This window comes from Desmodus rotundus, chromosome 1, assembly GCF_022682495.2.
Source record: "Desmodus rotundus isolate HL8 chromosome 1, HLdesRot8A.1, whole genome shotgun sequence".
NCBI lineage: Eukaryota > Metazoa > Chordata > Mammalia > Chiroptera > Phyllostomidae > Desmodus > Desmodus rotundus.
In genome coordinates, this window is record NC_071387.1 from 30,988,757 (window position 1) to 31,049,704 (window position 60,948).

Here is a 60,948-nt window from a genome sequence, read left to right on the forward strand (position 1 = left end):
TGTCCCTGGCTAGGCACCCACCACCTGCTCAGACCTCACTGTCCCCTCAGTGCTCCCTGTCTGAGCTCAGCTTCCAGGCCCCCACCTGCCTGCCTCCTTGTACGCAAGCTACCTGTGCCTTCTCCCTAATCCCCAGTCCACTGATCTTCTGCAGTTGGTTCACTTTCCAGTGGGGAAACTGAGGCACACTAGGACAAGGGAGTTACCCAAGGTCAAGCCAGGGGTTGGAGGCAGGGCCAGGTTTTCTAGTAGCTCAGTTTTTCCCGTGAGTGGTTCAGGCTTTCTCTTCCTCCACCCTCCCCCAGCCAGCAATGTACCCATTGGCACTTCAGCAAGTAAATGAGGGGCAGGGTTGTTTTGTTTGCTTTGGGTTTTGGGTTGTTTGTTTTTCTAACAGCCCTGGATTCCTAGGAAAAATGAGGCGAGTACTCTTTCCTTGCCCTGGCCCTTTGTCAACCTCAGCTTCACCAGGTGAGAAACTGGAGGCTCTGTTACACGGCAGTGATCGTCCCACGCGGCCCACATTAGGTGGGGCGACCAGGAGACCATGCCCGGTGAGGTAAATCTGGTGAAGGAGCCCTGCTGCGGCAGCTTGGCAACCCCCAGGTCAGAGTTTGGGCCGGCCACGCCAGCTCCAGGGCAGCCAGCTGCCAGCACAGCCTCTCCACTCCGGCCCAAACCCTTCCACCCCCACGACCCACTTACAGAAATGAGGTGGCTCCAGAGTCAACATGTCCTTGACACATGGCTACTCTTAATGAAACAGGGAAACGGCAAAGTTCAAGTGGGTGTTTACAATGGGCTTTGGATCACATACTCAGTGATCAAAAAGCAGTAGAGTCATCAAAGAAAGACTGACTGTAAAGTTCACCTTGACCTTCCGGAGGTAAAGCTGTTTGGGGCCCAGCAGTTTTTCAATAGGCAGGGCAGCTCCCTGGCTGGTGTTTGGTGTTAGGGGTCTTGAGCAGAGAGTTGCTGCGTCTGTAAGGAGCCAGCTGGTGCTGCGGTCTCCGAGCCTCTGCTGGTTCAGCTCTAACTTATGTGCTTAGATTTGGTTGTGCAGTGTGTTGGGGGTGGTGGGGGCGAGTGTCACCCATGACTCTAGGCCTCCAGGGCCCGCCTCTCATCCATCGGCCCCCATCCTGTTCTAAGTTGGCCCAGGGCGACAGACAGCAGCAACAAAGGGCTTTGTGTCTTCTGACAAGGATGTTGACCCGGAACTCACCCCACGTGTACTTAGGACCTCCCCTTTGTTGGCCGCAGCTCTGGGTTCGTAATCTTTCTGTGGGCAATAAACTCACTCCTTGGGCAAAACTGTGAAGCCTATGGACGCCTCCCAGAATGATGTTTCGAATGCCTAAAACAAGCACAAAGGACCACGGAGGGAACCAGTCGTATTGAAATAGTTATCAAAATATTAACATGTTTGTGATATGGAAAATAAGTGCTATTTTAATAAGGCATTAATGACAAGATCTAGCAGTAGGTCTAATAAGAGCTGTGATTTTGAAGAACAATGAATGTAAGTGAAATTTCAAGGTCTTTGCGATAACTATTAATGTGATAGAAAAGTGTCTGTGGCTCTCGTGACAAAGTCACAGGTTTTCTAGTACGTGGCGGTCTGTGGCCTATATTCTTAAGGGAAGGAAAATCTAAATGGTAGTCAGAGATTAGTGGAAACGGGGTGTAATTTTTTCTTTACTAAGTTGATAGACCCTCTCAGTTCTGTCTGTGGACTTTGACCGGGAGCCCCCAAGTCCAGGCTTCTGACTGGCAGTGCTGGCCAGGGCCCCGAGCCCGACTTCCACCTTCATCTCACCTCCCACTCCTCTCCGGCCGTTTGGCAGCTCACAGGGCTGTTCCCACAGTGTGGACGGTTGACATTTTCAGGTTAAGACTGACTTAGCAAGAGGCAGGAATTGTATGTAACTCCCCCAGGGACCCAGCTGGGAGGCAAGCCCTGTCAGCAGCCACTAGGCCTGGGCTTCTCCCGTCATCTGTGCGTATTTCCTCCAGGACAGACTGTCCCTGCCCTCCTTCTGGCTCTAGAAAGGGTTTGTCGGAACAAAGAGCTGCCAGCTGGGCCTGGTATAGGGGAACTTTCCCAAGCTGCAGGCACACAGCAGCCCCAGCGGGCTCACCTGGCCTTGCCCGTCTGTTCTTCGAGGGATCTGGCCTGGTGCACCCCAAGATTAGGGGCTTCCAAAGGTCATCAGCAAAGACTTATGAATGCCTTCCCCATCACAGGCACTGCTAAAATTGGAGAAAAGGATCTGACCAGAAACTTCTCCCTGCTGAGGCCAGACAAGAGCTTCTGTTCGTTGTCTTCGTGTCCTTTGACCAGCAATCAGAAGGCCCCTCGAACCAGATGCAGGGGAAATAAAGGTCACTCGACCTCCTGCGCACAGAGCTCGGAGGCGGAACAAAAGCTTACCCACAGAAGGCAGTGTCTGCTTCTGCTTTCTTTGCAATGGATTTAAAAACCTGTCCATCAAACAGCCCTCGTTCTGGATGGCGCATCTGGCCCCTCACCCCACACCTGGGGCACGCTGTTCCAGGCCTCCGAGGGAATCAGGAGGCCTCAGGTGTTTTAGTGCTGAGACCAATGTCAAGAAGCTTACCCCTGTTTTCTTCTAGGAGTTTTATGGTTTCGGGTCACATCTGTAGTCCACCTGGAGTTGATTTGGGTGTATAGTGGAACATGGTGGTCCAGTTCCATTCTTCCGCATGTGGCCGCCCAGTTGTCCCAGCACCGTGGGTTGAAGCGACTGTCTTTTCCCCATTGTGTTCTTGGTTTCTTTGTCAAAAATTAATCAGCCATATATGTGTGGGTTTATTTCTGAGCATTATATTTTGTTCCATTTGTTTATATATCTGTTTTTATGTTAACGTCATGCTGTTTTATTTTAAATTTTATCTTTATTTTTAAAGAGAAGGGAAGGGAAGGAAAAAGAGAGGAAGAGAAACATCCATGTGAAAGAGAAACACCAATCAGTTGCCTCTCGCCTGCCCCCAACCGGGGACCAACCCCACAACCCAGACTGTGCCCTCACCGCAACTGAACTGGTGTCCTGTCGCTTTGTGGAACAAGGCTCAGCCGACTGAGCCACACCGGTCAGGACAATGTCGTGCTGTTTGGATTCCTATAGCTTTGTAATATAGTTTGAAACCACAAAGTATGATGCTCCCAGTATTGTTCTTCCTCCAGATTACCTTAGCTATTTGTGTTTTTTGTAGTTCCATAAAAATTTTAGGATTTTGTATTTATTTCTGTGACAAATGTCATTGGAATTTTGATAGGGATTTGATTGAATATAAAATCCCTGGCTTGGGCACATGGCGGGGGGCAACAAATCAATACGTCTCTCCACACATCAATGTTTCTCTCTCTCCCTTCCTCTCTCTTAAAAAAATGTCCTCAGGAAGGGGTTTATAATAAATTTGGGGTGCTGGATGTGCAGTGCAAACTATTTGCTCCTCAGAGGCAATGAAATCACCTCCTTTTAAAAATGAAGATGTGTGCCCTGGCTGGTGTGGCTCAGTGGATTGAGCACTGGCCTACAAACCAAAGGGTCACCAGTTCAATTCCCAGTCAGGGCACATGCCTGGATTCCGGCCAGGGCCCCAGTGGGGGGTGCACAAGAGGCAACCACACATTAATGTTTCTCTTCCTCTCTTTCTCACTCCTTTCCTCTCTCTCTAAAAATGAATAAATAAAATCTTTAAATTTTTTTTAAAGAATAAAATAAATAAAATCTTTAAAAAAATGAAGATACAGAAAACCAGGTGTGCAAGTGAATTGTTCAACATCACATAACTTGCTAGGTGTAATGTTCCTTCTTCCCAATCTGGGGCTTTCATTCAGAAAAAAATTAACTATATGTGTGGATATTAGAAGGTGAGACAAACTGGCTATCAAGTTATTACTCTGACTTACACCCAGAAAACAAACATGCGCAAGATGGTTTATGTAGAAGAGACTCTGGCGCGGTAGCAGGTGTCGGGACTATCCAAACACTAGACTCCAGGTCAGACGGGTGCCTGGGCTGCAAAACAGAAGCGCAAAAAGTTAAGTGGTTTTTAAAAAAGTCATACATACAATGAGCAAAAAATTTGATTTTTGATTAGGATTTGTTTACCCTTTCATCCAGTCTTTATTTATTCGTTTAGCTCATGTTCCCTAAACATCCCTTAAGGAACTTACTTCAGTGAAGGAGACAGAAATGTAACAAGTGAAATCAGTGTAGGACACAGTGAGCTGACTGAAAGAGGCACCAGAAAAGAACCATGACGGCATCCAAAAGGAATCCGAACGACTAACTCCTATGGGCATTCACTATGTTGCAGGCATCTTTTCTTTTTTCTTTCTATTTTTTAAAAAGATTTTTTTCTAGAGGGGAAGGGAGGGAGATAGAGAGGGAGAGAAACATCACTGCGTGGTTGCCTCTTGCACACCCTCTTCCCAGGGACCTGACCTGCAGCCCAGGCATGTGCCCTGACTGGGAATCGAACCAGCGACCCCTTGCTCCACAGGCCGGCACTCAATCCACTGAGCCACACCAGATAGGGCGCAGTCATCTTCTAAGTGCTTTATATGTATTAATTCATTCAATGTTCACAAAACCCTGAGATGAGCAGTAGCATTCTCTGAAAATCTGTACTAGGAAACCCAGGCACAGAATGGCTTTACAGCTTGCCAAAGATCACGGAACTAATAAGTGGATTCAGACAGTCTGGCTCCACAGCCTGCACCTGTCGTCCTCTCACCAGACCTGTTTAGGGGACAAGCAAGCGACAAGGTAACTTCCAACCAGAGAGATCTGGAAGGCTTCGTGGAGGAGAAGGCGTTTGAGTTAAGCCTTGAAGGTGAAGGGAAAGAGCATTCCAGATCAGGAGAGTAGGTACAGAGACGCAAAAGATCAGTGTTGTACTGGTGGGTTAGCATCAGGCAAGGCAGGGAGGGCTGGACCATGTGGAGGGGAGGGGAGCTCTCTGACAAGTCGCTCTCGCGCCATTCTGAAGGCACTGGACAGTCAAAGAATTTTTCTGAGCACAGAAGGACTCTATGCTAATACCTCCTATCTATCCCTTTAATCAATTTCTATTTAACATCTGATTGAACACCCGTTTAAACACCTAATGTGACCCCTGCTGCGTGTGTATTTAAGACCTGGCACTGGGTAGTGGTAGGGGGGTCGTTTCTGCTGTCGGAGAACAACTTAACTGAAGACAAGAAACAACACTTGTTAACACTGTACCAGTTAAAATGTGATGTGACACAAGAAGTGTCCCAAGGTAGCATGTGATGAATGTCTAACAGAGCGTTTTAGGAAACTTTGCACATCATATTCATGATCTCTGCAGCGGGAGCTGAGGGTTTGCAAGGACAAAGCAGGAGAGTGGTCTGCTGGAGCAGCTTGTGGAGGGAAACTTAAAGCACAGAGCTGCATGTGCAGCCAGCCCTTGGGCTACCACACACAGCACCGAAATGGATCCTGTGGGGACTGCCTGCCCCTGCATCCTCCCTAACCCCTGGCAGGGCCCAGGGAGCCGGGAGTTCCTGTGACCATGGACTGGGGCAAGGCACTGGCTGTGACAGGGGCCTCGGCATCCAGATCTAGGCTATGCCAGGGTGACTTTGTGGTCCCACAATTCAGAATGAGGAAATCTCAAGGCCGCCCTCCTAGACCACATCCTATAGGTGTAGGTATCTTGGGGGGAAACTGTCCAAGGTATGGAAATGGGCAACAGATTATTAGGTTTCCTTTCAGTGAGATGCTTAACCGTGGACTATTGGAAGCTCTGATTTTCTGATTCTCTAGGCTTGTGCGATTGGACTCATTTCTCACTGACTAAGTTCTTTTCCATCTCTGTAGGAGTTGAAGTAAACCTGTAAATAATTGGTAGATGCAAAAAATTCTTGTCCATAGTGATGCAAATGAATTCCATGTAGTAAGGATACAATTGATTTCTCTTTTGTGGAAAAGATAAACCCAAACATTATATTTGATTGCGTGTAGGTAGCAACCAGTGTTGCATGGTATTAGCAAAACCATTTTCTCTTTCCTCGTTGCCTCTCTGCCCCTCGCATTCTCCTCTGACACAGCCTCAACATCTTTCTGGCGCCCTCACGAGGAACGGGCACCAGTAAATGTCCATCAATTCATCTTCGACACATGCTATTTTATATTTGTGTGAAAGTCGTATTTTTACATTTTTGAAAAATCATACTTTAACACTGTTAATGCCTACAGGTTTTCCAGCAACTGGGTTAATCAGAAGAAAGGAAATGCCACAATTTCCATTAGTGGACCAACAGTAGTTTCCAGAAATTCTAACCGTGGTCCTTTCTGGCAACACTTTGAGAATTCTAAATGGAACTTTAAGCGGATGCTTTATGAGAACTTAGAACGGAAGGGGAGAAAACCTTTACTATGGATTTTGTCAATTACTGTGCTAGGTGCTTTATGTGTATTATCTCCATCCTCAGAGAATCTTTGAAGTAGGTGTTACATATTGTCCCAATCTTGCAGGTGAAGAGAGGAAATATTTGCGGAAGTACAGCAATACCCACCTGCAGATCAAGTCATCAAGTGGAAAATTCCAGCAATGATTCATGAACCCCGGCGGTTCAAAGGCCACACCATAAACCTGGGTGTGCAATTCAACAAAGACGTTGGTGAGACAATGGCCAGCGGGATTAAAGTCATCAAGGAGACCAGCTGGTGCCAGTGCCCGGGAAGGTGCTCTTAACCACACAGGTGCAGCGGGAAGCCTTCTCCGGATCTCCTGTTTGTTTAGACCTCAGTGAACAGCTGACCTGCTGCACAGCCTCCTCCCTGAGCAAGAGAAGTTAGGGTCCGCCTCTTCAGCCCCCCCCTTCCTCCATCAAACAGAAACCCCATGACTCTCAAAGGAATGGTAGCCCACTGCTGGAAGGCAGCCGCACAGCACAGCTGATGGAAGGCAGGTGTCCCTCAGGAGCAGGGACAGTGCCTCCCTCCCTGGTGTCTGTGGTATGTCTCCTCTCTCAAGTACGAGATCTAAAATAATGCTACAAATTAAAAGCTGGGTTGTATTCTCCTCTATTCTTCCACTCTATTTCATTAAAAAATAAGTGTATTGTTAAGAAAAAGCAAAGGAAATCTGGAGGGGAGAAGCTTGACATCGCTCTGTTTGACGTGGGCCGGCTCTCTAACAGCGGGGAGATGAGAAGGCAGAGGGACGGCCACAGCCCCCGGGGTCTGCGGCGCCCCCCCCCACCCAGGCTCCCCGTCCAACCTCGCCGGTCGGCGCCCTCTCTGTCTTCTCCTTGACCGCTGTCCTTGTCCCGGATCACGCAGGACAGCTCGTGGGCGGCCCGCGCACATGGGGGTCTGCCGGTCTAGGCGCCTACGTTTCTTCGGGCCTCGTGTCCCCCTCCGGCGCCCTGGTCCTCACTTCGGCGCTCACTCTACCCTGCCGTCCCATCACCATCATCTCCCCCTCCCCCTCCCCCTCCCCTTCCCCCTCCTCCTCCTCCCGGGGCGTGCGCGCTTTACTCTAAGTCTCACAAACGTGTTCCCCCTGCGCGCACACACTCACACTCGCACCCTGGGCCCGGACCCCGTGCCAGGGCTCTGCGACTCACCGACAAGCAGCCGTCGGTGATGGAGCGGAGCCGGGCGGCGGGGCGGGGCGGCCCAGTCCTGCCCGACGCCGATGCGGGCGCACTCGGCCCAGGCGCCCGCCGCTCTCTCCCCGCACGGCGCGCCCCCTGGAGCACTTCTTAGGCTTTTATTTCCCCCAGCACTGTCTGAGGGGCTGCGGGGCACTCTTCGGGGTCCACGGTGCCACTCCGCTCGCGCCCGGCCGCCGGGCCTCCCGCAGGCGTTGACTGGCCTCTCTCTGCACACGGGTCCCCGTCGGCGCGCCGCCCGCACCGCGGGCTGGCTGGCTTCCTGTCCGCAGACAGCAAGGCCCCTGGGCTGCCCTGCCTCCTTCTGCGTGAATCTTCTTGTTCTTAGGAACTGCCGGACGCCCAGGGATCACGCTTCCTTTCTGAAACCCGGAGTCGCCCGCTGACCTTCCCAGAGGCCTTGACATAGGCCGGCAGCATTTCTCCTTTTAGTCCTGGGCCCTGGGAGCGAATGAGAACCGAACGAGACGCGGTGGCCTTGCTCTCGCGCGGAGGCAGGAGGAGCGCTGGGCCGAAGGCGGGGGTAGCGCAGAGGGGTTGCTTCGAGAGAGGGTGGGTGCAGGGAGAGAGGGAGGAGGCCAGGAAGCAGCCCTCTGGGTGCCCTCATTCTGGGGGAGGAGGAGATAAGGCAAGACAAGCCTCGAAAGGAGCCACACGAGGCCATCTGGTGTGAGAGCCAAGGGAGGCTCCGCCAGCCAAAGGCTGCGTATGTGGGGGTCGTGAGAAGGGCTCCTGACTTTGAGGATGCTCAGGGGGTCGAGCGCCGGCCTGCAAACCGAATGGTCACCGGTTCAATTCCACCAGGGTAGGTACCTGGGTTTCAGGTCGGTTCCCCAGTTGGGGGCCTGCAAGAGGCAATGGGTGGATGTTTCTCTTGCACATCAATGTTCCTCTCCCTCTCTTTCTCCCTCCCTTCCCCTCTGTCCAAAAAATAAATTAAAATCTTTTAAAAAATAATTAAAAAACAAGTGGGTGGCTGGCAGGTGAAGACCCTAAGCATAGCCCATTCTTCCAATATCATGTAACTGGGAAAGAAGGGCTGGCATCAGCGTGCGAAGACCACAGGGCAGAGAGGACTGCTGAGGGTTCGCGCAGTCTGTTTTTGCTGTGAGGAACACGCTGGCACACAGACAGGGTGCCCCTCACAGAAAGGAAGAGATTGCAAATGTGAGAGGCAGAGGCGGTCATCGAGCCAAGTCCCAGTGAAGGACGGGCCGTGGAAAGTCATTCTGAGGGGCAACGTAGGCTAATGTCTGAGGAGGTTGGGTTTTAAAGCTCTTGGCTCAGCCAAAGGGTGGCAGCTAAACTGTCCCCAGATCTGATTCTTGGCATCTGGCCCTCCGGAGTCCAAAGCGGTGGTACAAGGTGAATGAGAAAAAGGAAAGAGGGTGAGTGTGGCTGGCTTGTCCAGTCGCTGTGGGCCCTGAGCCAACTTACTCACAGAGCTGCCTGGAAAGATGAAGTGAAGGGGGGGAACACACACACACACACACACACACACACACACCACTGGCCAAACCCACAGGGCAGTCCTTGAGTCAATTTATCTTTGAGTGAACTCTAAGGAAGAATTAGATGGAAAACAAGAAAAGATGCTCAGGCCCTAAAGAACTGGGTTGGCCAAAAAGTCCATCTATTTTTTTCTGTAAAATAAAAGAGACGTTTTTCATTTGTACCAATAACTTTACTGATTTGGATATTTTGAGTATGTCGGCTACCTCCCATGTTGTGTAACACTGATTGTTCTCAATTAATGTCTCAGTTTGATTGCTATCAACTCAACTGGCCTACCTGACCATGGAGCATCATCCGGCGAGAATCTCCAGCATGAAACTTTGCAAACCACTTTTGACGCATTCGATCAGTCGCACCTTCTCTTGTGAGTGAGTGGGTCAGTGAGTAAGTCCATGCAGAAGCCCTTTAAGAGGAGTGCCTGGAACTCCAGAAGCCCTCTGTCTTACTCAGCCACCATACCCACTGGGTTTCACAGCCAGAAGTTATGGGACATCTCCAGGTACTAGAACCCTGGGCTAGGGCTCCCAGTATGGGGCTGGGACCCCTGGATCCCTGTGTGGGACCTCTTAGCCACCGAGATGTCCCTCCCAACTTTTAACTGTCTCAGGTGGGTATGGGATCAGCCTGTTCTTTGTCTCCACCCTTCCCACCGGTCTTGACATGGCTTCTTCTGTACACCCTCAGGTATAGGACTTCTGTTCAGCTAGGCTTCCAGCAGTTCTCAGGAACGGTTGTCCTGTAGTTTAGTTGCAATTTTGATGTGGTCGTGAGAGGAGGTGATACAGCGTTTACCTATACTGCCATCTTGACTAGAAGCCCCCTCTTCCTGGCCACCTAGCTCAGTTGGTTAAAACATCACCCCGATATGCCAAGGTTGCGGGTTTGATCTCCAGTCACGGCACATACTAGAATCAACCAATGAATGTATAAATAAGTAGAACAACAAATCAATGTTTCTCTCTCTCAAATCAATAAACCAAAAATCAAAATAAAAAATAAGAAGAGCAGAATAAAGTGTTCTCTTCTTTACAATGGACTGCTTTTTATTTTAGCTTCCCTTAAGTAGAATGTAAAGTTGTATGGTAGACAAGGCTAGGCTGGTGATGTGTTCAAATGAACACATAGCAATGAATTGAAAACAGCAGATCATCAGCCTGTAGCCCTTGCCACCAGTCTGGTTGTGAGGGTCGCTGAGCACCAAGGTGCAGAGTGCACCCTTTATAAAATGTAGTAAGTTTTCTATTCCAATGTAGCTTCGATAAAATGCAACAATATTGTTCTTTTCCCTTCAATCTCATGAAACTAAGGGTTTTCAATATGTTGAGGTCCATGGCTATTAAGGAAACGTGAATCCTCCATTTTAATTTCTTTATTTTACTTTTTTGGCTCAAAGCAGTATATCAAACAAATGTTTTGAATGTACCATGTGCAAGAGCAGTGTGAAAAGACTATTGAGATTTAATTTGTATTTGATTGCAGATTTTTTTTTCTACCTTCAAGAAACTCAGAAAAAAAAATAATTTTTCTAGTAGAAAATAAACTCACCAGAATGAATAACCCATCAGGTAGAGTGGCATATCAAAAACAGGGAAGTAGCCCTCAGACACTAACTTCCTCCTAGAGGTGGGGCTCAATATTCAGTCCAGAATTCAGGTGCCTGCTAATGACTGCTCTGTTGCAGCAAAACCAGAAGAACAAACAGCTGCCCTGCTCCTTGATTCAAACAACACTGGGTACAGAGCTCTCGCTACGGATGGAAATCAATACGTCTTCTTACCAGGGGCTGGGCCCTGAAGGACCTCATGTAAGTAACTTAGCAGTTTGGGAGAGTCTTATCGTTGAAATTGAAATCAGAAAGAAAGGGGGGAATTGCGAGGAAGAAGAGGAGAGCTTTGGTTTTAAACACCTCCATCAGTCATCTCTAATGTCACATCGTAACTGCTAACTCATGTTAGTCGCTTTATGGTTCCTATTTGTTTCTCAGGACTGTGCGGAAACTCATGGTCTCTTCACATTTCTAAACTGAAAGCTGACAATGAGCTCTTCTCTACTTAGAGCCCTCATTTTCATCCAAGGAAGTAGATTTGTTCTTACTTGTTGAATCTTCTGCCTCAGAAATGCAGTTCATTTACAAAAGTCAAAGTTGGCGATAACTATTTGTATTTGTTACTTTGCTTTTGAAACATGATTTGTAGAGCCGCCTGGCATGTACTTCGGGTTCTCCCAGTGAATCCACTACTGACTAACCACATTAGGGAGGAAAGTGCAGTTACTCTGGGTTATATAGTATCTAAGCCAAATAAAATGGAAATTACCATGTTTATCAGTATATCAGTAGGTCATATAGTGTGCTATATTATCATGTACTTTACCCTAAATTTTTATTGAAATGTGGAAATTCACATGTTTTAGGAAGTCATCGCATTTCAATTCGGTGATTTAAAAAAAAAAAAAAAATATATATATATATATATATATATATATATATATATATATATTCACCCAGGCCAGGTGGCTCAGTTGGTTGCAGTGCCATCCTATACACCAGAATGTGGCAGGTTCGATCCCTGATCAGGATGCATACGTATGTGAGGCAACTGGTCGATGTTTCTCTCTCACATCAATGTTTCTCTCTCCTTCCCTCTCTCTAAAATTAATTTTTTAAAATCCTCAGATGAGGATAAAATATATATATTATATATAAATATATATTCAATGCGAAGATTATCTATAGTCAAGGAACGCCTTATAAGCACTTTTCAATCAAATGATGCCATTCTTGCAATTATTTCCAACAGCCTACTTCTAGCTATACCGCTAATGCCTAATTTCAATTTGCCTCCTTCATTGAGAATTTGTTTTATTTTTAGTATACTTTCACTTACATTCAAATTCAAGGTCAGCTTTTCTGAACTTCTAGTTGGAACTTCTTGGTTGTTGTTTCCCCTCATGTCTTCGATAAAACCTAAGAAATGGTTGTTTCTAGTTACAAAGCTAAAGTTGCTCTCATTTTCCATGTGACTGATTTTTTAAAAAATGCACCTAGAAATGACCATTTCATCCATCTGCCTGTCTTTGGTGGTTCTATGACCACATCAACTCACATACTGTGTATTGTCTTTAAGTTACATCCACTTGATATTTTTCAGTATTCTTCAGCAAAACTTTCCTCCTGTCGGGCTAGTCTTCTCCTTTATATGCTTTTCTCACTCCCTTCTTGTTGTCTTCAATCACACCGTGTTCTCTTCTAGGAAAATGCTCATTTAACAGGTGAAGTTGGTAGGATTTCATGACAGACTGAATGTGGGAGATAAAGGTGGCCAAGTCAAGGATTCCTCTCAGGTTACTGGGGGATGACAATGTCCTTCACTGAGACTTAGAATGGAGAAAGCCCAAGTGTACAGAGAAGAAGACAGTTTCATTTTGGTGAGTTGATTTGGAGTGCCTGTGGAACACATCCAAATAAAGGTCTTCTAAAAAGAGCTGGACGTTTGGGTTTGAACCAAGAAGACCGAGAAGAGATTCAGATTTAGAAATAATTTTCACTGGTTGTATTAAGCCATGCAGGTGGGTGAGATCTCACTAGGTATATACTAAAGCGAGGTGAAAGGAAGGCTAAATAGGGGATCTTAGGAAAAAGTAATTTTTAAGTGGAGGGCTGAGGAAGTATAGCAGCCAGAGAGATGGGAGGTAAGGGGAGAATCAGGACGTGTCATGGGAACCCAGGAAGAAGAAAGTTTCAAGAAGGAGGCGGTGACCAAAATTGGAAAGAAGGAGTTCTGAGAGGAGAAGCCGGAGTGGGGAAAAGGCTGGACAGCTGGAAAAAGTGAGTTGGAAAAGGGGGAACATGGCCAGGAGAGCACCCCGGAGTGTTAAACATGAAACACAATAAACGGAAGTCCCTGGGTTTCCACAGAACTTTACATTCTACAAAGTTAAGTTTGATAATGGCTAGGAGTCTAATTGCCTAAGATTTAAATACCTGCTATCTGCAAACTATTATAAAAAGAGCTCTGAACTGGCCAAGAGTAAAAAAGTATAACAAACCTGTGGTCAGGGGCCTTAGAAAAACCTGGTGAAAGTGGTGGGACAAGAGATGCTACTGGATCCCTTGGGCTAGAAGGAGCGGTGTGTTTCAAATCATGCAGATCTGGGCGGGGGGGGGGGGGGGGGGGGGGGGCGGCGGGGCGGGAATTGTGCCTCGTCACAAATCCATATCTCCAAGCCTTGCCCTTCTCCAGGTCCTCAGTCTCATGAAAATGCCCCTTTGGTGCCCCTTCAGCACATCCTCATCAGAGCCCGTTATCTTCTGGCCTCCCCCACAGCCCAGCCTCACACCTGCCTCTCCTGTATTTCAGATAAGAGCACTGCCAGTCGCCCAGGTTTTTGAAGTAGAAGCATCAATCATTTTCTTCCACCATCATCCCTTCTGCCACCCACTTCTGTCCATTCTTTCTCCATATTTTTTTTATTCCATCCTCTCGCTCTTCCTTTCCACTTCCATCACCTTAATTCAGGTCTTAAAATATTACTCCTAACGGGCCTCCCTTCTTCTAGTCCTTCCTCCTCTTCCCAACTCATCTTCCACAATTCTAATTAAGCAAATCCGATTACGTCACTCCCCTGATTAAAATATCTCCCAGTTCGAGAAAGGAGAAAGCCTCACCTTCTCAGCATGACGTCACCCGGGGCCCTTGCTGACCTGGCCTTACCCCCCCTTCTAGCTCCATCTCCAGTTGCTTTCTGTCGCCACTCATCTATCTCATAACACGACTAAGTTTCTCTTCGTTCTTCAACTCACCGTGCTCTTTCACACCTGACTCACTCTAATGATGGAGAACGAGTGTTATACTACCAAGATCAGAAGCTTGGGTGCTGGAGGAGAGGAGAAGGGGGAAGTCGAATACAAGCGACTTGGACTAGCCAGAGGGAAAGGAACAGCGATGGTGATGACTTTTTGATAAGGGATGTGATCTCCCCGTTTGGCTCAAGGCTTATGAGGCCGTATTCATGACATGGCATGACTCAAGCATGAATCAGGGAGACGAGCACACCTGACAGACCTAGCTTCAAGGAACGTACGGTCTAATGAGAGAAACAGGACACACGGAGGGAGGTGACCAATGAGACTGGTTTCTCAGCGTCCTTACAGAACACCAGAGAGATCATTAGTATAAAATGAACAGTCAAGACAAGTGCTACAGGAATTGGGAGGAGGAAGAGATTATTTTGGGGTAAGGTGTTGGTGGAGATTAACTTTCAAGACAGAGACGCCTGAGTAGGGAATGACATCAGCGGAGGCGGACACAGTGGTCTGTTTAGTGCAGAAGGACCTGAAAACAGGAATAATGTCAGTAAGGCCAGGAGGAAGTCAGGGCATGACTGTTGGGGACTTTTAGTGCCGAAGTTGATCCCCTAGGTATACTTTACCTGTTGGGGGATGGGGAGACAAGGAAGTGTTTCTTAATCAAAGAAATGACTTAAGGAAAGCAGCCTTTTAAGTAGATTACTCAGGCTGCCGTGTGCAGGACGGGTTAGAGAAGCGAGGGAATGAAGGCTGGAAGAGCGAGAACAGGTCTGGGGTGCCATGCTTGCTTAATTATAAAACACTATCGACATAACAGATTTTGTAATAAAAACTACATTAAATGTATATGCTGATTAAAAATAACTCTTGAGTTTAGGTAAGTAAAATCATGAAAATAGAGGCACCTCCGAATTAAGGAAGTAAGAGGATGAAGATTTGAATGAATTAAGGTGGTGATAGTAGAAATGGGAAGGAAGAGTAGATGCAAAAAAAAAAAAAAAACAACAAACCCACAAAACATATTTTAAGGAATTTGAAAGATCGAATGTTAAAAGTCAGGCAGAGAGAGACTATTAAAATATGACTCCATGATTTTGAGTCTGAATGAAAGTGGCAAGTTGATACCATGAAGGAGAGAAATGGGGAAGTCAAGAAGAAAAAAACCAAACTAAATTTCAGATACTGAGTCGGAGGTGAGGAAATATCTAGCAGGCACTTGAGGTTACAGGCCTAGAACCAGAGGGACGGGGCCAGAGTATACATCCAAGGAATCACCTACACAGAAGTCAAAGTGGCACAGTTGAGAGTGAAAGACATTCCGAAAGGCGGCATTTTTAGAAGGCAGGGTGTAATCACAAGGGGGAGGGCACGTTTAAGGACCAGAAGCAGATTAAGGAAGAAGAACAAAATGATTTGAAAGGTTGATTTAGATTCATTCCAGAGGAGGGGGAGGAAGGACATGAGCAGAGAGATGTTGAGACGTTTTGTTCAGGCTTTGGACTTACAAATATTAATTATGTATATTTGCATGTAGTCTAAGCATTCACATAGGTATTAAAGAGCCCACTTCAGTACTCCACAGGAATGCCATGTGGGACCCCACCTTCATTTTTAGCTACATGCTGACTACTAAGTGTCTAGTATTCCTCAGCCTCGGGAGTTTGGACCAGCACCTGGGCTGGTTCCTCAGCCTACATGAGAAATCATGAAAATTTCCCAAAGGTTAATTGCTGGTACTAAGTGCTGTTGATCTTACCCCGATCCTTGATATGCAAAAGAATGTACTTCCTCCGTAGCTCTTTCTTTCCCCTTTGTTTTTTTTTTCCCACATAACTCTTTAATGAGCAAGTTATTTTAGAACATAATTTTGTTGATCCAGCTATTTATAACAGAGTCAAAGTTAAAGGCAAACTAGGTTTTAACACATTTCCAGTTCTTCTAGAATAGCTGTGCCAGCTAAACTTTCTGCACTCCTATTAGTCAGGGGTGACTGAGCACTTTCTGGCTTACCTTATTTCCTTAGCAAACAGGTAAGTAAGAAAATTATCTATTGGTTTAAAATATAATATTTGCATAGCCCACAAAAATACATTTAAAAACCCCGATAAAGTACAATATTTCACAAAAACAAACACACGGTCGTTGTATGCATTTGTACTTTTGTCCTATAATTGGGCAAGCTAGGACGGGGCTGGCTCAGTACCACAGGTGCTCTGAAAAGCTGATCGGCTGCCATGATAAACTGATTAGTAATTGGGGATGTGAACAGTGATTAATGGTCCTGAAATACAAATTTCAGAAAGGCTTCTCTTCTTGTTATGAGTCTTAATCAGTACATTTGCAAGCGTAGTTTTCAACCTCATGCTCTTGCAAAGCTGAAGTTGATCATACAGATTAGGATGGTATAGAATTGTTTTCAGCTAATGTAAACTTAATCCTTAAAACTTAAACTTAATGATTTTCCTAAGGGAAAAAGAATTGCTTCTACATAGGCTGTAGCCTCATCAGTACAAGAGTAATTCTCTCTCTTCCGGGGAGGGGCCTCTGTGACTTGATTAGGCCATAAGTGATCTGGTTTATGCAGTGATATCCGGTTTGTGAGATGTGTTTTGCCTCTTTGCATACCCCAGAGACTCTGGCAATTAAAAGTATTGTGTCTGAGCTGTAAAGGGAGGAGAATAGCTAAGAGAAGGATGTTTATTAAACAGAAATATCTAGTTTAACGTGGTGATTAATTGCTCAGTTTTTTTTCCATCTCTTGATTTCTTTCTGATATTGGCTGTAGGGTAAGTGGAGGCAGGCTGGCTTCCTCATCCAGGTGTCTGGGTAGCTAAGGGAAGCAGTGTTCCCATAGCCTTGGAGGGGCCTGGTAACTAGTGTTCTCATAGCCTTGAGACTACGTCTGATAAACTGTTCCCATAACATGAAGTGGGCTCTCGTGTGCAGAATTTGTTATGTTATATGATTTCTGGCATCTTGCCGGCTTTGTTCCCCTCTAGTATTTAAACAGGTAGGGACTCCCCGCTGGGGACGATGATGATGAGATACACGCAAGGGGACGGGTGCCACACTGGGGAGCCATGACATGAGACATGCAGATAGACACACAGCTTGCAGCGTGCGTGGCTCACACACCCGTGAACAAAGGCATGTCAGACATCCCAACAGCTCCGTGACTTTTTCCATCTGCACGAATACCATGAACCTGCCTGGCCTTGAAGGGTGGCAATGCACTGGCTGAAGGCAGAAATGGCAAGTACATGGCACAGTCCCTGCCTCCCTTCCAACCTCCCCTAAAAGACAACGGGGCAGGCGCAGCACTGTTTTCCAATGAACTCAGCCTCAGGGGCATTTTCCACGTAGTTCTCTAAGCAGGCACTACCGATGGGTTGGAGTTGGGAATTGAAATGATGGGGTCGGGGAGCCTTTCTGGCTTACAGTTTCATTGGTAATGTCCTCTGATTGCAAGGAAGTGGGCACCTCAAGGAAAAGATGATTTATTTTAAGGATACACAGGGATCGAAGTTAGAGAGGCAAGTCAGGGACTGTATTCTCTCTGTATGTCCCACCTGCGCTACCTCTCACAGCATAGCTGTGTCTTTGTTTTCAACGTGCCCCATTTTCCGACTCACTTACAACTTTGTTTTCCGACTCTCTGTTTTCCACAGTCTGCTTCAGTGGGGTCGGTTAACATGCCTGGTTAATACCACTGTGTCTATTAACATGCACGGCCGTGGTGCTGGGTCTTCTCATGGGCCATGGATGGGCAGCTCTTGGCTAGGTTACCCATGTACACTGGTAATGTTTTCTTTCTTTGTCTTAGGAGTGTTCACTTCATGAAAATTCAGAATTCAACATGTGCTTACTATGTGTGAGGTTTCTTCATTATACTTCAATTAAAAGTTTATTTTAAAAAGTTGTGCCAAACCGATCATTTCTCTTTTGAAGCCTTTATCAAACTTGCACAATTGAAGAATGTCATAGACATTCTATGTCTTGATTTTAAAGAATATACCTTTAAAAATGTCTTAAGATATTTACATGAGCAATACAGAGAGATGTGGGCTGGATAAGAGAAGAATTATGGGAATTCCTAACTAGTGGCACAATGTACCCCAAAATCGATGATCAAGATCAACCTGAAGATAGGTTTATATCATAATGTGTAAGGGCTCTGCTTATGGTAGGGAGGTGGCTAAACACGTGGGGTCAAAGGCTGGGTTCAACTGCATAACAGCTGTGGGATCTTATGCAACTTTCCCTCTGTGCTTGTCCCCCTATCTATAAAATGGGTGTGATGGCGAGGGCGGGGCTGGCTGAGAGAAACCACGGTGAGGTGGTAGATCATGCAGGTGGGTGGGGCTGGCTGAACTGGAAACTGAGACTCAGAACTGACTGTGGACTACAGCGGTTGCTGAGGTAGGAGAAACTCCCAGTCTCACATGATAAAGTTCATTGGAAAGTGGGATAGAGCCTAGCAGGTGAGCTGCATTGTTCCCTCTCTGGCCCCTCCCCCACAGGCAGTGTGGCAGCGCAGCAAAGAGGGTTGCTCTGCCCAGTGAATACGTAAGGCCCTGCCCCCTTACAATTTACCAGGGGCCGTGAGACAAAGAAATACAACCTAAATGAAAAAACAGAGCAAAGCTTCAGAAAGAGAGCTAAGTGATGAGGAGATAGCCATCCTATCTGATGGAGAATTTAAAGCCCTGGTAATCAAAATGCTTACAGAACTGATTGAACTTGGTCGAAAAATGAAAAAACAAATGAAAGATACCCAAAATGAAATAAAGCAAAATATTCAGGGAACCAACGATGATAGGAAGGAAACCAGGGCTTAAAGCAACGATTTGGAACAAAAGGAAGAAATAAACATCCAGCTGGAACAGAATGAAGAAACAAGAATCCAAAAGAATGAAGAGAGGCTGGGGAATCTCTGGGACAACCTGTACTGTTCCAATATCCGAATTATAGGAGTACCAGAAAGAGAAGAACAACAACAAGAAATCGAAAACTTATTTGAACAAATAATGAAGGCAAACTGCCCCAAACTAGTGAAGGAAATAGACTTCCAGGAAGTCCAGGAAGCCCAGACAGTCCCAAAGAAGTTGGACCCAAAGAGGAACACACCAAGGCACATCATCACTGAGTTACCCAAGATTAAAGATCAGGAGAGAATCTTAAAAGCAGCAAGAGAAAAGGAGACAGTTACCTACAAAGGAGTTCCCATAAGGCTATCAGCTGATCTCTCAAAAGAGACCTTACAGGCAAGAAGGGGTTGGAAAGAAGTATTTGAAATCATGAAAGGCAAGGACCTACACCCAAGATTGCTCTATCCAACAAAGCTATCATTTAGAATGAAAGGGCAGATAAAGTGCTTCACAGATAAGGTCAAGTTAAAGGAGTTCATCATCACTAAGCCCTTATTATATGAAATGTTAAAGGGACTTATCTAAGGAAAAGAAGATCAAAAATATGAACAGAAAATGACAACACACTCACAACTATCAACAAATGAACCTAAAAGAAAAGACAAACAACGAAAACAAAAACTAAGCCAACAACTAGAACAGGAACCAAATCAGAGAACTGGAGATCACATGGAGAGATTTCAGTGGGGAGGGGGAAGGGAGGAATAGGCAGGAAAAGGTACAGGGAGGAAGAAGCATAATTGATAGGCATAAAATAGATGGGGAGAGGTCGAAAGTGGTATAGGAAACAGAGAACTCAAAGAACTTATATGTACAACCTATGGACATGAACTAAAGGCGGGAATGCTGGAGGATGCGGGCTGCAGGGCAGAGGGGGGATAAAGGGGGAGAAATTGGGAAAACTGTAATAACATAATCAATAAAATATACTTAAAAAATAAAATGGTTGTGATGGAAGCTATATCTGGAGGTTGTTAGGAGTACTGAGTGAATATAAATAAAGTGTTTATTAGAATACTAGAATTTTATAGGAAAACAGAATATTAGAATACTAGAACTAATACTAGAATTTATAGGAAGACAGTGTACTTTATAATTAAATCACTGAATAAAAGAGCAAGACAAATCCCTGTTAGAAGAAATGATCCCTAAGTGGCCATATGAACTTCTGTCGGGGATGCTGTAGAGAGGTCTCCTCCTTTGACGAGAAGGTTGAATTAGATGATGTCTTAAGGTTTAGGATTCTTTGATAGTCTAATTATGCCCTGAATGTCTGGGTTTATAATTCTGCTTATGGAGTAATCTATAGAAACACATAATTTTATTATACTACGAAGCTATAAGTACTTCTTTGAAGCTCGTAGAGCCTGCAGGTTAAAGTCAAAAGAAACCAACCAAACCAGCAAACGTAATGACTTAGGGAGATTTTTGGTGTGTTAATTCATTCTTTTAAATAGCAAGTAACAGAGATGTAACAATATTTACCCACAGAAAAGTGATTCCAAAAAGCTCAGAGAAAATACCTCCTATAGCTCCTTGTTGCAATTTTATCTCAAGAGAACATAGGGAAAAATTCTTTAAAGAGTGCAATTTCATTTAAGGTTAAACGAGTCTGTGAATTCAGAGCTACTTGACTGTATATGGAAATATAAAATTCTCAATCTTGGTCAAACAAATAGAATCTACAAGTGCACGGATTCTTAAAATTACGTTACCTAGTATTAAAAGTGCTTATCTTTCTAGTTACATTTTTCCTAGCTATAATCTTAAACAATATGTTAAAAAAATATTGTACTTATAATATGCATGCAAAAACATGCACAGGAGCCCTGGCCGGTGTGGCTCAGTGGTTGGAGCATCATCCCATAACCAAAAGGTTGTGGGTCTGATTCCCAGTCAGGGCACATACCTAGGTTGTGGGTTCATCCCTGGTCTGGGAGTGGGTGTGTGTGATACCCGGTCCCAGTGGGGAACCCCAGTTTGGGTGCAATAGGAAGCAACCTATCGATGCTTCTCTCACATCGATGTCTCTCTCTCTCCCTAAAACAGCAAATGAAAATATCCTCAGGTGAGCATTAAAAAAAGCGCACATATCTTAAGAGTACAATTTAAATGTTTACAAACTAAACACACCCATTTAATAAACACCAAGGTTAAAGAATGAAACATTCACGTTTTTGAAATTAACTTTTTTCTTAACTTGAAGAGAAAAAAATTAATGTTCTGTTCTGGGTATTTGGTGGTATGGCATGTCAGTTTAAAAGTGATATACCCATTTTAAACATCTCCTGGGACTTCTAATACCACTCATGGTAGGCAAAAGAATAACTCCCCAAAGCTGTCTACATTTTAATCCTTGGAACCTGTGAATATGTTTCCTTACATAGCAGCAGAGACTTTCCAAATGTGATTAAATTAGGATTTTGAGGTGGGAAGATCATCCTGAACTAGCTGAGTAGACCCAATGTAATCACAAGTGTCCTTTTAAGTGAACAAAGGAGGCAGGAGCGGCAGAGAAGGAGATGTGGCAAGGAAAGCAGATCAGAGAGGCCACAAGCCAAGGCACCGCTACAACCTGGAAAAGGCAGAGAAGCAGATTCTCCCTTGTAGCCTGAGGAAGGCAGCCCCACTCATACCTTTTTCATAGAGAGAGAGAGAAAGATATTTGACATACAACATTATATTTGTTTCAGATGTACAACAGTAATTCAATATATGTATACGGGTTTGGGCAAAAGTACATTTACAGTTGTTCATATGGAAAATAATACATAATAAATAATAATACAAGAATAAACCCTGTTTCACATACAACAGTAAACCTCCTTTTACCCCAATGATCACCACAGTAAGTCTAGTTGACCTCCATCACCACACATAGTTACACGTTTTTGTGTGTGTGATGCCTACATGGCTACCTTGATTTTAGCCCTGTGACACCCATTTCAGACGCAACTGTGTTGTTTCAAACCATTAAGTTTGGGGTAATTTGTTACAGCAACAATACGAAACTTATCTATGGTATGAGAATCTGTGTTCAGTTTCACATATGTGATTGCCTGTTTAGTAGCTATCTGGTAGGTATCTCAAACAACATATCCCAAATTAAAACTACTTTCAACTCCCCAAACCTGGTCACCAACATCTCCGCCACCCCCTGGCATTTCTCATTGATAAATGGCACCAATCACCCGACTACAAATGCCAGGTACCTGGAAGTCATCCTTGTTTCCTCCTTTTTTGGGGGGCCATCCCTTCATACCTAATCCATAATTAATTTTCATCAATTCCACTTCCAAACTAAATCTCATATCCATCCACTTCAATTGAGTTTCACTGACACCATTTTTCAATTAATTTTATTTTATTCTCTTTAAAAACGGAATATGTGCATATACTACAAAATACACAGAGATATTTTAAATAGGAATTTAGTGAAAATTTAAATGAGTCCGATTCTTCCCAGCCCCATCAGATGCAAGCAGTGTGGCACCACGTTGGTTATGCACCCTTCCAAAGACTGCCATCATTCTTGATCCAATCCACTGGCCACCCGGCAACCAAAGTGATATTTGGAAAAGAAATCCAATGGCACTTTTCTGGACAAAACCCGTTCGTGTTTGACCTTTTGCGCCAGATGTGACCTTTTAGTGGCCCCAAGCTAGCTGCCGGGGAACTAACGGTTAATGTCCTACGCAAATTAGAGCTTTGTCATTAATTGAAAAATCAAGTGCAAAAGTTTGATTATGGTATTCAGCTTATGTAAGAACTTTCAACGAGTTGTTAGGCTGTTTAGTTTCACCCGTACCTAGTGGTTGTAAAAAAAAAAAAAAAGGTTTTAATGTTTTGTTATCACCAACTCAAAGTTGGTTCGCGATGACTCAGGAATTTGAAACAATCATTGAAGAGTCTCCATCGGGACCTGTGCGAGCGTGTTCCCACCACTTTCTGTGCCACAGCTTTGTTCTCTGGCCGTCCCTGGGCCCGGACTGACTGGGCTTTCTCTGCAGGAGGAGTCCGGGCAGAGCTCCTTATAATGATCGGCTAGTATTTGCCAACAGAGCCTCCTAGCAGTCGGGGTTCTGAAGTGGCAAGCCTGAACTCCAGAGCCGGATCTGGGTGCACCGGCTACGCGACAGTACTGTTCCGGCCGCGGCCCGCGAAATGACTGAAGGAACGGAAGGCCAAAACAAATACCCTGTGGGAGGACTCGGATTTCCAAGCGATCATGCAGCCGCCCAGCGAGACCCTAGACCCGCGGTAACCCACCCCGCCCCGCCACTGGAGGCTCTCGGCCCGCCCCGGCCCACCCCGCCCCGCCCCCGTCTCCTCAAGACATCTTCTGGGAAAAGGGAAGGCGTAGAAGGGCACAGCCAATCACAGGGCTCCTCTGAGGTGACGTAAAGGCGCGCTCGCCGATTCGGGGTTAGGGGTGGGTGTGCGAGGCCGGTGGGGGAGCCGGGGTGGAGCGACAAGTCGGTGCCCCGTGGGAGCCGCGGAAGCCGGAGGGGCCGGGCTTGCGCACGCCTGCCTGCTGGCGTCGCCTCCGGCTCTCGCCATCGAGGCGTGGCAGCGGCGGCGCGGGAGGGAGCAGGACTGCCGACCGGTGAGTGCCACGCGTCCGTCCGGGACGCGGGGGCGGGCTCCCGGAGAGCATCCTCCCGGCCCCTAGGGCCTCTTCCCCGGCCCCCGGCCCGCGGCTTCGCACCGCGCGGCGACCCCCGCCCTTGCCCGACCCGGGCCGCGCCTGGTCTCCCGCGGGCCTACACGCCAGCGCCCCACTTTGGTCCCGTTACAGGCCCCGCCTTGCGGCGGGTGGAGCGGACAGGTTCAGTGCGGCCCCGGGCGAGTAACCGGGAAGTCGTGTGTGCGAGTGGGGGGGTAGGCGGTGTTAGAGGGAGGCCCGGCGTGACTTTATTCCAGGGCAGTGCTGTCTAGTGAAAACACAGGCTGTCCTGGAAGATAATGTCCGTTAACAGAGTTATGCAAGAGAGGACAGGCAGCTACTTGGCAGGCAAATTGCTCTGGGTATAAAGGTTGAACTAAAAGATGATTTTGAAGGTCTGCGCCCAACCCTGACCATATTCTTAGTCTGGGCTTCCTTGGAAGTTTGATAGGCGTTTATTTCACACCCACCCCTCCATCCTGAGCACACTTGTAAAATTGTTACAGCACGAAAAAGTATTCTTTGCTCCTGAGAGGAGGGCTGGGGCACTATAATGCTTATCTAGCGTTATAGATAACTGGTTAACCCAACTGTAGAAGGCCTGAAAGAAGCCACACCCAGTGATAGCTTGGGAACAGGGTTCTGCGTTTCAGACCACTTTTTATATAGTCCCTTCCTTCTTTTATTCGTGAGTCTCATCCCCTCTGGACTGAGGGGAAAGTGCTGCACAGCAGTCCCCCTTTATCCAAGGGGTCCTGTTCCAAGACCCTCAGCGGGTGCCTGAGACCAGCCCATAGTACCAGACCCTGTAGGTACTGTTTATTTTCCTGTGTATACGTACCTGTGATGAAGCTGAATGCCTTTTCCAAAGCACTTACGCACTGTCGCTTTAACTTGTGTAGTTTGAGGTGTGACAGCAAAACCAGCACTATTTTTTTCCTTCTTCATAATTTCACACACAGGAGATTCGTTCTTACTGTACATCTTAGCAACCTCAGCATATGATTTTTTTTCCTTTCCTTGTTAAGTTTAGAACTTTCGCGTTTTCACTTAAAGGGAGCACTTTACGGCTTCTCTTCAGCATATTTGAACCACCAGCGTCACTACTCTTACCCTTCGGGACCATTATTAAATACAATAAGGGCTACTTGAACACAAGCAGAGTGATACTGTGACAGTCCTTTCAATAACAGAGACTACTTTTAAGTGACTAAGGGCTGGGAGCATATGTATCATACAAAGATGAACAAAGGGATGAGTCACATTCTAGGCAGGGCAGAGTGGGATGTCATGGGGTTTTTATCACCCTACTGAAAACAGCGTGAAATTTCAAACTTAACAGTTGTTCATTTCTGGAATTTTCCATTTAATGGCCTCAGATCATGGGTAACTGAAACGGCAAAAAGGGAAACGTCACATGGGGGGGACTACAGTATCATGTTCTTTTGGGAGGACCGGGCACAAAACGTTCTCACTCACAGGTATTTATGAGATCAGCAGACACAAGGCAAACGCTGGATGTGGGCAGGGTTCTGAATGCTGGGTTGGATTCTTTTTAAAAAAAATTTCATTTTATTCATCTTTATTTATTTTAAATTTTTATTTACTGATTTTAGAGGAAGGGAGAGACAGAAGGAAACATCGCCAACGGTGTTCCACTCACATGTGCATCCTGCATGTGCTCAGACCAGACAGTACCGGCAACCTTGGCCTATTGGGATGATGCTCCAACCAACTGAGCTACCCAGCCAGGGCGCTGGGTTTGACTTTGGTTCTGGCAGTTGTTAACTGTGATTTGGGGCAAGTAAATAATTTTCCACTGTACCTCAATGTACCCATTTGTAAAATGGGACAAATATGATAGGGCTGAGAGGATGAAATGAGTTAGTAATTGGAAAACTCAACACAGTGCTTGGCACCTCAGAAGTGCTTAGCAAATGTTTACTGTTAAAGAAATATAGGGGCATTTACTTATATATACATGTTTATCTATAGAAGGGTAGATAAGAAAGCAGTAACTCTTACCTTCCAGGGAGAAGAACTGCGTGGCTGGGAACACAAAAGACTTGCTGATAGCCTTTTGTGACTTCAGTTTTATTTATTTTTTAAAAGACTTTATTTATTTATTTTTAGAGAGAGGAAGGGAAGGAGAAAAAGAGGAAGAAAAACATCAATGTGTAATTGCCTTTCGCGCACACCCTACTGGAGACCTGGCCCACAACCCAGGCATGTGCCCTGACTGGGAATCGAACCTGAGACCCTTTGGTTCGCAGGCCACCACTCAATCCACTGAGCCACACCAGCCAGGGGGTGACTTCAGTTTTAAACCATGTGAATATACTACCTAACAAAAAAATAAGTTAAATTGTTATTTTTTACAAAGAATTCACCCCTCAGAAAGGCATTTTACTGTTACTTTCTTTTTAAGATTTGACTTCTTAACAATGATTTGGCCTAACTAACTTTGTATTTTTTTATAGTTTATATATAGTTTATATTTTTTACAGTTTATATAGCTAGCTTACTCTCAGTTTTGGTAGAATTACCTTTGAATTACCTGGTAAATGCTAAGCATTTTAGTATTGCCAGATGGAAAGTTGACTGCTCTTTTAAAATGAATACAAATTGACCAACCATGAATGATTTATTTTTGCCTCACCCAGCAAATTAAATATCACCAACAGTTTATTCAGATTAAATTGAATGATGAGTGGGAAAAAGGATTATGTCCAAGAAACCTTAAAACCACCATTTAAATTTTTTTTTAACGTAATGATTTTTTGAGAGAGAGGGGAAGGGGGGGGGGAGAGAGAGAGGAAGGGAGGGGGAGAGAAAGAAACGTCGATTTGTTTCACTTAGTTATGCATTCATTGGTTGATTCTTATAAGCGCCCTGACTGAGGATCAAATCCACAACCTTGGTGTGTCAGGATAACGCTTTAACCAACCATGCTACCCGGCCAGGTCTGGCAGCTCCCTTTTTATTGGCATCCTTATTCAAGCTCTTCTGGATTCCTGAGTGCAAATTGTAAACATTTATACACTTCCTGAAAGATAAACTTTGAGATCATTCCATGAAGTGAAATTTTATATTGATATAAAGAAGTTTAAAATGTTTCATAAAACATACCTTTTATCCCTTCTCCCTGATTTTTACCTTCTGGGTGGAGGGGACAGGACGGTGGGGGGACAGGAAGGCAGAGGAGTTGAGGGATAGTATGTCTCTGTGTGGGAGGCAGGCAGCAGCAGGAGGAATGAGGATTATGTGAAAGTGGAGGGGAAACTAAGGCTGGGTTCTGAGGTAGAAGGAAGAGTCCAGGGAAGAGGGAAAGGAAGTGCTAGGTAGAGGCACTGGCATCTAGAAAAGCACAGATATGGAGACCCACTGGTCGAACTTCAGGGACTTCGGCCTGGCTTTGGCACAGAGTCAGGATACTTGCAGTCAGCGGGGACAGGGATGGGAAGATGGGCCACGTCCAAATCAGCAACTTGGACCTTACCCGTAGGTGAGGTATATTGTTTAGCATGAGAATCAGATTTATGAACTTCGGAAAAATCACTTGGGAAGTTTTGTGGGAGACAGGCCAAGACTAGAGACAGGCAAATTCACTTTGAGAGTTGTTACCACAGTTCAGACCTAAGATGAGGGGCTGGACCAGGGGGTGCCCTGGTGGGGATGGAGAGGGGGAGACAGATTTGAAAGATTTCACGAGGTGGAATTGGTAGGGCTTGTGGAGGTACAGGGTAAGGAAGAGAGGAGATAAGGACGTCAAGGCATTTGGATGAGTGGACGTTCACAAGTGACTTAGAGAACAAGGAAGGAGGAACAGGTTTGGAAAGGAAAATGAGTTCTGTTTGGGATAGTGACTTTAAGGTGCCTGCAGGACAGGAAATTCTGGCTGGCACTTGGAGTTGTCAAGTTTGTAATCACCAGCAGTAAGTGCTGATGAGGCCTTAAAGGTAGGGCTGTGTGTTTTTTTGGTGGTGGTGGTTTTAAATCTTTATCTTATTCATCTTTCTCTTCCACAGCACTAAGCACAGTGCTTTGTATATAGGGGGTGTGTAGTGTGAGGCGGAATAGATCTCATCCCTTGAGATGTGATCTTGAATCTTGGGGAAGTAATTTGCCCTATTAAGACCTGTTTCCCTTTTTGTTAGGGAGTCGAACCAGGTTGGTAATTCTCAAAGTTTTGCAATAGTCTGGTATGTTGGAATCAATTGTGAGGTATGGCAAGTCATTTTTAACTAATTAAGAGCTGATGTTTCCTCACCTTTTAAATGAGACTTGATATATGTCACTGTTTCTTAATTGCATTCCAGTATATTAAGTTTGAGAGAAAGGGGTGAGTTATAGTTAGTCAGCTGGAGTTTCATAACTCTGGATACACCAGGGGCTGTGCCACACACAAGTGAGGTGGGAAAAAAGGTAGATAAGGACTTACAACCGCAAAATTCTGTTTATAGCTAGAATGTGTCATCCTGATCATAAACCATTTTTATTTTTGCAACTTCAGGAACTCTATTTTAAGGACCTTTCCAAAAGAAAAAAACAAGTCATGGAGAAGAATGGGAATAACCGAAAGCTTCGGGTTTGTGTTGCTACTTGCAATCGTGCTGATTATTCTAAACTCGCACCAATCATGTTTGGCATTAAGACGGAACCAGAGTTCTTTGACCTTGATGTGGTGGTGCTTGGCTCTCACCTGATAGATGACTATGGGTAAGATGAAAGCATTTTCCTATGATATTCTTCATTGCAACACGGTGCACTGGGGAGAGGTTGGATCTAGGAACTGTGTGGACCTAGCTTCAAATCTCAGTCCTACCACTTAGTTTTTAGGTGGCTTTGGAGAAGTTGCTTAGCATCTCTGAGCCTCAGATTCCTCAATTATAAAACAGCGTGAAAACCTATGTTGTAGGTTATTGTGAAGAATGGAGATAGTAATATAGAGGATTCATCACAGTGATGCTGCCTAATAGATGCTTGATGCTGTTACTACATTCAGGAGAAATGGCACTTATATATTGTGTAATAAAATAATGTGATTCCGTGTAATCCATTTTGTGAGTCCTAATGGCAATTCTACATTAAAACTGGTATATAGCTCAACAGCATATAAAATGGTAGATATGAAACAAGATTTTAAAAATAGAATTGATTTACAAGGTAATGTAGAATGTTATGTTACCATTACCACTTATATTTGTTTTGATTGATCAAAGTCAAAATATGAAAAATGACAAGTTGGGAAATCTTTGAGGGGGCAGAATATATAAACCAAAGATGAACATTCATTTGTTACATGTAATAAAGTGGCATTTAGTGCACCCTTGTGGCATGGAAATGTTAATGCAACCTCTAAAGATGGTCAAAAACACAGTATTAAATGTGAAAGAAGCTTGTGTTAAAGAAAATGGTCTTTTTCAGACTATTCTTTAAAAACAAGATAACAACAACAGCAAAAAAACAAAAAAAAAAAACAAATAAAAACTTGCCTCCAAAACCCAGTTTAGCAATTTGATTCTAACTTAGAGTAGAGAAGAAATTTATGGACAGCTCAAAATTGCATGACTTTTAAAAATGTGAAATGAATTCTGCATGAGAACACTTACTTCTTACATATATAGGGCAAAGATAGGATGAAATAGAAGAGAAGTGTTAGCTAGAGCCTGAAATGTGAGTCTGAGTGGGTTATGTTACTTCTGTGAGAAAAGTGTGATGGAAGACGAGTGGGAGAGGCCCTCAGAGAAATTGTGGTCGGTGTCTCATCTGCCTACCACCGTACCTGAGTGTGGGGAGGTAGTGTTTATCTGGTGATACTGTTAAATAGGAAATTGGTCTAATGCTTAATGGAAATGTATGTTTAAAGTACATTCTAACAGAAGAAATCAGTTGCTTCCGGGGAGGAGAACTGGACGACGGGAAACAAAGTGAGAAGGTAGTCTTCTCACTGTCTAACCTTTTGTATCTTGAATTTCAAACCATGAGGATGTATTATCTACTTTAAGAAGACATTAAACCAACAGAAAAAATAAGCTACCTTTCTACTTCAACTGGTTAGGTATTTTTTTTTTTAAAGCATTTTTATGCTCTTAAGAATTGGGCAAAAAAAAAGGAAAGGAAATCAAATAAATAAAGACTACTTAGCAATTCATTTGTTTATTTACTGAACAGTTGTTTAAAGAGACAAGGAATGTTTCTGAACATCCTCCAAGGCACTGGAAAGCCCCCTGCACAACAAAGATCTGTCAGGCTCAGTGTCAGTAGTGCTGGGGCTGGGCCACCTGGCTCTATGGTGTTTCCCCACAAAACTGTGGGGAAAATGGAGAGAATAGCAGCCAAGATGGCAGAGTAGGTAAATGCAGTACTCACATCCTCCTACAACCACATCAAAATTACAGCTAAACTACAGGAGAACAATTATTCAGAACCCCCTAAAATCTAGCTGAACAGGAGTCCTATTACTAAGCATATAAAGAAGAAGCCATATCCAGACCGGTAGGAGGGATGGAGACGAGGAATAGACTGGTCCCACACCCACGTGTGGCAGTTAAAATTGGGAGGGATATCTTGGCTACTGAAGAGCAAAGAGTGCCAACCCCACATGAGCCTCCAGCCTAGGGTTCCACTGCTGGGAAGAGAAGTCCCCATAACTTCTGGGGGTGAAAACCACCCGGGACTGTAATTCCAGCTGAGTAAGACAGAGGGCTCCTGGAGTCCCAGACATTTCTCTTAAAGGTCCCCATGCTCTTATTTGGACTTACTTGCTCTGAGCTCCAGCACTTGGGCAGCAGCTGGAAAGGTGCCAGGGACATATGTGGGGGCAGGGCGATACTGAATTGTTTGGCTTTAGGCAAGGGTTGGAGGGGCAGATGTCTCCCAGACAGAAGTGCTGGCAAGGGCCATTGTTCCTTTTCTGGGCCCGCCTTCCACAGAGCCAGCAGGTAGGCCCCATATCTTAGTCACCATCCACCTAATACAGTTCTTCCTGCCCTGGTGATTCCCTGAGCCCTTGCTCCACCCAACTTGCAGGCCCACCCAAGATGTTTCCTCCAGCTTTTCCATACAAACAGACTGTCCTGACTCAAGTGCAGACTTTCCTACAATCTCTCAATCAAGCAGCATCTGGTCTTGGCACACCTTGTACCTCTTGCTAAGTGGCCCCAGGCCCAGCACAAGTGGTCCGAGATCTGGCACTAGTGGCAGCCAGCCTTGCTTCAAAGATTGGCCTCTCCCAGGCACCTCTGAGGCCAGCACAAGTAGCAGCCATCTGCAAACCACTTTGCAGCTCATCCTGGGTGGCCCCTGGCAGTGCACAGGTGGTTAATGACCTTTGCCTGCACCTCCCAGGAGGCCCGAGAGCCAGCACTCCTGGTGGACAGCTTCAGACCACACCAAAATACCCAACCACCTCCATGAGCAACATATTCAAGGGGAAGACTCAGCAGGCACCTGAGCCCTGTTGAAGTGAGTAGTGCTCTGAGATCAGCCACTGCACAGCAGATCCTCCATGGTTGTCATGGCCAGTCCTTGCAGCAGATCAGCCTGGGGGGTAAATCCCTCCCATTGACATGCCAACAGCAGTCAAGGCTCAACTACAGCATGAGAGTGCACACATCCTACATGCGGGGGTGCACCCGGTGCACCCAACTTGGCTAACTAGGGAGGCTGTGCCACTGGGCCCTACAGGACATCAGTATAAGGCCACACTGCCAAGACTGGGAGATGCAGCAGCTCTACCTAATACATAGAAACAGACACATGGGTACAGCCTAACTGAGGAGACAAAGAAACATGTCCAAAATGAAAGAATGAAATTCCAGAAAAAGAACTAAACAAAATGGAGACAAGCAATTTACCAGATGGAGAGTTCAAAACACGATTTATAAGGATGCTCAGTGAACTTAGGGGAAGACTAGATGAACTTAGTGAGAACTTCAACAAAGAGATAGGAAACATAAAAATGGAGATAGAAAACATACAAAAGAACCAGTCAGAAATGAAGAGTACATTACAGGGAATCAACATGAGAGTAGATGAACCAGAGGATGAAATCAGTGATTTGGAAGATAAGCAGAAAACACCTAATCATAACAGGAAAAATTTTTTTAAAAAGTGACGATAGTTTAAGGAGCCTCTGGGACAACTTCAAGCATACGAACATTTGCATCCTTGGGGTGCAAGGAGAAGAGAACAAAGAATTGAAAACCTATTAAAAAAATTATAATGGAACACTTCCCTAACCTGATGAAGAAAATAGACATACAAGTCCAGGAACTGCAGAGAGTTCCAAATGATGAACCCAAAGAGGGTCATACCAAGACACATCATAATTAAAATGCCAAAGGTTGAAGGCAGAGAATCTTAAAATCAGCAAGAGAAAAGCAGTTAGTTACCTACAAGGGAGCTTCCATAAGACTGTCAGCTGATGTATCAGTAGAAACTTTGCAGGCCAAAAGAGACTGGCACAAAATATGCAAAATAATGAAAAGCACCAAGATTACTCAGCAAAGCTATCGTTTAGACAAAGGACAGATAAAGAGCTAAAGGAGTTCATCACCACCAAATCAGTAATGCATGAAATATTAAAGGTCTTTAAAGAAAAAAAATATGAACAAGATAGCAATAAATACATATTAATAATTGAGTCTATAAAACAAAATCATAGATACAGAGAATGTTCTGATGGTTACTGGATGGGGTGGGGGTTTGGGGGCTGGGTGAAATAGGTGAAGGGATTAAGAAGTACAAATAGGTAGTTACAGAATAGTCTTGGGATATAAAGTACAACATTGGGAACAGAGTAGCCAAAGAACATAAATGCATGACCCATGCATGCATTTATGGTGTGGGAATGCCTGAGGGAGTGGTGGGGGAGTTGTGTGGAGTATAGCAAAGGGGGGGAAATTGGGACAACTGTAATAGCATAAGCAATGATACAATTTAAAAAGAAGATAAAACTAATAAATAGAGTAATACAAATATACTATTTAGAAAAATAAACATGCATACTGAAAAAACTAAAAAAGGCATATATATCCATATGTTCACTGCAGCATTATTTACAATAGCCAAGATATGTAAGCAACCTAAGGGTCCATCAGCAGATGAATGGATAAAGAAAAAGTGTTGCATATGTACAATTGAATATGACTCAGTCATAAAAAATAAAAAAGAATGAAATCTTGCTAATTGTAACAACATGGATGGAGCTAGAGGGTGTTGTGCTGAGTGAAATAAGTCAGATGAAGACAAATATCATATGATTTCACTTAGATGTAGAATTAAAAAAAAAAAATAAATGAATATGCAGAACAGAAACAGACTTATGTGAGGAGGTTGTGGGACTGGGTGAAAAAGGTGAAGAGATTAAGAAGTACAAATTAATAGTTACAGAATAATCAAAATTGAGGAAAAGGGAGAGAAGTTTCCTATACGCCCCACTCTGCCACAAATGTACAGCCTCCCCCATTATCAACATCTTTCACCAGGGTGGTACATTCATTACAATTGATGAGCCTATATTGACACATCATTATTACCCAAAGTTCTAGTTCATGTTAGGGTTCAACTTGGTGGTATAAATTATGGTTTGGACAAAGCTGTAATGACATGAATCCACCATTACAGTATCATACAGAGTTGTTTCATTGTCCTAAAAATATGTTCTACCATTTCATCCATTTTATCCGTTCTTCCCCTCAACCCCAGGCCACCTCTGATCTTTTTTTACCATCTCCACAGATTTTCCCTTTTCAGAATGTCATACTATTGGAATCATAAAGTATGTAGTCTCTCAGATTGGCTTCTTTCACTTAGCAACACACATTTAAGTTTTCTTCATGTATTTTAATAGCTTGATAATAATTTCTTTTCAGCACAGAAGAATATTGCTATAAACATGTTTGCAGACTTTTTTGGGTATGGATTGTGGGCATAGTTTTCAGCTCCTTTGGGTAAACAGAGGGGCATGTTTTCTGGATTGTATGACCAGAGTATTTTAGTTTTGTAAGAAACTGCCAAGCTGTCTTCCAGAGTGGCTGTATCATTTTGTGTTGTCCGTACAACGAAAGAGAGTTCCTCTTGCTCCACATCCTCACCAGCCTGTGGTGGTGTCAGTGTTCTGGATTTTAGCTATTGTAATAGGTGTGTGGTGGTATCTCACTGTTGTTTTAATTTTTATTTCCCTGATGACATATGGTGTGAGGTAGCTTTTTATCTGCTTACTTAACATCTTTATATCATCTTTGGTGAGGGGTCTGTTAAGGTCTTTAGCCTATGTTTTAATTAGGTTGTTTTATTTGTAAGTTTTAACCCCACACATCAAACAAGAAATCCTGAGGGAAATTAGAAAAGATTTTGAACTATGTAATAAAAATTGCAATATACCAAATTTGTGGGTATAGATGAAGCAACACTTACAGGGAAATTTATATCTTTAAGTACCTATATTAAAAAGAAGACAAGTTTGGGAGGTGGGTGAAGGTGCAAGGAGGGTACAAGGGGGATAAATGGTAATGGAAAAAATACAATAAAAAATAAATATTAGATAGGTCCCAGCCAAGATAGAGGCATACATAGATATGTTTCGTCTCCTAGCACAACCAAAAGAAGGAGACAACCAATTAAAAAAAAAACAAAAACAATAACTGCCAGAAAATTGGAATGTATGGAAGTCTGACAACCAAGGAGTTAAAGATACATTCATCCAAGCTGGTAGGAGGGGCAGAGAGGATGCATGGCAAAGCAGTGGCTGGCAGACAGGGAAGGAGGTGGTCTGAGGCAGCAGCTGTGGTGGCTGGCAGACTGGGCGGTCCCACATTCATGTGCATATACACTGGGAGGAACAACTGGGAAGTGAGACCATGTAACCTAGGGTCCCAGTGCAGGCAAGATAATGCCTCAGAACATCTGGCTACAATAACCTGTGGGGTTGTGGTGGTGAGAGAAACTGCCAGTCTCTTGAAAGCTGGGCAAGAGCTGAGTAAGTGGTACTGTTCCCTCTCTGACCCCTCCCCCACATACAGCACCACAACACAGTGAAGTGGGTTGCTCCACCCTGGCAAATACCTAACTAAGTCTCCACCCCTTACAACGTAACAGGTGCGTCAGGACAAAGAAATATGGCCGAAATGAAAGAACAGATCAAAACTCCAGAAAAAGAACTAAGCAATGAAGAGATAGCCAACCTATCAGCTACAGAGTTCAAAAGACTGGTAGTCAGGATGCTCACAGAAATGATTGAGTATGGCAATAAAATAAAGGAAGAAGTGAAGGCTATACAAAGTGAAGTAAAGAAAAATATACAGGGAACCATCAATAAAGGGAATGAAGCTGGGATTTAATTAACAGTTTGGGACAAAAGGAAGAAATAAACATTCAACGAGAACAGAATAAAGGAACAAGAATTCAAAAAAATGGGGAGAGGCTTAGGAGCCTCTGGGATAGCTTTAAATGTTCCAACATCCTAATCATAGGGGTGCCAGAAGGAGAAGGGGAAGAGCAAGAAATTGAAAACTTACTTGAAAAAATCTGGCAAAGGAAATAGACTTCCAGGCAGTCCAGGAAGCTCAGAGAGTCCCAAAGAAGTTGGACCCAAAGAGGAATGTGCCAAGACACATCATAACTACCCAAGATTAAAGATAAGGAGAGAATCTTAAAAGCAGCGAGAGAAAAGGAGATAGTTACCTACAAAGGGGTTCCCATAAGACTATCAGCTGATTTCTCAAAAGAAACCTTATAGGCCAGAAGGGTCTGGAAAGTAGTATTCAAAGTCATAAAAGACAAGGACCTACATCCAAGATTACTGTATCCAGCAAAGCGATCATTTAGAATGGAAGGGCAGATAAAGTGCTTCTCAGATAAGGTCAAGTTAAAGGAGTTCATGATCACCAAGCCCTTATTATATGAAATGTTAAAGGGACTTATCTAACAAAAGATCAAAACTATAAACAGTAAAATGACAACAAACTCACAACTATCAATAACCACACCTAAAAAAATAAAAACCAACTAAGCAAACAATAGAACAGGAACAGAATCACAGAAATGGAGATCATAGGGAGGGTAGTCAGTAGGGAGGGGGAGAGGAGAATGGGGGAAAGGTACAGGGAGTAAGAAGCATAAATGGTAGGTAAAATAGACAGGGGGAGGTTAAGAATAGTACAGGAAATGGAGGAGACAAAGAACTTATATGTACAACCCATAGACATGAACTAAGGGGGGCGGGGGGAATTTTCTGGTGGGAGGAGGTTGCAGGGTGGAGGGGAATAAAGGGCAGAAATAAAATGGGATAACTGTAATAGCATAATCAATAAAATATACTTTAAAAAATAGTAAAATGACGACAAACTCCCAACTATCAACAACTGTATCTACAAAAACAAAAACTAAGCAAACCACTAGAAAAGGAAAAGAATCACAGAAACAGAGTTGATATGGAGGGTTATCAGCGGAGAGGGGGGTGAATGGGGAGAAAGGTACAGGGAATAAGAAACACAATTGGTAGGTAGAAAATAGACAGGAGGAGGTTAAGAATGGTATAGGAAATGGAGAAGCCAAGGAGCTTTTTTGTATGACCCATGGACATGAACTAAGGAGGGAGAATGCTGGAGGGAATAGGGGTACTGGGTAGAGGGGGATAAAGGTTAGGAAAAAAGAATGGGAGAACTGTAATAGCATAATGAATAAAATATACTTAAAAAATGAAAGACAAGTTTAGAATCAATTGTCTGTTTCCACTTTAGTAAACAAACAAAAAAAATTAGAGCCTAATTAAGTAGAAGAAAAGGAATAATAAAGATGGGAAATCAGTGAACTATGAAAGTAGATTAAACAATAGAGAAATTTAACAGCCAAAATTTATTTCTTTCAAAATATTACAGCCATTAAAAGACAAAAAGGGGAGTATTAGGCTAAGAAAGCTGACAATTTAGATGAACTGGACAAACTCCTTGAAAAACACTGCTTACCAAAACTGGCAGAAAAAAAAAATCTCAGTAGCCCTATTATCAGTTAAAAATTGGATTCATTATCAAACACTTCCTATAAAAATAATTTCCTACAAACAGGACTTCACTCATGAATTCTATCAAACACTTAAAGAAAAAATAACACCAATCTTATACAAACTCAGAAAATAGGGGAGCGGATGACTCCCCAGATTATAAGATCAGCATACTTCTGACATCAAAACCTGACAAAGATATTATGAGAAAATAAAACTCAGACCAATATCCCTCAGGAATATAGACATAAAATTTTAAACAAAATATTAGCAAATCATATCCAGTAATATAAAAAACCAACTAATACATCGTGACCAAGTGGTTTTATCTCAGGAATTCAAGGTTAATTTCACATCTGAAAATCAATTAGTATAATTAACATCTTAACAGAATAAAGAGGAAAACCCATATGATCATCAATATATGTTAAAAAACATTTGACAAAATTAAACAAATACTTAGATAAAAAAAACTTGTATTAAACTTGGAATAGAATGGAAATTCTTCACTCTGATAAAGGGCAACTGTAAAATACCTATAACATAAAATGTATGCTTTCCTTCTAAAATTGGGAACAAAGTAAGGACTTCCACTTTCACCACTTCTCTTCAACTTCTACTAGACAGTGACGCCCACACTATAAAGCAAGAAATATAAAGGCACAAAGACTGTCTTTATTTACAGACAACATAGCTTGTGTAGCACAATCCAAAGGAATCTGTGAAATGACTGTTAGAACATCCATGTGAGGTAAAATGATGTATGTAAAGAATCCTTCATGATCTCAGAAAATATTAGTGTTGAATGAATTAAGTAAATTACAAAATTGTATGGGTACTGTGTTCTCAACAATGTTAAAATATGCATGAAATGGCTAGAAATAAAAATGATAACACTGATATTGCCAAGTGTAGGTTTTTGGATGCTTATTTTCAGTATTTTTCCATTTTTCAATAATAAATGTATTGCATATTTTGGAAAAGAGCCATGCCTTTTAGAATCTCATGATAACACACAGGAAACTTTATGGCATTGCAAATTGCTGTTATTGTTGAAGCATGAAACAGACTTGAAAGTGCATTTCACAGCCAAGTTAATGCTGTAAAACTTTCTTTTCACCCTAATCAGAATCATGCTGCATCAAGCCCTGGCTGGTGTGGCTCAGTGGATTGAACACCAGCCTGCGAACCAAAGGGTCCCTGGTTTGATTCCCAGTCAGGGCACATGCCTGGGTTGCAGGCCAGGTCCCTGGTGGGGGTCATGTGAGAGGAAATCACACATTGATGTTTCTCTCCCTCTCTTTCTCACTCCCTTCCTCTCTGTCTAAAAATAAATATTTTTAAAAATTATGCTGTATCAATAATAACATACAAAGAAAATGCAGGTGATAATTTCCATCATTCAGAAATTTATATTTAGTAATATGTCAGGTGTCCTGGTTCCCTACTATTTTTTTAAATGAGCTTTGCTTTTATAAGTAGTATTTTTTTTCTACTAAGTAGCTTATTTCTTTTTAAAAATTTATAAATATATTAAAAAAGTCATGACCAACAAGGGGGGCTTCTGGCCAACATGGAGGCATAGGTAGACACACTGCACCTCCTCTCACAACCAAAAGGACAAAAACAATTTTAAAAACAAAAAACAACCAGAACTGACAGAAAATCGAACTGTATGGAAGTCTGACAACCAAGGAGATAAAGAAGAAATATTCATCCAGACGGGTAGGAGGGGCGGAGATGGGCAGCCAGGGTGGAGAGGACTTGCAGCAAGGCTGCAGCTGGCGGACCCAGCGAGGTGGTGGATTGTGGAACGGGGCAGGCCACGCTGCAGCTAGCAGACCCCAAAGGTGGTGGCTGGCAGACCCCGAGGCCCGTCATTCGCGCGTAGATAAACTGGGAGGAAGGGTGGGGAGCAAAGCAGGCCGCGCAACTCAGGGCTCCAGCGCAGGGAAATAAAGCCTCAAACCTCTGATTGAAAACACCCGTGGGGGTTGAGGCGGCAGCAGGAGAAACTTCCAGCTTCACAGGAGAGTTCGTTGGAGAGACCCACAGGGGCCTACAGCGTGCACAAGCCCCTCTACTCTGGAATCAGCACCAGAAGGGCCCAATTTGATCGTGGGTAGCGGAGGGAGCGACTGCAATCCCGCAGAGAGTGGAGCAAGCGCCATTGCTCCCTCTTGGCCCCTCCCCCACGTACAGCATCACAGCGCAGCGGCCAGCATTACCACGCCCCAGTAAACACCTAAGGCTCCACCCCTTTACATAACAGGTGCGCCAAGACAAAAAAAAAAAAATGGCCCAAATGAAAGAACAGATCAAAGCTCCAGAAAAAATACAACTAAGCAACAAAGAGATAGCCAACCTATCAGATGCACAGTTCAAAACACTGGTAACCACGATGTCACAGAGTTGGTTGAATTTGGCCGCAAATTAGATGAAAAAATGAAGGCTGTGCTAAGAGAAACAAGGGAAAATATACAGGGAACCAATAGTGTTGGGAAGGAAACTGGGACTCATATCAACGGTATGGACCAGAAGGAAGAAAGAAACATCCAATCAGAACAGAATGAAGAAATAAGAATTCAAAAAAATGAGAAGAGGCATAGGAACCTCCAGGACATCTTTAAACGTTCCAACATCTGAATTATAGGGGTACCAGAAGGAGAAAAGGAAGAACAAAAAATCGAAAACTTATTTGAACAAATAATGAAGGAGAACTTCCCTAATCTGGCCAAGGAAATAGACTTCCAGGAAGTCCAGGAAGCTCAGAGAGTCCCAAAGAAGCTGGACCCAAGGAGGAACACACCAAGGCACATCATAATTACATTACCCAAGATTAAAGAGAAGGAGAGAATCTTAGAAGCAGCAAAAGAAAAGGAGAGAGAGTTACCTACAAAGGAGTTCCCATAAGACTATCGGCTGATTTTTCAAAAGAGACCTTACAGGCAAGAAGGAGCTGGAAAGAAGTATTCGAAGTCATGAAAGGCAAGGACCTACATCCAAGATTGCTCTATCCAGCAAAGCTTTCCTTTAGAATGGAAGGGTAGATAAAGTGCTTCTCAGATAAGGTCAAGTTAAAGGAGTTCATCATCACCAAGTCCTTATTATATGAAATGTTAAAGGGATTTATCTAAGAAAAAGAAGATAAAAAATATGAACAGTAAAATGACAGCAGACTCACAGTTATTAACGACCACACCTAAAACAAAAGTACACTAAGCAAACAGCTAGAACAGGAACAGAACCACAGAAATGGAGATCACATGGAGGGTTGTCAATAGGGGAGAGGGAGGGGGAGAGGGGGGAAAGGTACAGAGAATAAGTAGCATAGATGATAGGTGGAAAATAGACAGGGGGAGGGTAGGAATAGTATAGGAAATGTAGAATCCAAAGAACTTACAAGTATGACCCATGGACATGAACTATAGGGGGGGAATGTGGGAGGGAGGGGGTGGGCAGGATGGAGTGGAGTGAAGGGGGGGAAATGGGACAACTGTAATAGCATAATCAATAAATATATTTTTTAAAAAAGTCGTGACCATTGTACATTTTGGTCTTTTTTCCCTAATAAAATTCTCTGTCAGATAGTTCTCCCTCCAGGTCCTCACGCCATAAGTAAGAGTTCCAAGATGCTGCTGGATGGTTGTATCTTTTTTTTTTTTTTTTTTCCATGAAAGAGCTTATTAGTGAAACAGTGAGACAGAGAGTGGCTGCTCCGCAGACAGAGCAGCTGCATGGTTATACCTTAATCGGGGTGGTGGCTACAGGGCAGGCAGTCAGAAAAATTAATCAGGTGATCCATGCATTTGTGGTCTGTGCTTTTAATTTTTGTTAGTTATACTTCAATTTATTTGACAAGGAAATTTTATAAAATATTTCTTCTCCCTTCAGAGTTGATTTTAGATTGCTTTTCTCATGTTTTTATGGCCCTGTATTTAAGAATATGCTCTCACACCTTTATTTCTCTCCTGCTTTAGAAATACATACCGCATGATTGAACAAGATGACTTTGACATTAACACCAGGCTACACACGATTGTTAGAGGGGAAGATGAGGCAGCCATGGTCGAGTCAGTAGGCCTGGCCCTAGTGAAGCTACCAGATGTCCTCAATCGCCTGAAGCCCGATATCATGATAGTTCACGGAGACAGGTTCGATGCCCTGGCACTGGCAACATCTGCTGCCTTGATGAACATCCGGATCCTTCACATTGAAGGTGGAGAAGTCAGTGGGACCATCGACGACTCTATCAGACATGCCATAACCAAGCTGGCTCATTACCACGTGTGCTGCACCCGAAGTGCAGAGCAACACCTGATATCCATGTGTGAGGACCACGATCGCATCCTTTTGGCAGGCTGCCCTTCCTACGACAAACTGCTCTGTGCCAAGAACAAAGACTACATGAGCATCATTCGGATGTGGTTAGGTACGGATCAGACTTTATTCAGTCTAATGGTTGTGTTTGTCAGTGTTGGGTGTATTTTAATCCTTTCAGAAACTATCGTGGATGGAATATTCCATTAGCAATCAGAAGGCTAAGGTTATAGGTCATAGATCTTGCCGTGTGGTTTGACTTTACCTCTCTGAGACTCATCTTTTCTGTTAAAAAGGCTTAACTGGTATTTATACAATGAAATGCCTTTTAATACATTAAATATGTGATGGGTGAATAGTTACAGGGATAGATCTTGACAGCCAAAGGGGGGGAAAGGGAGCTACAATATTCATGTATAATATGATGCCATTTCTGTGACAACAGTAACATAATGGAAAGTTTAAGGGAGCATATACACCACGTCATTTATAATATTTGTGTCTTGTTAGTAGAATGATGGGTGTTTTTATTTTCGTTTTCCTTTATTTTGGTTTTTAGCACAATGAAAAATGTGTTATTTTAATTCTAATGTCTTTTGATTATTAGAATACTTAGATGAGATAATGAATGTTAGAAGTGGTTAGTAAGCTGTAGTACTTATTAAAAGGGATTATGATGATTATTATTAAAAGCAAAAGTCATAGTTGTACCTTAGAGTTTATCTCTGTAAATAAGCCTTAAGGTCTGAAATCTTCAACGTTCAATGATCTAGCCTCCTGTAAGTTACCTTTTGGTAATCAGAGGCAGAGATAATAGGTTTACAAACAGAATTTCATTGGTTAATTTATAGTGAGAGTACTATCTAGAGGACAAATCAGGAATAATCATCTGGTTAGGTATTTAGGACTCTCCTTTTTAAAGAGGTAGACGTATTGAATAATGAAGCTAATGAATGAATTGATTTGGCGATTATGTGTATTTTGCATCAGATCACATTAAAACAGGAAAGGGATCGGGCTTTTCTGCTCTGCAAGTTAATCCATTCTATATATTGCTCATTCTTGGGCAGATTTGTAGTTATTAAAAAACCTGACTAGATAATGCAGGCGGAATAAACTTGTCTCTTTAGTCTCTCCTTTTTGTATGCTTCTACGGAAACATTCTTTTGTTCTGTTCTGATTATACTGTTAGCTCTATATGTGTTCTAAAAAACTGGATTGTTGAAAAATTTGTAATGAATAGAAAATAATCATTATAAAGCGGAATGCAGCAAGTTTGTACTTGCAGGGCTTAAAGTTCTATTTGGAACCATTGGAGCAGTATCTTTATGAAAAGAAAGATGACAAAATAGCAAAAACTAGATTAAAAACAAACAAACCAGTATGTGTGTTGAGTGGGAGAAGAGAATGGGCGGGAACAAAACCATGAGCCCAAGCCACCTACCTCTGCCAGTCACACATTGTGCAAAGTCTGTACCTGCCTCTTCTCATGTTTACCACACTGCTTATAATGGGAAAAGTAGTGTTGGGTACACCACTCAGAATATGTGACTTTGTAACCAGAACATTAATAAATAACAGTCCTAATAAAAATATTAGCAAAGTTAAAAAGACATGTTAAATTCCCAGTAATGAAAGAAATGGCACAGTAAATATAGAATTTTAACACAAAACAAAATGATGGCACCTTAATGGAAGGAGCTGGGTGGAGGGGCTGAAGCTGCTGAGTTCTGGAGATAAAGACAGCGATGATGTCAAGGAGTTGGGCATTGAGAAGCAGCTGTAGGCTTTGTACAAAATGCAAAATGTATTATTGCCAGGGTTGGCTAGCTCCAGTTCATTGTCCTGTGCATTCCTTTTCACTGTTTTTTTTTTTTTAAAGACATCTAGTTTTTGCATTATATGGTTACTTTCCGAATAGTGCACATGCTTCTTAATCACACTTAAAGGAGAAGACAAATGAGAAGTGGAAAGCTCTCACGGGTAAACTGCTGGAACTTCCTCTTCACCTTCTACTTGCCCCCTTAGCAATAAGTTACACAGAATGGTCCCATCTGCAGGGGACTGCCGGAGCTGTATAACATCCTCACTCTCAAAGAAAAATTGCCACAACCCTCCCCCCACCCCAAGAAAGCTGCATGTCAGAGACACAGGTACTCCATAGCTTGTTGTATACATTTAGGTTAAGGTTACTGGTATCCAGCCATGGGGAATCATGTGTGAATAACTCAACTACTACATTAAAGGCTGACAGTGTTCTTCTATTTCCCAGTCACAGCGGAGCTTATTCACATTACAGAACTGTGCACTACAGCGGGGCCAACTTGTACTATATCCTCTATCTCTTTTATTGCTATTTCTCTCCCCATAGTTTCTAAAGGCCCTGATCTCTATCTAGTGACTTAGCTACATTTATGTTGATCACGTCTTTCCAGACTTCTGTTTCTGATAGATTCTTTTAGGCCTTTAAGTCTTTTCCCTACTTTGCACAAAAATTTAATAATTATATCTCCCCAAGCCCCAGTTTAGAACATAATATAGGGCCAATAATTTAAAGAAAAAAAAAAGCCCTGGCTGGTGTAGGTCAGTGGAGTGAGCACCGGCCTGCAAAACAAAGGGTTGCTGGTTCGATTCCCAGTCAGGACACCTGTCTGGGTTGCAGGCCAGGTCCCCAGTGGGGGGCATGTGAGAGGCAACCACACATTGATGTTTCTCTTCCCCCGACCCCTGTCTAAAAATAAATAAATACATAATCTTAAAAAATAAAATTGGAATCTATAGTCTTTTGAATCAAATACTACTGAAGATTCTTAGTAAAAATTATGTTACCATTAAATCATAAAAAAATAACAGCTACTGTTTGAATTTGGAAATGAGTGATAAACTTACAGTGTAATATAAAGTTGATCATTAAAATTAATATCCCAAAGAAATGAATTCTCATTACAAATGAGTAGCTGGAGCTCATTTTTAGTTTTGCAGGATAACCTAGGCCCTGCTGATCAGTGTTTTGCTTATTTGCAGACACTGTTCCTCTGAACCACTCACCCTTTAAATCTTTGCCGAGGAGCTGTCCTTGGGATCCCAGCCCGGGGATGAGTGGGGCCTTTCTAGTCCTCTGAACAAGTGTAGACATATTGGCTGTTTGTTGTATCTGGTGGGTGATGGTATGGGGAAGTTCCTATGTATTTATACGAAATTTAGTGCTCATTCCATCTCTAAATGCCCTGATTTGCAACATATTATTATTCATTGGTATTGCTGATAACTCATTAGATACACTAGTTAGAAATTGGGAAGATTCACATTTTTCTAATGCTTTGAAAAATTTTGGATTTGAAACAATAAATTCTAGTGTCTGCTATTTCAAGTTACATGTTTTGTTTGTGGTAGCAAGCACCTTTGCAAAATGTTAAGTGTGCTGAATCCTTGGACTTGTCTGTTGTAAGTTCTTTTCATTGGAACCTAATTTGGATGGCCTGCTAAAAATGTAACAAACTGCTTTCCCTTAGCATTTTTAAAAGCACAGACTTTGGGGTCTGCCTTTTGGAATTTGTTTCTTCCTTTGAGATTCTTAACTAATGAAGCAATATGGTTTGATTTTCCTTAAACAGGTGATGATGTAAAACCTAAAGATTACATCGTTGCTCTACAGCACCCCGTGACTACTGACATTAAGCATTCCATTAAAATGTTCGAGTTAACACTGGATGCGCTTATCTCATTCAACAAGAGGACCCTCGTTCTGTTTCCAAATATTGATGCAGGTAATGGACTTGAAAAGGAAAGTGTGCCACCTACCTTTCCAGTTGTATGTTTCTGTTGTGTCTCCTTTTGACTGCCATTCTTACTTTGCTCATTTTATGCTGGAGGCTGCCCTATTCTGAAACGTGTTCCAGTTTTCAAAGGATCACCAATTCTGCAGTAGATTGAAGAGATTGTGATGTTTTTTGTCAAGTCTAATAGAAACTTAATAGGAAATAAATACTAAAAGAAAAATCTCGCTAATCCTCATTTTCATTTTATGTTAAATCTCTTCCCTCCATTTTGCACTAGTAAGAAAATGCAACAGCCAAGAGACAAACCTTAGAAGTCGAAAGTGTCTTTAGGAAAGTAATGACCCCACTGACCACAGTGAAATGGCCACTGTTGTGATTATTTCCTGTTCTCCTATTTGTGTTAGAACTAGAGTCCCCAGCTGACCCTCAGGCCTGCCTGTGGGCTTTGGTGCCAATGAGACTTTAACCATGTTAATAGGGACATGAGACACCAGTGAGAAGGCCAGAGCAGGAGCTGTCACATACTGGTTACCATCAGCTGAGGCCGCCCATCGCTGAGCTCTTAGGTGCTTTGTGGTGAAACGGGCAGGAGGACCCCTTCGCTGCAGTGTCCAGATGCCACCATCTTGCTCTGAACGAGTCCCTGTCTTAGTGTCTCTTGAATGATCTTTATTGTTAGGGGAAACAAGGTAGGGTGTTAAAATGACGATTTCTTTTAATAACTGTTATGAGTCTTTTTGGGAAGATTACTTTAAGTGGGGCTGTACTTGCCAGTGAAGATTGTTTATCTCATAAACTGTGTAACAATTGTTTCTTTTCACTTTGGCAGGGAGCAAAGAGATGGTTCGAGTGATGCGGAAGAAGGGCATTGAGCACCACCCTAATTTCCGGGCAGTGAAACATGTCCCGTTTGACCAGTTCATACAGTTGGTTGCCCACGCGGGTTGCATGATTGGGAACAGCAGTTGTGGGGTACGAGAGGTTGGAGCTTTTGGAACACCTGTGATCAATCTAGGAACACGTCAGATTGGGAGAGAAACAGGTATCTACCTTCGCCTATACTTCAACTGATTAACACATGTGTATGAATTATTACAAATATTATGCAAATATGATCAACGAGTGAATGAAGTTAATGACCAGTTACAGCCTAAAATCTATAAATAGCACACAGTGACCACCAAATTTTTTAGGGCTCTACTTACCTTTTTATTGTCTTTGTAATACCGGTTAGAGCTAAGAGTTTCTTGGGTAACTGTGGTGTTAGATGGCAGTGTTTAAGAGAGACTGGAGTTGAACATGGCGTCTGAGCTGTCAGGTAACCTCCATTCTAGTGGGAGGAGAGAGAGATGATAAACCAAGAAAAAAAATTAGGCCGTGTGCTGTCCAGATGTGTGGGCCACATTAGGGGGGTTAAGAAAAGGCACCTTTTAGATGACACTTCAGCTGAGATATGAATGACAAGGAATTGGCTAGGTGAGGATCAGGGAGAAGCAGAGGAAAACACCACTGTGAAGACCAAGCTTAACACATCTGAGAAACCAAGGGGTCAGTGTAGTTGTAGGGCAGTGGGCAAGAAGAGTGGATACAAGACGATGTTAGAGAAGGAGGCAGACCTAAGCCAGGGTAAATACTTTGTGCTTTTTCCTAAATGTGATGGGAAGCCATTTAACGCAGTATTCTGTGTGTTTTGGAACGATCATCTGGCAGCTATATGGAGAGTGGAATGAGGTGGCGGGGGTGGAAGCAGGCAGCTGAGTTGAGGCTTGTTCGGTTCCGTGAGATGATAGTGGCTTAGACTCTGTGGTAGCATTAGAGGGGAGAAAAGGCTGACTGGGGCTGTTACGGTGCTTGCTGTGGCTTGGCTATGGCAGTGAAAGGAAGGAGGGAGTCAACAGTAACTCTGCGGCTGGGTGTGCTCTTTTCTGATAGGGGGAACTGAGGGAGGAGCAGATTTGGGAGGGTGGGATTAAGAGTTCTCTAATGGCCAGGCGAGGTTTGAGAAGCCTGTTAGATATCAAGGTGGAGATGGCCTCTAAGCAGCTGGATAGCTCCAGGCAGAGTTCGAGTTGAGGATCTAAGAGTGATTGGCATACGGGATGGTATTTAGGGTGACAGTTCAGCTGCTTTACAGAGACACCTCAAAATAATAGTGCCTTAAATGCGTTAGATTTTCCTTTGTTTCTTACTGGTATGGTAGAGACTTAGCCTCCATTTATCTTGCTCTTAAGTCCACATTTTAGCCATTTGGAAGGGGGAAGGGGAAGATGTCTTTCCTTTTAAAAGCACAACCTGGAAGTTGCAAATATTTCGTCTTCACACATCCTATCTGAACGTAGCCACATGGCCATGTCTAGCTTCAGGGGAAGCTGAAGAGTATATGCTTTAGCTGGGTGATCAGCTGCCCAGCTAAAATGCTGTTACGAGTACAGGGAAAGGGTGTTGAGGATAATGGCACACTCTGCTTGAGATGCTACTTCAAACCAAGGGACTAAATGAGATTACCCAGGGGGGACATATAAACAGGGACAAGAATGGAGCCCAGGACCAACCGCAGGAGGTCCTCAGCGTTTAGAGGCTGGTGAGGAAGGGAAGGCCCATCGAGGAAGACTGAAAAGGAACTGCCAGTGAGGTCAGAGGAAACCAGGAGTGTGATATCATTAAACCCAGAAAAGAAAGTGTCTCCAGAAGATGGTATTGAAAGCTGTTGAGAGTTCAAGTAAGATGTGAACGGAGAATTTAATGTTGGACTGAGCAGGGTGGTCCTCTGGCAGAAGCAGTCTCTGTGCTTTCTGCCACCACACTCTATAAACACGTGCCCATCCATCCTTCTACCTTCTTTGTACTGGAGCGTGTGGGATGTGGGGTTTCTCTTGCCTGTGCACTGCTAGCCTTCCATGTTCTGAATCACCCCTCCGCCTTCTAAGGGACCTACCAGTTATCCTTTCTCTCCCATGTACCTTTCTTTAGCTTCCTCATCATTTAAACATGCCTGGGTCTCTCATTTCTTAAAAACAAAACAATACAAAACAGCCCCTCCCTTGATCCCATACCCCTCTCTCTCCAGCCGTCACCCTTCCACTCTCCTCCTCTTCTTAGCCAAGTCTGTTGAAAAACATGGCATTTTCACTGTGTTTACTCCTTCATGTGGGTCAGAGACTACACGGAGAGAAAGTGACTGTCTGAGCCGCTGACGGCTAACTGACTGACTGAGCAACCTGGCCTGACCGGCTGACTGACCGACTGGCTAAGCACACAGAAGGCAGCACAAGCGCAGACTGAGAGTGGACACGCCAGATGACTAGATGAGTGACAGGTGGATTCTGTTGGGTTGGCCGAAAGGTTTGTTTGGTTTGTTCCGAATGATGGCTCTAGCAGCGCTTAGTTGTCTTTGACTTCATTCAAAGTCAATACAATCTAACGATTTTGTTAGATTGTATTGTGACGGCTGTCTTATCAGTGTACATTAAAAAAAGTACCAAAATTGGTGAATTTTTGTGTAGACATTTTGATATTGAAGATGGAAGAAAATACACAACATTTTGCATATTATGCCTTATTATTTCAAGAAACGTAAAAATGCAAGTAAGACGCAAACATAGTTTTCTGCAGTATGGAGAAGGTGCTGTGACTGATCGAATGCGTCGAAAGTGGTTTGGGAAGTTTTGTGCTGGAGCTGTCTCACTAGACCATGCTCCATGGGCGGGGCGGGTAGACCAGTTGAGTTGACAGCGGTCAAATTGAGACACTGAGAACAATCAACATTATACCATGTAGGAGATAGCCAATATACTCAAAATATCCAAATCAATAAAGTTATTGGTGAAAATTAAAAATGTGTCTTTTATCTTACAGAAAAAATCCTACAGATTTTCTGGCCAACCCAATATATCAATCCACCTTATTTATTACAATAAATATACAAAAACTTTATTTTCTTTGGGAATGAAGGACCCTGGTGCCCTTAAGTATTTGACATATGGAGATCTTGCTGAGAGTGCTTTAAAGAAATGGATACAGTAGAAAAGTTGGTGTCTCTCTAACAGGAGGCGGCTTATTTGAAGTCCTCTGGGTTTCAGGGATAATTATGAGTATAACACACTGCTAATTTCTTTATTCTTTGGGTATTCCCACTTCTGAATCATGGCTCTGTGTCACTGGGTTTACCTAGGGGAGAATGTCCTTCATGTCCGGGATGCTGATACCCAAGACAAAATATTGCAAGCGCTGCACCTTCAGTTTGGTAAACAGTACCCTTGGTGAGTACATACCCTCTTCTCAAAGGTGCTTTAAAAGAGGAGCCGCCTTCGGCGCCATTTCCAAGCTCTGACCGCTGTTTCACCCCCTCACGGAGCTCTCATTCTCCACCCCCGGGCCCCCAGCTGGTCGGGCCTGCTAACATTTGCCTATTGTTCTACCAAGGGTTCCAGTGGAGAATAATTTTATTTGTCTCAGTTAATTAACATAGCTGGGAAGTAGGTCTTTAGCGTACTTTGAATTTCCATAAGTATTAGAAAGTAATATAACTGATTTTCTTTAAAAATAGTTTCATTCAGCATTTTAATTTAGACTGCCCTCCTTTCTATTTCAAATTAATGAGATTTTCCTGTATTTGAATGTTTTTTCCTGAATATAACTTTTCCCCCATGAATGTAAAGATGAAAACTTAAAAAAAATATTCAGTGGCATGGGCTCTCTCTGGTTCTGGGGACGCCTGGAAAAGCTGCCTGCGTTTCCCAAGGGATGGTGTTTTGGATGGGAAGGAACTCCGGGTGCAGCCTAGGGTCAGGCTGGCCTAGCAGAGTGTGTCGGGGTTATTCTTTGGGTGTTCTAGAGGGAACAGGCTCTGAGGCAGAAACCTACCATTCTTCCAAAATTGTGTAGCTTTTGTATTTTACGTTGTTTTCGTTTGTAAACTAATCTTACAGATAAAAGATAATTAAAACTAATGGGGGGTGTGGAGGGAGGCAGGGAAATGTAGGAGAACTCAGGTGTTATTTGGCCTTAATTGATAGGTTTAAGTGATTAAAGCTGTAACTAAAGAGTTTAAGAGTTTAGCCTTAATTGATAGACTTAAGTTGCTAATGCATGTGGAAAGCTGTTATTCCAAAATTGTGAAGCTTTTGAATAGACTTTTTCCTTTATCACCCCCCCCCAAAAAAATCATTGTCTCAAACTGTTACATGCTGAAATCAGCTTAACAAAGATACTTTTTCTTTGATATATAGGTGTTTTTAATGGTATGTTAGGCTGGAAAATAGCTGTATTTCAATCAACAATGGAATCAGACATTGCACTGGTGATACGAAGCTGCTGTGTTGCTGAAGAGATCCAGATGTTGTTATTTTAAAGGGAAAACCACAAACTATTACCTCGGGTCTGAGATTCCATTAATACCTTGTCCTCAGTTTCACTTAGCATGTATGAGAGAAGCATTTAATTTGACTTTTTGGATATTGCAGTTCAAAGATATATGGGGATGGAAATGCCGTTCCAAGGATTTTGAAGTTTCTCAAATCTATTGATCTTCAAGAGCCACTGCAAAAGAAATTCTGCTTTCCTCCCGTGAAGGACAATATCTCTCAAGACATTGACCATATTCTTGAAACTCTGAGTGCTTTGGCTGTTGATCTCGGTGGGACGAACCTCCGAGTTGCAATAGTCAGCATGAAGGTAAAAGAACGCATAGGTCTTAACTCCATATCTCATATAAGTAATTGATTTTTACAAAGTACGGTTGGAAGGGAGGACTAGAAACACACGAGGGCTTGTAACCGTTCGCCCATGGCACTGACTTTCTGAGTCTGTCTCAGTGTGCATCACTGTTTTACTAATCAGTAACACTTCAAGGGAGCGAGATTCTCGGGGAGGCCAAGGGAGGGCACTTGAGTTGCCTGTGGGAGACCCCGGGGCCCCAGAGGGGCTTTTGCCACCCAGGAGACCTGAAGCTCTGTACTTGGTTAACAGCGTGGATTGTGGAGTGTGTCCGTTACCATCTGGGGAGGGCGTGGGCCGACGTGAGGGGAATTGCGTCTCCCCTACACGTGACTGTGGCTGAGCACAGCATGCCTGCAGTCCCTTAACCGAACCATCACCACGGTGTTGCCAGAACTTGAGAGCGCCTTCATAAAAACACCACAGTGCCCATGTTAAAGTGCTCTTTAATGATTTAACAAGAAAAGTCTTTGTGTGAAATCCCGTCCGTGCATAAAGTTTCAGTTCATGAGAAATAGCAGACTTTATGCATAGAGTTGTTTAGGCCACTAAAGAAAAGCAGAACAAAATATGATTTTTTCAAGAGATGCCAAAAGGCCTCCTTTATTAATAATCTTTACAAAGTATTTATAGAAGAATATTTTCTCAGCATAAGATGTGTTCCATATCAGTGGCCAGCACCCCTCACAGTAAAACTTCTAGAGGCATTATCACTGCAATGAAGAGGAAAGAAAGGAGGTCGTTTTCAACATTGTTGAACAGAATTGTGGGCATTATGAAGGGAACGAAGCATGGGACAGACAGCAGAAATGGAGACTGTGGGCAGGGTAAAATGGAAAGTGTTATTTATAGGCAATGTGAATAAACAACATTATAGAATTAATAAGACAACTGAGTAAAATGGCTAGATATTATGATAAATATATATATATATCAGTAATTTTCTATTGATATGAAATTGTAGGCAAAGATTTTAGTTTTCCTCTAGGAGGGTGTTTGTGAGCCCTGATTGCACCATAGCGTTATCTGGAAGCTTAAAAAAAATACAGGGATACCTGGCTCCCACCCCAGACACTGGAATCTCTGCAGGTGGAGGCCAGGCACCAGTATTCGTTCAAAGCTGCCCAGGGGAGTCTGACGCACAGTGAAGGCTGAGAATCACAATTTTGGGTTATTTTTAATAGCAACCATTAGTGACAGCCTTAACCTTTGTAAAAGTATAAAACTCCATTAATAACAACAATGGAAAAAGAGATCCTATTCAGAACAATGCAACAAAAACTCCTAAGAATAATCTAAACCAGACAACTATGTAATCTATGTAAAGAAAATTATAAAAATTCACTGTAAAATGTATAGGCTCGAGAAAGATCCTGGCTGGGAATGCTGAATGTTTTTTAAATGTCAGCACTTTCCAAATTGAATGATAAATTTAGCAGAATCTAGTCAACATTTCAACGAAATTTTTAAAAGTTTACAATATTATTGTGAAGTTTACTTAAAATAATGCCCAAGTGAGAAGAACAACAACAACAAAAAATTAAAAACAAGAATAATTAGGAGGGACTATCCCTGATTGGTTGGTACTGAAATCTGTCACAAAACACAGTCATTTACACATCATGGTGCCATACTGTCATTGGCTCCCGTTATGGGAGATTAAAGCGTAAGTGCTTAGGGTATTTACTTAGGTGCCTCAGTATTTAAGGAAAATTTGTCAGCCTGAAAGAGACAAATAGGACCTTTTAATGAAGATTCAGATTAGCCAACATTGACCTTATGCTTTAAGAGAGGGGCCTATCTGGGTGGCCCAGGAGTTGTCACTGCTTCAGTAGCCCTGTGCCAGAAGGGCCTCTCAGGAAACGACTCCGGTGTGTCCTGGGGCTGACCTGGCCAGCTGGCGGCCGCCTTCTGAAGCAGTCCTCTACCTGTAGAACTGTCCCACGGCAGCGTCTGACTTGTCATGAAGTAGGCCGAGGGATTCGCTGTGTGTGCTCCTGACGGTGGTGGTGTTTTCTCTTTCAGGGTGAAATAGTTAAGAAGTATACTCAGTTCAACCCTAAAACCTACGAAGAGAGGATTAACTTAATACTACAAATGTGTGTAGAAGCTGCAGCAGAAGCTGTAAAACTGAACTGCAGAATCTTGGGAGTAGGTAAGATGGTGAATTACATATCCAAGAAACGTTCACTTTTATGTACAGAACTTCCCGAGTTCTGCCGCGTGGCTGAACATCAAGTCCCTGTCTGCCCTGTGCGCGGGACGGCTCCAGGTCCTGTCTGTGGGCCCCAGGCACGAGGCCTTCCCAGGCCTCCGCGATGCGTTGATAGTGCTGCATCTACAGGGGCTACGGATTTAGCTCGCAACTGCTTGTCATTTTCTGCAGTCCTTGGTAATGTTTGTCTTAGGGTGTGCTGGATGAATTGATCGGTGACCCAAGCCCAGAAAGCTGGCACGCTTTTCTAAGCTTGCTCATTAGAATGATTTCCCTCTTGTTTGTGGCGGAGCGCAGGTGTCTCCACAGGTGGCCGTGTAAATCCACGGGAAGGAATTGTGCTGCACTCGACCAAACTGATTCAAGAGTGGAACTCGGTGGACCTCAGGACTCCCCTGTCTGACACTTTGCATCTCCCCGTGTGGGTAGACAATGATGGCAACTGTGCTGCCATGGCAGAAAGGAAATTTGGCCAAGGGAAGGGCCTGGAAAACTTCGTGACGCTTATCACAGGCACGGGTAAGAGGAGGAGTTAGAAACGGCTGCTTCAGGAGCTAGAGTGTGTGTTGGGCACACCTTCAACACTCAGCCAGGCAGCTTACAACTTCGCCTTGGCCTGCTTGAGCAGAGCCACACTGGAGAGCTGAGGGTCTGCTCCAGTCTTTTCTGAGCATGTCCGTGGCCTTCTAAAAGCTTCTCATTCCCCAGCTTTTCCTCCCAGTCTTTTTGGTTAGTATATTGTTTGCCCCCACTGTCACTTGTTTCCCTAAGCAGCGGAGGCTAATTAGTATATTTTGCCTTTAAATGTTTTTGACAAACGCCCCTTGGGCAACCCCCTGAGCCCTGGGTGAGTTCTGAGGTAGGCGAGATAAAGGCAAGCCTATTGGGCTGGTCAAAACAGACCACCCAGTTCTTTGATAGTAAGGTTAGTTTAGCTCCCTCCCATATGGGCCATCTGTGCTGGGAACGGGGGCTGCTGGTTCAAGGCCATGCCAGTTCCCGGGGAGAGGGTGATGGGACCAGAAAATGCCAGAAAGTTCTTAGTAACAGTCTGTCGTTTTTTTCTTGATTAAGCATCCCCCTGGTTGTTGCAAACTTCTGGTTAGTTTCCAGAGTTCCAAAAAAGTTGATTCTGATAGTTTTTGCCAGCTTATTCATTGCTTTAGTGGAGGGATAGATTTTTGGAGTTCCCTACTCGGCCATATCTGCCGATGTCCTGGTTTGTTTTTTAAATGAGGAAACAGCCTCAGCTGTGCATGGTCGAGCCCGCATTCGATCCTGGATACGCCTACCTTCAAAACTGGCATGTCCTTAAACCCTGCATTATGCTGCCTCCCTGTTAAGCTCATACACTTCCCTTAGCCTCAGACAGAGTTCTAGCAAGCTCAGCCATCATTTCCTAGCACAGAGCAGTTAGTGAGCTGCAGATGAGAGGGGTGCAGGTAGAGGAGTAGATGTCACAAGAGGTAATAGGTGGCAGGAAAACTGAAAAGCAGAGCCCGCTAAGGCAAAATGTCCTTTACTCCTTAGTAACCCTAAACTCCATAAGAAGACAGCCACTGCTATTCATAATTACTGAAGCATAGATTTTTTTAGGCCTGATGATATTAAGAAGAGGTAAAATCATATTTCATGTTCTGTTTAAGAAAGCAGGAGGTATTTGATACCTTAAAAAGACAAGAGTTTTGTCTTCCCCAAAGTAGGGCCTAAGACAAGAGTTTAGGGGCGGGCATTTTATTTGGGCCGTGACCCTGAGCAGGAGTGAGGGAGCAAAAAGAGTGGAGCAGAGGAGGAGGAGAGCCACTAGCGGACACAGTGTCAAAGCTGCCTTAGGGCAGTGGGGGCTGAAACCTACCAGAACCTCCCCGAAAGCCTGCAGAGTACCATCCAGCATTGTCCACTTGGATGTGCTGGCTCCTGTGTCGTCTTGCCTGAGGGTTGCTTCTGGGCACGGGGTTTATATGGCTGACTAAGCTCCTGAGCATCGGAGAAAGCCTTGGTGAGAACAGTGGGCAGCGTGTACCTGAGGGGCTACACAGTTGGCACAGGTGAGGCCGAGCGTGCACAGACCTGTCCGCTGCAGCTGTGGCTGAAATCTACTGAGCCAAGCAGCTGCCACACAGGGTGTCAGAGGATCTGCCAAAATTATCCCCATCCAAAAGGACTCCAAATAAAGTCTTGGTACTTAGTAAATTTCAGATATCTAAGAATTAAGCATTATATAGCTTTCCAAAGCTTTCCTTACCATGAGGCATTGCCATGTCCGTTTTCTGTTTCAGTGAAGAGCCACCTCAACGATTGCTTTCTCTCACTATAGGAATCGGCGGGGGAATCATCCATCAGCATGAGTTGATCCATGGAAGCTCCTTCTGCGCGGCGGAACTCGGCCACCTTGTCGTGTCTCTAGATGGGCCTGACTGTTCCTGTGGAAGCCATGGCTGTATCGAAGCGTATGCTTCTGGAATGGCCTTGCAGAAGGAAGCAAAAAAGCTACATGACGGTTGGTTCTTTCTCCTGAGGAATTAAATAGCCAAAGGTAGAAAAGTACTTCAAAGCAGATATTCTGGAGGGAGGAACACTGAAGCCAGGATTTTTAACCTTTACCCTGCCTACGAGAAAATGAGGTTCTCAGACTGCAGCTCCAGCGGCTCCTTGGTCCTGACCTGTACTGACATTTTTCCTCTCCAGTGGTGGAGGTGGACGGGGGTCTTGAGCTCCAGGGCAGTGGGGAAGATTTCTTTCGTTGTTTTCCCAGGCCCTAGCACCGGGTAGGTACTTCATACACATTTTAATGAAGAATTAAATGGAGGAACGTATTACACTTTTTGAACTCTAAAAGGCCTAGTTGCATTAAAGCTGTTTCTGCACGTTATAAAAGTCAGGATGGTTTCCAGTCTAATGCAAGAGGAAGTCATTTAGTATCATGGTAACGTCTCCAGTGCAGTGATGATGCCCAAGAGATGCTGAGAAGGACACCAGTGTTCCCTCCTACCCTCTCCATTCGGTGAAGGGAGCATGAGGGTGCTGTCCCAAGAGGTCAAGGTCAGAGGGTAAACCGAACTAGTGAGGCAAGTTTGGATGAGCAAGGGAACATTTCCAAACTTGGGAAACAGTGTTGTTGATGCATAAAGGGCGGAGTATAATGTAGTCAGAGGCAAGCCAGAATCAGCAGTCAACAGAGAAACCACTGAAGTTTTAGGGGAAAGATACAGTCAGATCTGAATTGTAGATTCTTCACTGAACTGTAACTTTTTGTTTTCTGGGAGGAAAATGGTAGTTGAATGGAGGGTGGCTTTAAGTGGGACAGTTCTATAGAGCAACTTCCAAGTTTTCTGGTTGGACAAGTTGGGGCTGGGGAGGTAAGACGAAGAACAGGTTTCGATGGCAGAGAGATGGCCGTATGCAGGTGGAAAGGCGTGGGAGGCAGCTGGCTACAGGGCTCTGAAGCTCAGGGGACGTGACTAGCCCAGAGGGAGGGATTTGGGGATCAGCCCTGAGGTGGTGGTGTAAACTCTTGAAGAGACTTGGAAGGAGGCAAGAGTCAAGAAGGGAATCCTGCAAAACAGCATTTGAGGGTGGGAGGAAAACCAGGAAAGGGGAAAGTCACAGAAGCCAAAAAGGTGGGAGTGTTTCAGGGAGGGTGTAGTAGGTAGTATCGAGTACTGCTGTGACTAAGAGAAAACTGGAAAAGTTCATTGGCTTTGGCCATGAGGTCATCATTTGAAGCCCTGAAAAGTGTTTTTCAGCCTTGTTTTTATCGTCACTCCCAACAAGGGGCCTGTTTAGATGTTTTTTCCTGATCATCTCACCCCATACCACAGAAAGGTTCTCTGTTTATGTAGTGTCTACATAAAAAGATTGTTTTTGCCCCCTTAGGGGAAAATGCCCATCTTGAAGTTTAAGTTCAAACAGTGGGGGGCAGAAGCCTAACTACACTGAAAAGGAAGAAGTGGAATCTGTGAGCACGTAGGGATGGGAGCTAAGGTTGAGAAGGAGGCAGATCCGTCTGGGTTGATGACTGGCAGAGGTAGGGACAGAAAGGCAAGGACGCTAGATTACAGAAATACCTGCTGTTTTTTTAGCTTTTACTTTGTCCACGCCTAACTAAGTACTTTATGGTCCATTATGTTATTTAACCCTAAAATAATTCTACTAGAGTAGGTGTCATTATATTATGGCCCCAGCCTCGCAGAGGAGAAACATGGAGGTGACGTGACAGGGACAGGGTCGTGCAGCTCGAGAGGACAGGTCTGGCGACTGAACCGGGTCTGTGTCTATTCCTTCGGCGCTTTGTGTTCCTGCCATAGGATGTGGGGCCCTGGCCAGTAAGGCCACATGGCATCTGGGTTGGATAGGGAAGGAGATGAGTGCAGAGGAGTCTGATAATTTGGGTGGGGGACACTCTGAGGACACTGCTTCATATGAAAGTCAGAAGTGAGGGAGCCAGAGCGGTGAGGAGGAGGTTCTGATCAGAATTGAGGATTTGCTAGTTACGGACATCCTGGGTGATGTATAACCAGAAAACAAGAGGCGGCGAGGGGTTGCGTGTGGATGTTTATGAATGGTGAGCTTTGCAAATGTGAAAGGAAAATAGTCCTCCCACTTGGGGGCTAGCTGCCCACTGGCACAGTTGTAACCTGGGCCTCCCCACAGGGCTGCCACAGCTCAGTAGTGACTGCTGCTTCTTACCTCTGCTCCAACAGAAGACCTGCTTTTGGTGGAAGGGATGTCAGTACCAAAAGACGAAGCTGTGGGGGCCCTCCATCTTATCCAAGCTGCGAAACTCGGCAACGTGAAGGCCCAGAGCATCTTGAGAACAGGTGAGCGTCGGCTCCTGGCAGCTCTGGCGCAGGGGACAGGCCCTCGGACCACCTGGGGCTCCCCCCAGACGCCCAACTCCCCTCAGGACTGGCGCTCTGGAGTGTTTATTCAGAGGTACTTTTCCTGCTTAGTGAAGGAAAAAAAGGGAATTGCCTTCAAGGTATTTGGCAGCACTGCCTTTTTAAACAGGTTTTTTTGTTGTTGTTGAGTTTTACAATTATGATGAAATGACTTATTTTATAGGAAATTTAGAGAAATAATGAGTAAGGAAAAGTGTCACTTTGAATTTTACTGTTCAGAGATATCAGCTACTAACATTTCCTTCCAGTATTTCTATTTTTTTAATAGTTGAGGTCACATAGTATGGTATATGCAATTTTATACCCAGTTTTTTTCATTTCAAAGTATCCCGTGATCATTTTCTTCCATTAGGAATAAACCACGAACAGCTTCACAAGTACTGCTTCTGGTTACCCAGCGTGAATGTTCCGGCCGCTGGCTCTTCCACCTTCCCCTTGGGCATTTTTGATTTGGGTCCCTTCCTGAAACTTACGTTTTGTTTTCCTGTAGCTGGAACGGCTTTGGGCCTTGGGGTTGTGAACATCCTCCACACTGTGAATCCCTCCCTCGTGATCCTCTCTGGAATCCTGGCCAGTCACTATATCCACACCGTCAAAGACGTCATCCGCCAGCACGCCCTGCCCTCGGTTCAGGACGCAGACGTGGTGGTGTCGGATCTGGTGGACCCGGCCCTGCTCGGGGCCGCCAGCATGGTTCTGGACTACACCACCCGCAGGATCTACTAGGCTTCCCAGTAGTGGACACGGCCTGAAACTCAAGAGCTCCTTAATGGAATCAGGTTATCTTTTAGATGCACATTTCTTAAAAAGCAAATTTGATTATTTAAATTTGGTAGATAGCAGGTGACTTTGGCAGAGAAATGTGTGTGTAGTCTCCTCTTCCAAAGTCACCTTTCCCAACCCCCATTTTTGTAGATGCTTTTTCTTGGGTCATTTCAGCTCAAACCCTACAAATACCACTCACAGTTTTCTGTGCCCAAAGGAGCTACAATAGCCTTTGGCCTCTGCTTACTAGATGTACCCCTCAGACCTGCGGGCCTTGCTTGGGAATCTGACCTTGAGACTGGAGTTTGGATTATTAATCCTCCTTCCTCTGATCCTCAATTTAGATGGCGAAAAGGGAACTAGTCAGGAAACAGAAGCAAATCTCACCATGGAAGGCTTAGTGAACTTTAAGTGCCCAGTTTGATTAGCTTCAACATGTGTATGCAACTGTGAAACCATTACCACAATCATGATATTGGACATACCTGTCACTGCCCCCCAAGGTTACTTGTTACTACTCTCCCAGCACCTTGAGAAACTTAGGACCAGGGATCTGAACTACAGTGGCCCTAGTGTCCTTGTGCTTATCTTATTAAGGACAGCTGAGAAGCCACTAGGACTTACAGCCTCTGAAAGGAGATTAACTGTCCTAAAGGATGTTTGCTACTGATGAGCAGACACCTCTCCCTTCAGTAACTCTCATCCTCCAAGGAGTACGGCCATGGAGTGCCATTAAGGCAGTGTCCGTGTCAGACCTAGGCCCACACCAGTGAGTCTGGGCTGCAGCTAAGTGAGATTCCGTGCTTCCACTGCTGCCAAGATACGAAGGCCAAGGTTCTTGCTGTCGGTTGCAGCCTGGAAGAAAACCTAATAGCCACCATCTATTAAGTGCCTACTGTGTGCCAAGCTCTGAACTAGGCCCACCTCAAATACGTTATTCTAAATTTTCATAGCCTGTGAAATAGTTGTTTTAATTCCCAGTTAATAGAATCCCAAATTGTCTTAGTGTTTAAACATACCTAAAGCTATGTCTCTAGTGAGTCTCAGAGGCAGGGCTTGACCCCAGGTCCCTCTGCTTTTTCTGCTAAGCCACACAACCTCTCATGTCAAAAATTTTCTAAGTGTGAATATATTCGGATTTACTGCGGACTTTCAGAAGCTTTATTTAGTATCTCATTAGAAATGCCTTGATTTATCCATGGCACTATCCGTAAGTAGATAATTTAATCAAACATTCTATGTGGTATCAATTTTGCCAGTGATAGGTTTTATGGATACTTTTAGATGACCTAAAAAAGCATATGCGTATGTTCCTCAGATTATTATTTTAGGAAAATCTCAAGATTTCTACAATATATTGTTTCAGTATTAGCATATAAAATAAAGTGAAGGAATCAATATTACATTTGTACTTCCTTCCTGGTGGGTTAATGTGAAAAGATAGGTTGACTGATTCTTAGAACTTTCTACCAGCCCTGAAATAATCTCCAGGGCCTGGTTATTGCTGAAACATTCCCGGTGACTCCTGGGAGGGGAGTTAGTCGCTGGGCCATCAGTGTCTGAGGCAGGATGGTATACTGTGAAGGGGCGTCAGTTGTTCCTTGGTGAAATCTGTAACCACTTTCTACACCAGACAATTGCATTGCTACTCAAATATATGAAGGATGATACTGAATCTAAAACCAAATCTTAGTTTTATTAAGTTCATGGAAAGACTAATATATTCCAACATAATTATTACATAGGGTTAATAATCATATCTTAATTTATTTTAATGTAAATATTTTTGTTACTGAGCCAAATTCTAAAGAAAAAAATAAATATATTTTCCTTGCGGAAATCCTAGCACTTTTGTTTTGTTCTTAAATTAAGTTACTATCGAAAAAGCATTTCCCTTCCCAGAAGAGATTTACATTGTTGCATCGCTTGCTTTTTGAAGGTCATGTAACTTCTGTAAGGCATCTAATATTGATTTCTTAACAAGACAAAAAAACCTTTGATAATATAAAGTATTATGTAATATTTTACAGAATTTGTTTCTTGTGGTAACTTTTAAGATCTACTGCCAGCAACTTTCAAATACATGATACATATTAACTATAGTCAGCCACTGTACATTACATCCCCCTGGCTTACTTAGTTACTGGAAATTTGTACCTTTTGACTCTCTTCACCCATTTCACTCGCCATCCACTCCCCCACCTCTGGCAACCACCAGTCCATTCTGTGTCTGTGAGCTTGGTTTATTGGGGTTTTTTTTAATTTCAGATTCCACATGTGCGATCAGACAGTACCTGTCTTACTCTAATTTATTTCATTTAGCATAATACCCTCAAGGTCCATCTATGTTACAAATGGCAAATGTCATTGGTTTTATGGCTGAATAATAATCCATTATCTATACACAGCATGATTTCTTTATCTGTTCATTTCCATATTTTGGCTATTGTAAATAATGATGATGTGAACACAGGGTGCATATATCTTTAAGTATTTTTGTTTTCTTCAGATACTCAGAAGTGGAACTGCTGGGTCTTACGACTGCTCGATTTTTAATTTTTTTGAGGCATCTCTGTACTGTATTCCATAGTGGCTGCACCAGTTTACATTCCCACCACCAGAGCATGGGGGTTTTTTGCTCCACATCCTCGCT

General features: G+C 43.6%; 1 protein-coding gene across 3 annotated transcripts; it reads left to right on the plus strand.

The window, feature by feature from the left end:
• The first annotated feature begins 10,823 nt into the window (after positions 1–10,823).
• On the plus strand, positions 10,824–60,698 carry GNE (glucosamine (UDP-N-acetyl)-2-epimerase/N-acetylmannosamine kinase). Of its 3 annotated transcripts, none has more exons than XM_024560259.3 (12): positions 10,824–10,997; positions 28,108–28,313; positions 40,581–41,032; positions 44,535–44,687; positions 45,529–45,741; positions 48,871–48,958; positions 50,162–50,372; positions 52,440–52,569; positions 52,927–53,148; positions 54,947–55,129; positions 57,333–57,449; positions 58,021–60,698. In XM_024560259.3, exons 1-12 carry the CDS (start codon positions 10,857–10,859, stop codon positions 58,254–58,256), a joined length of 2,352 nt encoding a protein of 783 aa, XP_024416027.1. In that variant the 5' UTR covers positions 10,824–10,856; the 3' UTR covers positions 58,257–60,698. The 3 variants fall into 3 exon arrangements, with proteins under 3 accessions (XP_024416027.1, XP_045051024.1, XP_053778639.1); XM_045195089.2 differs by lacking the exon at positions 10,824–10,997 and adding an exon at positions 23,302–23,323; XM_053922664.1 differs by lacking the exon at positions 10,824–10,997 and adding an exon at positions 23,378–23,534.
• Positions 60,699–60,948: the final 250 nt, after the last annotated feature.

Coding starts and splice junctions, on each gene's coding strand:
- GNE (XM_024560259.3), top strand. CDS start 10,857: ATGACTGCTCTGTTGCAGCAAAACCAGAAGAACAAACAGCTGCCCTGC. Junction 28,314..40,580: donor CACCTGATAGATGACTATGG/GTAAGATGAAAG, acceptor CTCCTGCTTTAG/AAATACATACCGCATGATTG. Junction 57,450..58,020: donor CCAGAGCATCTTGAGAACAG/GTGAGCGTCGGC, acceptor GTTTTCCTGTAG/CTGGAACGGCTTTGGGCCTT.